We start from the raw sequence: 71839 nt of genomic DNA on the forward strand, positions 1-71839 counted from the left end.
TCACCCCGAGTGCAGATACTGCCCAGCGCTGCCAGGACTGCGACGCACCCCGCGCGTCCTCCTCACCGCTCACGGAAGCGCTACGCCCTCGTAACCGTGATGCTCACCTCCCAGCAGCACCGCGGCCCTTCCTCCTCACTGCCCTGAACCAAAGGGAGCCTACGGCGGGCACGCGGGGCGGGGGGCACGGCCCCTCCTCTCCCACCTCGCCGCTCCCCTCGCGGCGACGACTTGTTCACATTCGCTGCAGTTAATTCTCCGCTGGGGGTGGGGATGAAAAAAAATGAAAAGGAAGAAAGGAAAAAAGCAAAGGGGAAAAAAAATAAAGAAGGAAAAGGAACCAAAAGAGGCGAATGGGAGGAAGGGCCCGCAGAAGGGCACACGGAGCTGCCACGGAGCAACGGCACGGGCTGAGCGCGGCCCACTGCGCTTCGTCACTGCCACCAAACGTCCGCGTTCTGTACGGATCGTTCCGAGAGCAGAGAGCGACTGTTTCTTTTCTTCATTAAAGATGATATTTTACTCCAAGGTCCTGACTATAGCATCTGCTCCCTGTAATAGGTCTAACATTCAAAAAAGATTTAAGAAAGGGTGAAAACTGAGTTTCCCATCTCGCTCGGAAACGAACTCCTGCGGAACCACAGAAGGGCGGTGGTGCGGGGCGAGCAGCATCACCCCGTGGCTCCGCACTGCCGGCACCTGGAGGCGTTTTATTGCCCGATGTCTCCAGCTGCCCTCCCACGGGGGCAGCCCGCAGGGGGGCCGGCGGAGCGCCCGCACGAGGCCCGACTCGCGCTCTGACACAGTGACCGGAGAAACGCGAACTCGGCCCTAAGAGCAGCCACCGAACGCGGGAGTTCTGCTTTGCTTCCTAACAGAGCGCGTCTTTGGATGCTGAACGCCAGCGCCTTCAGCACTACCTCCAGACAAAGCACAGCTGGCACGGCTCGACCACTCAGCATATCCGTGACCCCTACAAAAAATATAATTACACGTATCATGATAAAGCAATCTGTCATCTAAAAATCATCCTTATTATACACTATACAAGCTATTTTACACTTATTAATAAATTGCTTTTAAAGCTGCAGTAGCCCTTCCCTTCTTTTCTCAGATCAGCAAATATACCGATTATACATATTCGAAACTACAACTAAATACAAAAATATATTAGGTTTTGTATCTTCCCGGATGATTTTTCTCGCCGCTGTCACACAAACCATTGGGCCGCCTCCGGTACAAATCCAATTCTAGAGTGGCTCGGTAAATACGTTTCGAGATACAGAAAATCGTTAAGGTGCAGGCAGAAAAGGCTACTGCAGCTTCTCGACGTCTTAAAATACAGCTATCCATGGCAACGAGGAGAAGTTCACGAGACCTGCGGCAGGTTTATGGCACGCTAGTCACTCGACAGGGAGGGGTGCAGCCGCACACAGACAACGCTGGACGCACAACTCGGAGAGCGCGAAGCCGGCAGCGGAGCTCTCCGCTCCCGGGACGGGGACGAAGCGCTCGGGCAGAGGGACTGAGTCAGAGCACACTGCTGCACCGCGAGAGCACCTCCAGAGCCACAGCGGCACAACCACAACGCCACCGCACCACTGGGCGCAGCGACGCGTCTGCCTCGGACGCGAGGACGCCTCCCCACGGACACCTGCACGACGATGGGTTTCGGTGTACGGAGAACGCGAGTTTCTCCACACAGAAGTAAACTTTTCTTAAGCTATGCATATTTTCCTGAAGGTTTCCTGATGGGCAGCCAGGACTGATCTTCTTGGCGTCAGCGCAGCCCGTGACTCTCGTAGTTATGGCTGTTGCATTATATGCAAAAATCAGGCTTTGTTTTTTTTTTTGTTTTTAATATATAAAATAACCTGCTCGTTTACATCCAGTTAGGACTGTGTTAATTTTCTATGAATCTGCATATCCAACGCTTCTGTACATATACCAAAAGTGTTTGTTTCATCCGCATCTACTGAAATGACGTTTGAGAGCGTTCTCCCACCCACCCCTGGCCCTTAGAAAAATGCCAAATTCTACGGTCGCCTCGATGGCTGAAAGCTATTAGGTGAGAAAACCCAGCCCATTTCCACACGAATATACTCAAGGATTAACGTCTAGAGGTCATTTAGGAAAGCTACGAGCTGCCCCGCCTTAAAAAACCAGCTGTACAATAGGCATCTTGAAGTATTACAAAAAAACTATGTAAGAAAAAATGAACAAGCCTCGTTCATGGTATATAAAGTGAAAGGAAACTGCTAAAACCAGACAGTAATAGCTATAAAAGGCACAACTTCCCTTTTCTGATATACACTTGTAAACTTTCTTCAGGTTACATGCAGAAACCAAAACGCTACCTTAACTTGGAAAAAAACAACAAAAAAAAAAGGAAAAGGAAAAGAAAATCCAAAACGCGTTATTAAAAAACAAAAAAACAAAGAGTCTCCAGCCCACTGCAGAAATTGATGAGCAGAATGTTCGTTACGGCCTCAGATCTCCTCACCGGTGGTTTTGATGCATCCGCTGATGTTGCGCAGGGGGAGAAATATGACTTCTGGTAAGCAACGTTTATTCTCCTTTCCCTTCTCCCCATCCACGTCTCAGATGTGAGAAATCCGCTGCTTCTACAGCCTAAATCTTGGCCCTCTGTAAACCACATGTAGTGCATAAGTACAAAAGAAACACCGCTGCAAGGACAAACTTAACGAGTCTGGTAGGTTCTGTCTTTACAAAAAGAAAAAAATGAAGGAAAAAAAAAAGAAAAAAAGCTATCATTTGACGTTTTCTTAAGGCAACCCTTTTGTATTAAGGCAGTCACTTCTGATGAAATAAGAGCTTCTTTATGTTTCCATTTGAGTATTTTGGTATCTGGTTGCTGATGATTTCTGCCAACATTTCTGGGAACTCAATACTCATGGATTTATCCAAAAACGTCTGGAAGCAAAAGCTCAGAAGATTTTCAACCACCTACAAGCGACAAAGCACACAGTCACTTCCACACTGCTGCACACAGAGCACTGCTCCCTGCCCCCCCGTGCCCCTCCAGCTGCTGCCACGCACTGCACACAGCAGTGATGCTCCCGCAGCTCAGCCTCACCCGTCAGCCCCATCTGTGCCACCCTCACATAAACGTGGCCACGCAACCACGCGGGGAACACGGAAGACACAGCCAGTCAAGAAGAGAAACACACATCGTCCGAATGAGGCCTTGAAATTCCCCTTGCCCTGTCCTGCTGGGCCGTGGACCGGCAGCTCCACGTGCTCGGGGAGAGCAGCCTGCAGGGCCCGGAGCTTCACACGCTGACGCTCTGCTCTGAATGGGCGCTGCTTTTTAACTGTGCATCTCCCCGACTATTCTGGAGTCACAATTTCACCGTTCCCCAGTTCTAAAGCAACACCATTTTTAAAAACCAGAGTCCAAGATACACATTAATAAATGAACTAATTGCCACGGAGCCCATTGGAAAGGTGCTCCGAGAGCAGCAGGCCCGCCCCGTTCACCTGCTCCTTCCTTACACACCGGTGCCATCCGTACCCCCCTCCCACAGCATCCCCCTGAAGCAGAGCTCGGGGCAGAGCTGTGCACCACGTCCCTGCTGCTCACTGGGAACGTGCCCCTCATAACTTACATCGTGCATAGAGTCCAACAGCTTTGTCAGTTGATAGAACCGCTGCCAGTTCTGGCTCGAGTTCCCTTCTCTTTTCACGATGGCCTTTCCCAGCTCTTTTATGTATGTCATGCGAATTTCTTCGAACAAAGACTGGCTCTTCAGGCCCTCCTTAGGAACTGGAACATTGACACACAGCTAGGTCATACATCTACCAACTGTGTTATCAGTTGAGCCATCTTATGTTAGTTACACAAAAATGACCAAAAGGACTCATTTTTTCTAACAAAATGAAATGAGAGCTGAGAGAGAAGGAAGAAGAGAGGAAGCTGAGACAGACAACTTGTTCAACAGACAGCACAGGGCTGCTGGCGAAGCAGCACAACCACAGGCAATGCAGGAACAAGGAGGGATGAGGATGGAGGGCCCAGGGCTGGCAGCAGCGCTGCTGGCAGGACAGCCCTGCCCGTGGCCAAGCGTGGGTGCACCGGGCACAAGGACACACACGGCCCTCCCCACGAGGTGCAGCCTTTGGTCCCCGCGCTGAAGTGGATGACAAGAGCTACAGAGGGAGGAAAGTACAGGCAGAGTGGACTGGAAGGAAATGAGGAGGACGGGGTGGGAGGAGGTCCCTGTAACACAGCCCCTCCGAGGAGGACCCCCAGTGCCGCAGCCTGCCCAGCCCACGCAGGAGATGGCAGTTGTGCCACACGTGTGCCAGGTCTGTGAGCAACAGCAGTGTGCAGTGCGTGTGCTGCAGCCCCAGGGCTGGTGCTTCACCCCTCTTATTCCTCTTCTCTTAGAAAAGACACACGGGAATGCAGGAACCAGAAATTACAGTGGCGAAGTCAGGGATTAAAAACCCATGCACATTTCAGCCCTTCATTTCTCAGAAGTGCCACAGCGTACCACCACTTCCACAGCACGCGGGCTCCTAAAGGGATGTGAGAGGATATTGTCTTCCAGCACAAGGACAACAAAGACTCCTGCTGCTGCTCCATGCCAGCGCCTGCCATAACTGCTTGTCAATGGGCTCAGTTCTACTGAAGCAGTCTCCTTCCCACTCCTGACATGGAAATTCCTGTCAGGAAATTCCCAATTCCTGTAGGAAAGTTGGCCTCCCTTACGTCCAAAGCACTTCAGGAATTTTGGGGAGAGGCTTCAGCTTTGCATCTCCAATTTGAGCAGAGTTTGCAGCCTTTACAAAACACAGCAGCGCAGAGCTGGGGCGGTGACGGTCCCCGTGCAAGAGCACCTCTGTCCTTACACTGCTTTCCTTCCGAGCCACGCTCCCACCCCTGTTGCCTCATTAAAGCAAAAGCAGTGGCACAGAAGCAGCAAAGGCTGCGAGGAAGCCCTGCACACACAGCACACTCTGCTCCGGCACTGACCCTGCCCACCGCTTGCACCTCCCCGCGTGCGCGGAGCCCCAGCTGCTCTCAGTGTGCACTGCACTGAGCCAGGGTTAGCACTGACGTTTGTCAGGGCGTTACAACACCACAGTGCGTGAAGAGGGAAAAAACTATTAGGTAGAAAGGAATAAGAATGCAGAGTAAAAGTCACACTGCAGAATTATTTGAGCAGTGTTTCCTATTAGCATCGTTCTGCACAGGCCAGAGAAGGACTATTTTGGTGCTATCCTTTGAGTGCCCGTGCAGTACAGACAACAGGACTTAAGTTCTGACTTGCTCCAACTACAGCTCATCTTACTGAAAGACATATAAAGCCACTGTGCAGTACATCATACACATCGACCTTACAACACCATCATAAATCCCCTATAGACTTTCAAGATGCAAATGCAGAAAGCCGTAGTTTTATTTAACAACGTTCAAATAACTTCTAGGAGAGCTCAGTCACTTTTCTGGGGAGGAAATAGCTTCAGTAGATCAGAACTCGCTCAGCAATGTTTAAAGAACATTTTTCTGGGCATGAAGTCAGAGCTTTGGCCGCTCCTATGGGCGCCAACCTCTCAGCCAGTTTGTGGCTTAGGCCTCTGCTGGAGCTGCAAAGTTGTGCACGCGGCCTGCACGACTTCAGGATGAGCGTCCTATCTGCTGAGAGCAGACCTCCTCGTAACCCTGCGTGCTCAGGTGGCAAGCAGAGCACTGTGACTGCTGCTTGCCATCACACCCCGAACACAGCACTACACTGCACGCGTCTCATAGCACTGCCAGGGCAAGCTCACATGGTTCACCCTCGTATTTAACTGTTCACTTACTTGTAGAGAGGAGAAGCAACGTTTTCATGCAGAGATACTCTTCATATGAGACTTGAAGCCGCGACAGCTCTCGGGCAACCATCAGCATGTGTTTGCATTGTTCATACATACAGGGTAGATTCATTCTCTGCCTGAGAAATAAATAAAACAATCAGTTAAACAGCACCGTAAAGAGCCAAGCCTAAGTTTCTCCATCCTTCCCTCAGGGTTTGTGGGGCACATGCCAGGCCAGAGCTTGGCTTACAGCAGAAGAACCTTCAGTTTTCACCTTCTGGATGAGTGCCTTGGTCACCACGTGTAAGCAGTGGCCCCGAACTGCAGCACCAGGAGAAAGTGACATATTCAAACACAGCGTTACCTTCTCCAAGACATCTTCTATTCAATATCACAATCAGAAGAAAGAAACAAAACTGCATCCCAGTGTAAGTTAAGCGTGGGACTTAGTTATGAAATGGCTCTGTTTCCTCCAGAGCTGCTAGCATTTTTCAGTTCTCCTTTTCCAGTCCAGCAGGAGCTGACGCATGCAACAGAAACGTCACATTACCTCACAGACATGCTGGGAAGCAGCACAGGGAACCCTCGGTCAATACAAAACACACGCACCTTCCTCGAGGTGCAAAAAAACCCCAAGAACAAAAGGAATTCAGTCGGTTTTGAAAGAGCGAGGAATAACACGCTACTTACACCTTCGAAAATCCAAGTAAAGCTCATCTTGAAAACCCAGCGTTTCCAAATGCAAATGCTGCCCCACTCCGAGGGCTGCTCGCTGCCGTGGGGCAGCTGCACAGCACCCAACAGCAGCACTGCACCGCAGGAACAGCACGTGCCCACCCGTGGAGCCCCGTGCCCACCCAGGACGCTGCACCACGCGGCGCTGCTGAGCACACCCGGCACAGCACTGCTGCTGTGCACTGCTGGGATGTCTGGAAGGACTTCTGCTGAGTCCCATGGGTTGTGTCAAAGGGCATTTCACATCCATCCAATTGGGTCACTCAAACACGGCCTGCAGGCAGCGCTCAGCAGTTTTCTTGGTGTAGAAGTATGACCATTTCTGGGCAGAAGGTTAAAATAAATGTTATGAAATGGGTCAGCCTGCCATTTGTTTCCATCTGCTGTAGATGCAGGCGTCACCTCGACTCTGGGAATCTGTCCTATCTCCGTGCAGAGTTTTGCTGAGACCAAAAGCTGTGCCAACGGCGGCCCCTGAAAACTGAGAGCGTGGCACAGCCCATCTGCCCCGGGCTGAGCCACAGATGCGTGTCTGTGCTGGGGCAGCGGGGAGGAGGGCTGGGCAGGGGACCCAGCTCTGCCCCTCACTGCCTGCAGGCACACAGTGAGCACAGGAGGGAGGAGCAGAACCCGACTGAGTGTGGGGCCTTGGTGTGAAGCCCCAGTGGGGACCGGCCCCGGGCAGGCAGGGGAGGAAGGTCTGAGCACTGCTGCACAGCAGTGATGGAGCAGGACGGGCAGCCCTCCAGGCAGAGTGCGACGCTTTAGCAACTGCTGCCCTGCACGGGAGCTGAGATTTACGCACTGACGGATGGCCGCTATCATCCCCGCAGAGATTCTGTGTTAGTGACTGTGAGTCTACCCTGACTCGAAGCACATTTCTGTTCTGCAGTATCTAATCTTCCTCTGCTTTGGTAAACAGAAAGGAGCGTGCAAGTCGGGCACAAGGCTCAAACGTAAGACAAACGACAGGCTGTGTAAGGTGCACTTAATGCACACGTGCACACGAGTGTGATGTGTGGATAAACGCACAACTTCCAGCTCTGCTGAGTCACCCGGCTCAGCCAGGGCCAGAGAGAACCAGTAAACAAGATGCTGCCTGAAAATCAGACAGCACGGGCTCCCCAGAACTGCTTACAGAAGGGCGTTCAAAAGAATTCTGGGAGTAAGAGAACTGATAAAACATTGCTTATAAAACTGCAGTGAACGGTTTCTCGCTTCGTGTCCCAGTCGTGCCAGCGCGGAGCGGCACTCAGCTCCGTACGGACAGAGATGACCTCAGATCTGAGAGCAGCGAACAGCTACGATGCTGTGCATGCAAACACAGCCCAAATCCCCAGACACAACTTCTGCCACGGGCGCAGTGACGAGCACAGCCGCGCTCCTCGCGGAACTCCGCGTGCGCTGTGACACCAACGGCGGCCGTGAGCGGACGCCTCCAGGCCTGTGATGTTCAGAGCTTCTCTGCAACCTGCACCGAAGTTCCCTCTATGTACGTATGCTGTACACGTACGTGCACACGAAGTAGGCTAAATATATGAAAATTTACTGTAACATAATAATAAACGCTACCTTAATTAAGACCCTGAGCTTGGGGAGCAGCGAAGCAGTGGTTGGGTGAAAACCCAACGCAGTGCATCCCAGGAACAAGTACCAAATAAATTCCAGTGCCTTTCTGGGAATACCACGTACCACAGCACTACCCTTTGCATCCGGGGTCATGCAGAGCGTGGCCAGGCCTGGTGTGTGCTTCATTCCCTTGGCACGCAGGACGTCCCTCCTGCCCTGCCCGCTGCTGCAGCATCCCAGCTGGCACAGCCCTTCTGCATGGCCACAGGCACCGTGCTCCTTTATGCATCATTCAGGAGCTGCCACGGCTAACTCAGAGGTGGCTGTGCTTTATTGCTGAATAGTACATAAAAAGTTATGACTGGAGAGTTTTATGGGGAACCTGAAGCACGCCGGAGGAGAAGCCAGCAGGAACTGCAGTTCTCTCAGTCAACAAATGTTATTGAAAACAAATGCCATCTTAATGAACAGTCCGTGCACAGGAGCTGCTCACCAGAGTACGTGGGAGAATTAACAGTGAGTAGGAGAGGATTACCTTTGCTTTTTAAAAGTACTGGCACATACTTCACTGTGAAGCTCTGCTGTTTTGGCCCATTGATAAATCCACAGGAGATCTCTGACTTGTAGCAAATGAGATGCTAGCACGTTTATTAGTGATGCTAGTTACTTCAATTAACTCCACCATGTGGAAGCTACTTTATTTCAGACATATTCTGATAACTTTAATCAGAAGTAGAATACAGATGGGCACACATCTGTTCCCCACTTTTCTTTCACAACCTCCTCGCTAGGAAAAAAAACAAAAAACAACCTACTATAAAGAAATTATTACAGCTTATAAAGGCCTGGATATGTATTTACATGGAAGAATATTCAAGCAAATAAATGGAAACAAAAAAACCATTACGAAACAAAAGGGGCTGATCCCATAAAGAGGCAACCACCACTGTTCCTTCTTTTTTTCTTTTAAACAGAGAAAAGGCTGGGGAGGAACAGGGAGTGCAGGGCAGTAGGAACGGAAATATGAGCACTGTCTCACAACGTGCCCGAGGGACAGCGCTGCCTGCAGATGGGAACCAGGACATGAATCTGAACTTGTCACTCACATCACTTCTTACACTGCATCCCAACAGGACAGGCCTACGGACGGCCTGGGCTCCCCAGAGAGGCACAGCCTGACCGACCAGCAGCCACACTGGTGGAGCAGCACTGGGACACACTGCACTGCAGCACACATCTGCACCAACCACTTCCAACCCTGCAGCTCGAGCCAAACTCGCTCCCACCTCCTCCTCAGCCAGAGTTCCCTCCTTCAGTTCCCCACAGCGGACAGCATACAACACCGCTTGGAAAAGCGCAAGGAAGATACTGCTCAGTGTAACAAGGGCATGCAGATACTGAAGCAAATCCATTTTTCTCTTGAAAACTGATAACAAAGTTCAACAACAAAAATACAACACGTAAGTTTTTCCAGTTGCAATCCTTTTAGCCAGATTTTAATCACGCTCAGATATAAACACTTAACCGATCGAGAATTGAGCGGAACTGATAAGGTTGCTTTTATACAACAAACACACGGCACGGTGCAGTTTGCTAAGCTTCTCCCTCTTCCCACAATCACTTCTAGGTTCAGCTTCCTCGGCCCTGGTGAGACGGATGTAATGAATGGTCACAGCATGGGACATTTCAGCACGAGCACCTCCCACAAAACCTTCTGTAAACAAACGCACTCAGCATCAAAAAGATTGCTCTTCCTCTCAACCTACGTGAAAACTGAGCGATCCACCAGGAGAAAAAAAGGGCTGTGAACAACAATGGGATCTGCAATCCCTGCACGTCTGCTGCCTGGTGACCATCCCTCCCGAGCAGAACGTGGGCAGCCCGAGGGGGCCTGGCACCTCCGGGGTAAAACTTGACAGTGATGCAGCCTTACTTACTCGTTAATGATCAGGTCTGGTGCAAAGCACAAGAGATTTCCGTTTGATTGTTTGTATGATCTCCATCCTAAAGCAAAAGCCATGAGGAACATCCAGGAGTACTGCAGAAGGGTCATTTGGTCATCCAGATGTAAGTTTCTGAAACCTTAACACAGAAATAAAAACGATGAGGCACAGCAAAAAAAAAAAAAACCTCCAAAAAAAGCAACCCCGAAACACAACTAACTGGAACAGATCTCACATCGTCAGCACAACCTCTGTACCAGCAGTGCAGATTACTGCTTTTTAAAGTGAATTTGGTACTCATTTCTGTAAATGTGATGACAGTACCCACAGCAACGACTGCTGTTAGCTGATCCAGTCAAGCGTTTCTGAAATTTAGATTGCATTCTTGGTAGAAGGAAACAAATCAGAACAAAAAAGAGGGTTTTCTTACGTGGAAGTCGGGGTGCAAACACCATTTTCCAACTACCAAGGTTACATTCAAATATTTGCACATGTGGAAATCAAGCTCTGCAACCGCAGGACTCAGATTACAGCTCCTGGGAGAGAGGACTGCGACTGAAGCGGGAGAGGTCTGAACAGAGCACTCAGCACAGCTCAGGGGGAGGCAGGCCACAGGGGTTAGCAGACAGTAACTCTTCAATCTTACATTGTAAATGAGATGGACCTATACACATACAGAATGAGTTCTCAGCACCCCACACCTACAGAAATGCACACCCACAGAAGGGCTGGCCTCCTGCAGCAGCTGTGAGCTACTTTCTGGATCGAGGCTTCCCTGGTGCTCATGAGAGGTTCAGGTGCTGCACTGAGGGACATGGTCTAGTGGGCAAACCCTGGTGGCAGGAGGACAGTGTGTCCGGGTGAGCCCAGAGGTCACTGCCAACCTCAGTGACTCCACGATCCACGGCAGCACCAGGCAGGTGTGCTCTGAGTGTACTACGGGTGCACAGGGGTAATGCTTCAAGAAAAACATACACCAGAACGCGTGCGTGTGACTACGTGCAAAGGATGGTCAAAGACAGACCACAAGACAAAAATATCTAACGTTCAATACCACTCATTTGGTAATCTTCTGCAATTAACAGCATTTTCCATCATGCTTGTGAGCAGTCCACGAGACAATAAAGGATTTCACTTCAAATTTTGTTCTTATTCAAGAACTGTACACCGAACGTACAAAACATGCATCACATTAGAAACTGTTAATGATGGTAGCTAATCTTGTAAGAATATGTAGACTGAATACAGCCAATTAAGATAATGAGGAAATGTGTAAAATCTGAAAATTGGTCCCTCAAACAGGCTTAGAACGTAGGCAGCTTTCATTTGCAATGTTAGTTTCTATCGGATCATGCCTACAATTAACAAGAAAACATTGTGTCACAGTGAATCATTATTAAAATCTGAATTCAAGTTGATTTTATTTAATTTCATTAGGCATTTGGCATCTAAAGAGCTCATTACAGCACTGCTTCCTGAAGATGCTTAAATAGATAGCATTCAGGAGATTATTAAATAGCAAAACTCGCTGGGTCCGAAGAGCTTCAAAGCAGGCTTTGGGCTTTGGAGTCTGCAGTAACCACTGTTTACTGCTTCAAAAATACAACCACATTATTTCGAACTTATTTCTAACTGGGTCAAATCTCAGAGGTTTTGTTCAAACACTCCTGAGGAAAAGGCTGCTTGGAAACCTCAGCTCAGGGACGCAGCAGCTGAGCAGTGCTGGGCGACCGTCTGCGGGATGGGGGACACTCAGAAGTATATACAAATTAAATACGCTCACAAAGAACCGTCTTAGTAATAAAAGTGTAAAAATATGATAACAGTAAGTCCCTACTAATAAAGTTATTAAAGAAAAGCTTGCTATGTTCATGAAGAAGGCATGTTTTAACCTGAAGGCTTCGTCTAGGGGAACTGTTCAGAAGAGACTGCAAGCACAGAACGGTCTCATACAAATGGTGCCTGGATTGTACCCAGGATGAGGGCAGCCTGCAGGCCGGACCCAGAACCATCGTGCACTGTGCTGCAGAGCACAGCCCAGCAGCTCCCCTTCCTCCCCACTCCTGAGCCTCAGCAGACAAACAAGTATCACCCCTCTGCTGGACACGACAGTTTGAGTTTGGTCTTTCTTTCCCACTCTCAATTTGGCCTCTGTTGCGAAGGAGGGGGAACATTATGTAAAACAGTCCGTGACCATAAACCTCACTCTGAGACACGGTTTGTTTTGGCAGAGCTGTGATGGGTTACTGCAGTCTGGGGCAACAAAAGCACTGTGGAAGCACTGCTGATAGTTTGTTTTTGGAAGCAGGTAATGGCATTGACTGGATGAGAGGGGGAGAAAAACATTTCATTCTCTCAAACAGAAATAGACCTTCATCTTTCTGGGGCCCCGACCTCACCCACAGACATACTATGGGATGCCACATTACGGCCAAAGCTGTCATTTTACACTGCTTCTCTTCCGTAAGGCAACTGCTAAGCGTCTTCAGGCAGGAGCCCAAACAGCAAGAACACCTCCAGATTTCCCAGGTGACAGTCGGTTATTGTGCAGCTACAATGCTCGAGAGGAAAAGAACACCTCGAGTTCCTCTCTGGAACGCTCAAATGCCTATTTCCAAACTACGGACATGCTGATGGGTGGGACAACAGCTCCAGACCCAGCTAAGTCAGCACGACAGCACTGGTCTATAAAAGCGAAGAGTCCTCTTCATCTACGAGGGCTCTGAAGGACATCAAATACCAAGACAGACATTCAAGCCCCCCAAAAGCCTGCACTTTGTAATTAAGGTCTGCGTGCGTTACCTGGTATTGCCTTTGCCCACTTGACCGCAGCGACCACTTGCCGTCCTCCTAACATGTTGAGGGTTGACAGGATGCGCCAGCTCGAGTCGGGCAGCGTGCTGTCGTAGCCCGAGTACAGAACCTCGGGCTCGATCACCTCCAGCAGTGACACCAGCGTGGGGGTGAGCTGCGGCAGCGACGCGGGCACGACGCTCTTGTTTCCAGCAGCTTCCGCAGAGTCCCTCGCGCCCGTGGCAGTGGTCGGCTGGATTCCTTTTATCTTCTTCTTCGTTTTGCGGGCTAGGGAAGATGGATGAACTGGGGTTAGGTAACGGACAGTAACCGCACCCCAGCACACCAGCACGGGGTGGGAGAGCAGAACCACCGCTTTCTTTTTCCCGTATTTGTAGATCCGGCAACTGGAACTTCTCAAGGATTTTCTTTTCACGCTTCCTTTCAATTAGTTCATTTCCCATTCTAATCGAGGTCACGTTTACGTTTATGGCCCCAGATTCCCTATAAGGTCTGTGAGGAGGACAAAGACAAGGCCTGATCCTAACCTCTCCATGCAGAAGTTCAGGGAGGATCAGCTCCTGTTTGGAAAAGATGTGTGGGAGTGGGCGCTGCCGTTTCCGTGGTAGATGGTACGGAAAGCACACGGAAGGAAGGAAAAAAATGTATTTAATGGGTAAGAAGTGACTCAGTGTCTCGGGCCAGGGAAAACATTTTTCTGAAATGCTGGGCGGGAGGGGATTTTTCTCCTGCCAGCTTCCTCGCATATAAATCACCGCTGTGTAATTAAACCATTACGTTCACGTGGCACATAAATAAAACGTCACAGAGAGATGTTAACCATAAACTACAAACAGCTACAGCTGTCAACAATGGGATCCCCTACCTGGCCTCTCCTGGAGGCTGAACCAAACGGACTATTCGGCTGAGACTGGAATCAAATCCAATTATTTTCCTTTCTATCAATTAATTGATGGATTTCTGTTCTGCAACTTCACAGATAAACACAGAAAAACACTGCAAAGAGTGGCTGCACATTTATCAGGCTTCTGCTCAGCTAGTCGGTGTCTCTAACAGCCAGAAGTCTGCTAACTCTGCAGGTGAACAGAATACAGGATACCAATCCCAACCCCACTTCTCCCTTTGGCTACAGGAGAATCTTCAGAATCCTAACTGTAAGGATAACCAATTCTCCACGGACTTCTTTGCAAAAGCTTTCACACTGTCCGCATCCGCTGGGATTTTCGTGGCAGGACAGCAATACTCATTTCTTTGGAGCGAAGAGCTTCTTCCTGTTGCTATTACCATTACTTTTATGTATTTAAACACACACACATTTGCCATCGCCCTTGTTCTCAAAAGCAAACGAACTGCTTTTTTAAACGAACATAAATTTACGTGCGTATGCCTACAGGTTAATGCAGACACCCAGGATGGAATACTTCCAGGCCAGAAAGTCTGGTAAAATTACAATCAAAGAAATATCTGATAAGATAAAGTATTGTGCAAGAATTTTATTAAGCTACACTACTAAACCTGACTTAGATATATTGTTGTAACTCACAAAAAAGGAAGGTTGATACTTTCAAACATAAAAACACCACAAATTAAAAACCAGCTCCTTAAGGCAAAATGCAAAAGATAAAACCCTACAGATAAACTTGGCGCGGAAATGAGCGAGAGCATCCAAGAACCTCAGCTGGAAGAGAACAGAGGGGCTGCAGCGTGGGACGGCGTGGCCATGCTGGTCCCTGCTGCCCACCAGCACTGCCCACCAGTCACACCAGCAGCTCCCACTGCAGCCACGCATTAAGGGATTCCCAAGCTGCCCTCGGCCAGGTTTAAAAGTCCCAATGCAGCTGGAAAGATGGAGGCTGCTGTGGGATGTTACAGAGGCGGTGAATGAGGCCTGTCCCACCTCACAGAAGGCCCTTTCCTCTGGGACAGCCAGCATGCAGGGTGCCAGCTCTGCAATGGGGACACGACTCCAGCTCACAGAGGGACCTCTGAACCAGGACAGGGCAACGCCACACCCTGTGCAGGAGCAGGGCTCTGCCATGGGAGGGTTGTGCAGTTGAGCTGGGTGATGCCAGCCTGCCTGCCACGTGTCAGACCCCACAGCACCTCAACAGCCCCCGAACAAACACTGAGGAGGAACCCACGGGCACAACCCCCACAAGAACCAGTGACACCACGGGGGCAGAAAAAATGCTCTGGAGGCAAAAGTTCAGCGGTACACAGAATGTGAATATCGAGACCTTTATGGAAACACCACCTCACAACACTACGTGGAATGTTCCCACCACTGCACAGAAGATGAAACACTGCCGTAAGAGGAGCAGAGTGTGCACACTGCTCCTGAGAGCAGGATCTAGAAAGGCAAAAGCCACTGCCGTGGCAGAGCAGGGCAATTAATATTATTAGAAACAGGAAGAGATCCTTCAAAAACCTTGAAAATGCTTCAATATGAAGAAGACAGAAAATAACATGAATTGCCAAGAGTTTAACTACAAAATGCAATATGAAAAGCCAGAAAGGATTTTGCGATGACTTATTGTGGGCATAAAACCTAAGGATAAATTGATTTTTGAATTGCGTCAGAAAGAAAAAGGGTGCCAAATAATGGCCAGGATCAATTAGTGACGGAAGTAGGAAGTGAGAATTCAATGAAATAAAGGCTGTAACACAGAGTAACATTACTCTCCTGAAGAAATCTCTGGTACCTGAATCTTGATAGCTGTGCATTTTCCCAATGCCCCCAACTCAAAAAAACACACAGCACGAAAAATGTTCCAGAAAAGGGGGATAAGAAGTGTCAGATGTATGACTGACGAGGCAAATGAGAGCAGAAAATGATTAAGCAGCTTGGCTTTGGTGTACAAGGAACCATGTCACCTCCGCACTGCTATGTGCTTCATGCTGCCCTCCAGGCTGCTTTTCTGCCCATCCTTTTGCACCACCAATTCATCCTCTGTTCAGATCCAGCTGAATACCCACTGCTGGGACCCCAGGGACCCCCCCGCTGCCCCTGCCCCCACTGCACGCCAACCAACAGCATCCTGAGCTGCAGTGCTGTGCCAGGACGCGCTGTGCTGACTGTGGCTGTCAGGATACGTGCACACATACGTACACAAACCACTGTGTCCCCTCCCAAGGATGGGATTTCCGTGTAAGCACAGCGTGGGGGAAAGCATTTCTGCTGCTGGGCTCTCTGCCTTTGCTCAGGAGGATGAGCAGCAGACACCAGCAGGGCAGAAACACAGGGCATTCATCGTGGGGAGGGGCAGAAGAGCAGCAGGAAAGGATGTGCTAACGTGGGCTCCAACATGAGCACTATCCATCTCCAACACAATTCACCACCTGCATTTTACTGAAGGACATTTTTACTGAAATAAAAAAAAGTTGACATTAATATCCATTTTTGACATTTTTATTTTATCTGTCAACTTTGACGACACAAGTGATCACCAGGATCTGGTAGTAAATACCACACTAAACTCTACGGCTCAAGGAAAAATATCAAACACGAAAGGCAGCTGACACCACTAAAAGGGTTTTACGCCTTTTTAGAGCCGTTGCTAAATCTCAAGCTGCTGTGGTCTTCCACTTCTTTTTAGCCCTCCACAACAGAGCAGGGGACAAATAACAACTGGCACATTTATGTTTCTTTAGCATATTATTTTTTCTAGACCCTAACAGACATTTAAGAACAAGAATCCGCAGCGTGGATAGAAATAATTCCCTTTTCTTCAGCTTGAAGATGCAAGGTCTGCTCCAATTTTAGACACACGCCTGGGCATTCCCTCCCGTTTGTGGTTTCCAGCATCAGGTCACTTTCCCAAGTAAGAATAGGCAGGCATGGCACTTCCCTACAAGACCTCTGCTAGAGTTCTGCTGTCTCAGATTCACCGAAAAAGCAACAAGATCTACGTGCTGACAGGAAGAAAAAATAACCCTGTTTCGCGTGCATGACTCACTTCTGCTGCACATACAGGAGATAAAGCAAGGAGCGGGGATAGGGAAGCACGGGAGAAATGTCAGCAGGGAAAGTCTTACTTTCATTAAAATGCTGCTACGCACCAGGAAACACAGTGCTTACACCACACTGAAATGCTGCTCTTTCAGCTTCCCGAACAGCAGAAACTTCACTGGACTCAAATAAAAGGGGATGGGAACACGGAGTTACCTTCGAGGTTCATGCCCGCCTGGAGGCATTTCCGGTAGCGGCACGCCGGGCAGTTCTTCCTCCGAATTTTGTCAATAATGCAATCGTTCCTTCCAGCGCAGAGATAGTTGTGCTGCCCTGCATTCACAAAAACACACACAGTGACCACCGGGCTTACGAGCACATGGAGTCACACCCTGCTCCTGCAGCACTAAGGAAGCAGGGGCTCCACGATGTCCCCGCACGCCATTTATGCCAGCACGGATCCAGGTGACTCCCAGCAGCTGCAGACCAACGCTCTCCCAGCGCTCACACACCGATCCAACGCGCTCAGAGAGAAATCCTATTTTCTGTTTGTTAATGTTCAGCAAGTTCTATTTTTACAACTCTTTCTCTTACATTTCTTCAAGCTAGGAGAAAGCTCGAAGCCTCCACGGCATGTTTACAATCCCCCTGAATGATTTCACATGAGATATAAATAGCATTCACAAACACATTTGGAAAGTACACATTTCAACGTCTCTCCCGACATATAGAAATAGATGTCACTGCTCCAGAAGCCGAGAACCCTCCTGCTTCATTCAGAAGTGGGCAGCCAAGCTCCCTAACATCCACACGGACCCTCAGTCAGGAAGTAATTGACCCCAGAAATGTGGTGACCTGGAGTACATCTATTAAAATTGGTTATTTCTTTGCTGTTTGCCCTTCTCTTTGCAGGAGAAGGGGATGTGAATTGAGTTATGTGAACAATCATGTAACGACAGCTTCCTATTGATAAAGATATTGTTAAGGTATGTCCTCCCCCAGACAGGGATCACGAACCAGAGGTGTTGGTGGGACAAAGCTACAGCCCGGGCTCTCACAGCATGTCAGCATCCCAACAGACAACAGTGAGAGGAACACATGCATCTCCCAAATACTCCGTTAATAACAACAAAGCCTCTGGGTCTTCTTGAAGACAGAAACGCGATTGAGGAACAGTTTGAAATCAACTGTGAGAATTACAGGTACGCAGAGCCCGTCCCCATGGCCTTCATCAACCTCCTGCGAAGCATTCCAGGTGTTTGGATCCCCCAAGGAATCCCCGAACGTCTTCTGAATGAAGCTCACTGCCCTTTGCACATAAGCAAGAGGAGGAAGGCTCACTGAGCCCAGTGCCGCGTTAGTGCTCTGCCTGGAGGCGGACACGAGCCGTGGCTGACGCGGCGTCACGGCCACGCACACGCGCGAACCACGGACTGCTGAGCATTTGCAATCAGCGAAGCAGAACTCGGGAACTTTGCAGTAGAACTGCAGCTTCAGATCTCAGAGATGTTCAGCAGAGGTCACGATTTCACACGGTAAATCCAGAACCTTCAGGTATAGATCTTCCTTCCTAAGCCTCCCTTAAATCTCCATGTCCGTGCAAGTATTTGGGTTTCTCGTATCTACTACTGAGCCGTTATCGCCTTTTTTCTTTCTTTTTTTTTCCAGATGGAAACTACATTATTTCTCCATTTAACAGTATAGAAAAGCTCTTCTGTCACATGAGCATTTGGTGAAGCTCTTTCCACCTCCTGCTTCCCACAGTCGGAGCGCTGCCCAGCAGACACGCCAGCCAGCCAAACGGACGCATTTCAGTTACCTCTGCTGCTTAAAACCAAAGATACTTCAACAACATGCTGCTGAAAGCTGGTAGTGAGCAAACCGAGATGCTGCCAAGAGAATTCAGCGCAGGTGTAAGCATCTTGCAGGGCATCCAGACAAGGCTGCTGCTCAGCACCCCACCACCCCCAGCACAAGCATAGCCTGGGCCCTGCTGGGTTGCAGTCATCAGAGGAATGAAGGATTCCATGGAACAGATTGGGAGTGGAAAGGGCTGGGGAACAAGCACAATCTGCAGCACTACAGGAGGCAGGGGTGTTGGAAGGGATCTAACACAGGGGGAAGGCGTGAGGAAGTGAAGCAAGATGGAAGTGGAGGTGGGAGGAGGGAGGAAGGCGTGGGCTGGCAGGAGAGGTGGTAACAGGAGGGAGGTGCGGGGGCTGGGGCTGCAGAAAGCCAACCAGAAAGGCTCTGAGGCACCGTGAAAACGAGAACTAGAACAGGATAGCTTTTGCAATCCTGGATTCCCAAAGAAAAGACCTTCGTGTGAGAGCGGGTATAAATACAGAACAGTTGACCCACCTTCATCCTTCCTCTTTTCCTCTGGCTCTACTGTCTGCTGAATGAAATACATTTCCATATTGGTGTCCTAGACACTGATACTTCCAGTTCCTGTAACCAGTTCCATCGCAGTGTATGTGACTGTGGACAAAGGTGCAAAAGAAGTGCTTCCAGGCTCACAGCTCAGGGACAAACGTGCAGTTTGCTGGATCTCAATGCTAACAGATGCTTGGCAGATATTAATGAAAGCAATTCTTTCTACAGACTCTTTCTACATACATCCCTAATAAGAAAAGCTCCTGAAAGAGTTAAAACCAAATTTTTTGTCCCTTCAGGTGAATATTAAAACTCACGGATCCTTTAAGAGCTCCTGAAAACATCTGTAGTAACTAATTTTTAAGGATTATGGTTGGGATGATCTGTGGAACAACACAGAAATGAAAGCGCAGGTAAACATGAGGAGCGTGCTGCAGCTTCACAGCTCCAGTCCTGCTCTGCACATCCAACACCAACGCGGTGGTACAAGATGTGGCAAAGTCGTGTCACCGATGGGCAGAAATCGCCGGACCGATTTCTTTGTGTATCAACACCTTCCTCACCTGTTAATGCTTTGGAACGGGCAGAACTGTGGCTATGACACACTCAGCTGTCACATAACGCTGCTTCTGGGGCACGTCCAGCACCCTTATTGTGTGTAGGATGACTATACCATACCACACTCCAAGATGATTGTTGATCCCGACAAGGAGCCTGGCTGCAGATGGGAGCACAGCTCAGGCAGGACAAGCCGGGAGCCAAGGACAGCTCAGCGCGCTGTACTGGAGCTAGTTCTCATGGTACTTGAGAAACTGCTTCAGCGTGCCACGGACACAGCAACATCCTTCCCCACGGAGCCCAGCAGCACTGCCTGTGAACATCCCCGGGTCCCTCTGAGCGAGGCTCTCCGCTTCACGCCGTTTCCCATTGCGTCATTACATTTCCTATTGCTTTGGGTGAGTCGGCAGCACAGGGAAAGCCCTTCTTCTAAGGACAGAACAGCGACGTACCATTGTCAAACACAGCCTTCCCTCTTCTCAAGTGAAATCCAGCTTGCAGAAACATTAGCAAAAAGTGACAGCGTGACTCACTCCACCGTGCCCAGTAAGGACTGCCCGCAAGAGGCACAAGACGGGAAGCGCTGCGCGAGGGACTTCCTGCGCTGTGTAACAGCAGCACAGGAACCACTGCTGCCCTTTGTGTGGCACACGATGCACTCTGAGCTCCTCCTGCCCCCGGTGCTGATGCTGCAGCGATGTGGGCACACAGGCACAGCCCCACGGGCAGAGCGGCGCTCCGCTGCACCGCTATGGACTCCATCCCATACTCCATCACCGCCGCTTTCTCCCCGTGCTTCCAACCCACACACCCATCTCTGAATTACCACACACGACACACATACGTAACGTAAGCAACGCTGCTGACAGGAAACACGGTAAAACCCTCCCAGTCTTGCAGAATAGCTACTGACCAACACACACACCATCGTACACAAACCAACCAGAGCAAAACCTACAACCAACAACCCCACACACACTGACACGTCTGTATGTAAACAGGACAAACAAACAAAAACGACAGTGAAAGAAAATGGAGGAAACAAAAAGCTGAGATAACAAGGCACCCTTTCACCCTGAGTGAATGGGAGCATTTTATACACGCAAATGGAATCTATGCTTCAGATAATCACACCATTATCAATGTTATTTACCACAAAAAGAACAGCGATACCAGGGCTGGGGTTTCCCGGGAGGATTCGAGCTCCAGCGGGACCAGACGGCCGTTCTGAGCTGGAATTGGATCTTACACTTTTAAGCCACACACTCATCAGAGCACGTCTTACCTTCCACAGCTCTTTTGAAGAACACTTTGCAGCTGCCACAAGTAAGAACACCGTAATGACACCCAGAGGCCTCGTCAGAGCACACGAGGCACAGCTTGGGAGGTGGTCCCGCTGTCGCTGAGGTTGTGGATGGAGAAGAGCTCACATCTGATCTCATTCCAGGGCTGGGAAAAAAGGTGTGAAAATACAAATTAAGATCTGTGGCATAGTGGTAAATATAACGTAGCCATGAGAAGGGCTGCCTTCATCCTCAAAGACTCGCAGCTCCATGCAGACCGTTCACCACACTCAGAAATGTTAACCAGCCATTTCTGTAACACGTAAGTGAAGCTGTAAGGATTGCTTTACTGCCCACTGGACTACGTCAAGATTATTTCCCTTACCCATCTCTGAAGCCAAGTTTCCTGTGCAGAGATCCTAGCCTATAAAATCAACTCGTACAGCACACTCTCGTCTCATTCCACACCGCCTTTATGATGGCCTCATTCCTTGCAGTCTACATTAAGTCCTGCAAGAGCTTCCCCCCACTGCCAGCATTGGGTTTAGTACTGGGACACTTCTGTGCAAGAAACTGCAAATTAAGTCACACATTCATAGCAATAAACGATCCTTTCACCCCAGCAGTTCAGGAAAATAACAGCACTTAATTTGAGGATGCAGTACTCCTATGCAAACACCGAGTCCACTGACAAAGGGCTGGTTCTTAACCAAAGAACTACTGCTAGGACACCACACAGCCCCGCAACTACTGTCACACCAGCAGCTAATCTGTCAACTGAAGAGGCACTCATCAAAACATTACAACCCTGTTTATGATCCATAGGATGGCTTTTCTGTTTTCTAATTAATTTGTCTTCTCTCAAGGAGCGGAAAAATATCATAAAATATTTAGGTTGCACAATCAAGCACACAACACCCAAGTAATGGCAGGATGGAATTCACCCCGGTTATGTTCATCCGATGTCCTTACAAACACACGTCTTTAATTACACACTCACACTCATTTCTACGAAGTGTTCCTGCCCTTCTCAGCATCGAAGCGCTCCAGGAATGTGTCACGTAACGACGGAGGCTGCCGCTTGCTAGGGCCCATCTCCCTGCAGGAGATGGTTTGCAGGAGTGGTGACAGTTTAGCAAGAGAAGCAACCTCACGGGTAAGGAAGCAGAGGGCTCGAATCTATTTCTGCTCCTTATCACTAAGCTGCATGAGATGGCTCTCGATGAGGACAGCCCCAAGCTGCTCACAAGCAGCTGCTGGTCGCTCCCTGCCCTCGTAACGCACAGCCGGAGCACGGCGTGCTCCATCACGAGAGGTCAGTGCCTGGCAGCCGACCCAGCCCCGCACAGACAAGCACAGCCTGGGGCTGCCATCCATCACAGCAAACAACTAGCAGCGATCAGTGCCACAGTGCTCGCTCCGCATTAGCTGGGTACAGTTCACACCTTGCAGTCTACAATGAAATGGTCTGCGGTTATGTAATTAAAGGCTCAGGCCCAGTGGCACCTTCTCTTACGCTACAAATCCCAGTTTGAGCACGGAAGCGTGAGCAGAGAGCTCACAGCGTCCATAAGGCACCACCTGAGAGCTGCAGATCATTACGACATTTAAAAACGAGAGACGAGGGAAGCATCTCTACGTACGGCTCTGAATACAGCTAACACAGGTACAAAAAATGGAGCTCTCATGAGCTTATGACACAGACACTTTCAAGGAATCTTTCGTGAATGGTCACTGAAATGATGGCAGTGCCAAACGCACTCTGCTGAATGCTGTCAGTCACCTTTAATGTTTAATTGGGCTCATCTTCCATACAAGTATCACAGAAATTAATTCACGATAGAGACAGCAGATAGAGAGGTACCACACAGAACCAAACAGAACTGAAAACAAGCAGTCATATCCATTAACAGAGCAGCAGCCAACAAGCTAACCAAAACGCTTGTGGCCTATCTTTTCAAGCTTGGCTCTATCAGATAAGGGCAATTATTTACTAACAGAGGGGAGAAGTGCCAAACACAGACAGTCCCTCCTTGCCCCGGGTGCGGCAACAGGAGTGATCCCCAGGAACAACCTCACCCAGGAGCCCCACAGATCTGATCCACAGCCAAAGGGAGCACCGACTGCGTGGGACAGCCCCGTGCCCGCAGCCCCCTTGTCTGGCGACCAGCAGAAACCTTTCACACAGAGTCCCAGGACGGAGCAGCAGAGGACAAAAAACCGCTTCCCCAGAGGTTGGGCCTTCCTCCTCAAGAAATGAGGATTCACACTGCAAATAATATAATGGTTGTTGTTTTCCTTTGGTTATTTGCAGAAGTGTCTCAGGACTCAACAAAATCCTCATAAACTTGGTTCTTACCTAAAAGGAAGAAAACGCAACATGTCCGGACGGGAGAGAAAGCCCTTTGAAACGCACTGGTTCCAAGTTCATAAAGCTAGCTCTCTTCTATTTTTGGAGGCAATGCGTTAACAAAGAGAGGGGACTGAGGTCCACTCCCATACACTTCCAGAAGTTATTCATACCTAAACAAGTTTTATTTGCACAGATACATTTGTTTATAATTTCTCATCGAGGAAACACATGGAGGGAAATGGGAAGACTTGAAGAAGACGCGGCTCCAGTCACCAGGTCTGCACAAACCACGCTGTTTATCTAAGTCCGTTCCTTTGTTAATCATTTACCAGAGACTTTCAAACCCGGCTCAAGGTTCAAACTTCAGTGAAGATGGGTGTGGTGAAGTTTATGGCGGTGTGATGTTTGTATTCCACGGGGACCTCCCCCTGCACACCCCTATCCCAGCCCGGAGCAGCAGAGCCCGCGGTGCCAGGTGGGAGAGCAGAGCTGCGAGTCAGGAAGGCCGACGAGAGCCGTCTCCTGGGCCGGGCTGTCAGTGCTGGGCTGTCAGATACGGGTGAGCACGAAGCTGCAGGGCTGCAGTCAGAGATAAGTCGGGGCAGAAAGCGGCGGCGGAGCTGGTGCTCTCCTGGCAGCCGTGACAGCACTTGCTTTCTCCCCACCTCTGCCTTCTGATGCATGGCAGAACACGCATGCTCCGGCACGTGGTAAACACGCTAACGTGACACTGGTGTTTTAAAAACACACCGCCTTCCTGCACTGCATCAACAGCCACAGTGCCCCAAAGGGAGCGGGGTCAGCGGGAGCGCCTGGAGGGCTGCGGGGCAGCTCTCAGCTCCGCAATTTCCACCTTTTCAAACAGCCCGCACAGAAGTTCGGAGGCAACGCCTCGTAGCGGGCTCCCTCAGATGCACACACAAGTGAGCTGCTCCGCGCTGCCATCACAAACTGCAAAACCAGAACACCTGCAGCCAGCCCCTGAAAGTGCCGAGAACGTTTTACTCTCATCCAAGCACCAGCTCTGAGGAGAGACATGGATGAAACATCAGCAGTGGGAGAAAACAGCTGAGGGATCGACTGAAGGTACCTAACCCCGAAGCAGAGTAAATGAGACCACTCGTTTGGTTCTTGCTCCTGCCCCAATACCTCACGCGTTGAGTTGTGTTCCCTACAGAGTAAATCAGATCACAAAATCATACTCAGTGCAGCTCTGAGCCCTCCAGAAAAAGTCAACTTAGCGTTCAAATAACGCATCTTAACAGCGAAGTCCTTCTCCCTGAAAGCAGCACGGCCGAAGCAGCAGGAAAGGAACCACTTCCCATGTCACCACCATCTGGGCCTCCTCCTTATCTCCCAGCAATGAGAACAATGTAAACACACGGCTGCGTACAGCAAATGATCCCATCCTCTGAACTGCTGATTTCGTTATTAAGCAGAGAACTGTAATTAATGTTGATGGCAGGAAAGCCATCTTCCAGAGCAGGCAAAAGAAATGTCCAGTGATGCAGCTGACACCGCCGGCCAATCACAATATTAAGAACATATTTGCTGACATAAAATAATTTCAAAAATGCATTTTACTGAGGGCTGGGTTTTCCCCCTTTAACACGTTCCTTACAAAAACACCACTGCTACAGATTTCCATTTCCTCATTGCTACAGCTCAGTATCAGATCATACGGCGCTTGCACGATGGACCCCGCACACGCAGAGCTGCAGAAACCCCACAGAACTGTTGGGCTGCGGCGATTCCCCTGCCCAGGGAAAGGCCGTGTGGAAAGCAAGGACCGAGCCCACACCGCAGCCCCCCCGAGCACCGCAGTGCACAACGGGCCCTTCTGTCTCCTGTAACGCCCTTGCTTAAGTTTAGAGACTGAAAATTGGTACGAATTGGTAGAAACCAAAGATTTCCTTGCAGGCTGCCTGCAGGCTCTGCACAGACACGCATTCTTTGCTCCATCTGCTAACCGCGGGGTATGCAGAGAGCTCAAATACCATCCACGGATATTAAGTACACTGCAATTTACCTCTAAGTCAAAGGCAGCTTGGGATGTTGATTCAAACATTCCTATGGACTACCTGAGTGTGTACACATGAAAAGCCACCCTCCCAAAAACGCTTACACAGAACCTGCCTATCCTTAAGCTTTCTTTCCTGTCTTGTATCTAAAGAAGGCAACGGATCTGCTTTGGGAGAAGTACTGCACGTTGCCAACGATGCCATAATAAACAGAAAAAGTCTGCTACAGATTACAGTATTTACCTAAAGTCTGTGAATAAAAGCATCCACTATATTGCTGTTTTATAGTCCCCTTGAAAGCCAAGATGATTAACACCATTTCCTTTATCACTCACTTGGATAAATGCCTTATCACCTGCCGATAAGCAGGAAGCCAGGCTCTGCTCGGTGTGCTGCCTGCGCGGCTCAGCCACGTCCTAATGTGCTTCAGGGTGGGATGTGGGAGCTCCCTGCAGAGCATCGAGTTCTTCCAGAACTGAAGTGCTGGGAACCATCACACCACCGGGTCTACATTAGGATGCAACCCATAGCTAACTTGCAGCACAGTACTGGGAGTACAACCTCCCAAATAAACTGGGACACAGGCAGATCTAAGGCAGCAAAAGCTCACAGTCACCTCCACACACACAACGACATACACCTACAGGACACACACAGAACACGTTTACATAGGTACTCTTTAATAACTAAAACGGGCTGCGTGATTCATTGCTTTGTGTAAAATTGCCTCAAATACTTCCCATGTTTTTGCATGTTTCTAACAACTCTCATACATCACAATGAGGGCATTAAATGAGGTATCCAGATCGAGTTAAGGACAAAAAAACCAGCTTCAGCTCACACCGACCTGACACACAACCACCAGGAAAGACTTTGTTTTCAAAGCAGTGTGTTTTTACCAAACCTCACTGAGCAGGTCTGCAGCCCCACACTCCGACCCTGCGGCCACCGCAGAGAGCACAGTGCAAACCTGGAGTCTGTCTGCAGCAAGTACACGAAGAAATGATTTATCAGAAAGGAAAACATAGCAAGGGCCCCTTCTGCCAGCTCTACGGGCACGTGCACACGCTCACCTAGGACTGACACACCAGGGCTGCCCTCCCAGCACAGCCACAGCTCCTGAGAAGCGACACACACCCCAGCACCGCTCGGGCAGGAAATCCATCACTCTGGGGAACCAGATGTATGAATTATCTGTATCTAGTAGTGCCTCAATGACAAACGTACATCGTCAAGAGAAAGCTTCTCAGGAGCTCGTGTGCCACAGCGTCCCGCCAAGGCAGCAGTTCCAAGCACCGCTGCTCCAATTCTCATAGATTATCCCCAGTCAATAAAAATCAACCCAGAGAGCACAGGCAGGTACCGCCAGCACACCACCAGCACCATCCTCTGCTCACATTCCCAACACAGCCCAAGGAAACACAGCAGTGACACACACAGCAGTGACACACACAGCAGTGACACACACAGCAGTGACACACACAGCAGTGACACACACACACAGCAGTGACACACACAGCAGTGACACACACAGCAGTGACACACACACACAGCAGTGACACACACACACAGCAGTGACACACACAGCACGGCCCATCCCCGCGTCGTCGCCCGGCGCGCTCGCTCTGATCCATGGTGGAGCACCGCACTGTGCCCCTCCACCACCGCCTCTCCTCGCCCCAAAATGGCGTCTGCTCCCATTTTAGAGCTCACACAGGAGTGAGAACGAAACGCTAATGCAAGTGAGTGACGACACTTTTTTTTTTTTTTCCTTTTTTTTTTCTGGATGCTCTCCAGAATGTAAAGGTTTCAAGGGCACAGGCAAAGCTTTCTTGGAATGGATAAATGGTAATTGATGTTGCAGCTGCAACCTCAGCTCGAGCTCACGGGATTTCAAATGTACTGCAGACTTCAAGTATTTATGGCCAGAACTCGATAATTGAATTATATGCTCTAAACTTCTACATTTACTAGAGTGCTCCAGCAGAGCTGCCGGAAGGCCTTTCCTTCAAGGGAGGATCCATCCATTCATACACATTTTACAAAGGTTTTCATAGTTCTTCTTTTATTATTATCGCTTTCATTGCTTCTTCATTACTTCCTTCAATAAAGAGGCAGTGAAGAATTAAGGCAGACGCCAGTACTGTGTTACACCTGGATAAGAGCTTTACCTGAAGTCACGGGATCAGTTCATAAAAGGCCATCCTAATTCTTCACACTCTGACGGATAACAAAATATCCTCTTGATCTGCTCCTACTTTTGCAGACGACTGTGGATCCATCTACAAACTCTGCTCTCAAGAACGACATAGAAAAGCCCATCTCTGTGGGCGTACAAACACACTGCACTCAGAAACTACCCTTACTAATGCCACACCTGAGGAACTGAACTGAAATCATGCACAGGACTGGCTCCATTAACAACCTCAGTGTCAGCTCTATTATATGTCGCTCCAGCATTCCTAATGCGAGCGCTTCGGTCAATCACAGGGCCATGGTCAGAAGCTGCCAAAACGATGTTGCTAGGAAAAAAGGCAAGACATCTGGAAAGCTGACTGTAACGTACATGGAAAAGTATTAATGTGCTGCAAGAAAGGCAGTAAGAGCCTCGACTAAACGCAGGAGTCACAGAGCAGATATTTTAAAAGCTGAAGGTTAATACTTGCATAGCATCAAATTGATTCATAAAGCTATAAATAAATTCAGACTGACCGTTAGAAAGTTCATTTATGCTATTTAGAAAAAAAAGATATCCAAGGCTCTTGTGGTGCCAGCAGAGCCTCCACGGGTGACCGGCACCAGTTCCCATCAGTGCCCACATGCAGCCCTACTCCGCTCACACTTCCAACTGCACCGTGAAACTGCTCCGCTGAAAGAAAACACAGCGAGCACAAATGCATTAGAGAAAGCCCTGAACTTTCCAGAAGGAAACAGGGCAAACGACGCAGAAAGGAATTTTTCTTCATTACTTCTTTCTAAAGAACTTAAAGAAGCTATTTAGAAGTGGAATTAATACTGAAAGAACGTCAAGATGGTCAATCCTTCAGGGCACTAAATACATTTCCCTGTCAGTCTGCATGAAGCGCTGCACAACACGCCTTCACTCCTGGCACGGGCTTTCAGGCTTTTTTATCAACAAAAATAATGCATTTACATGCGGACTGCTTCATTATGGAGCTTTAACCGATGTGTTACACTCTGGGCTCTGCTTCAGTGAAAATATATGAAGAAGAGGGACGGGGACGTGTGCCAGTTTTAGGTTTTGGCCTCTGTCCATTTGATGCGGAGCCAGGATGACTTGGTCGACTGTTGAGTCATAGGTTGTCCAATTGACATTATTTTACATTTGACTAGTTATTGTTCTTTAAACTTTGAACAGGAGTCCAGAAGCTCACAAACCACCAGTGAAACCAAGGGGAAAAAAGGAAAAGAAAAAAAAAAAAAAAGGAAAAAAAAAAAGGTCTAAAAAGGGAGCCAAGGCACAGCTCAAACACGATTCTTAAGGAAGAAACACGGTGTCCTTAAGTGACTTCTGCGTTTAGCAGAGGCAGCCTAAAAACCCCCATTCATCCAACAATTACAGAAACCTTTAGGTATATAAAAGCCATCTGTACTGCACAACACTGGCTTCAGAATTACCCAGCATATTCTGAGGTACGGCCCTGGCTGTGTTAATATAAAGATGGGAAGGAGAGGCAGACATTTTCCTTTGAGAAAAGGAACATCGACTAAAAGTAAAAACCAGTGAGTGGAATGAGCACGACATTTCTAACAGATACAACAACCATTACAGCTCACACTGGAAAAGCATCAGTGGGTTTCACACGGTTGTGATCAGAAACAAATGTGCCATACAGATGCAGTGCACCCAATACTGTAAATTGTACTGCAATTATTTTTGGTCTTTCCTCTTGACTGTTTCCTCCACTCCAGCCTCAGATGGCAGCCACGTGCTCCGTGTGTTCTGACCCTTCTCTACATGAATGCACACTATATTGGGCTGCTTTCAGAATGGGCCTCAGCTTCAGCAGCAGGAAGGACTTCAGCCCATCCCTGCCAGGGGATGCGGGGCCGCACACCGCCCGCCGGCCAAACAGAGCTGGCCTTGCTGCAGGGCATCAGCTCTCATAACTTCCAAGAGTGTGAAAAACAAACTAGAACCCATAACAGCATCTCTCACTTCGCTGGAATGCTTCTGAAGGTTTGGAGACCTTATGGACAGATGAGGACAGTGGTGAGATGACAGAAGAGTGGAGCAGTGCCAACGCAGTGCCGAGAGCTGCGCAGGGTGAGCCCAGCGTGTGCTGACTTCAGTTTAAAGGGGGAAGATTCCCTTACACTGTGATAGAGAACAGTAACTCTTGTAGGAAAGAGAAGGAATGAACTGAAAAATGGTTGTGACTTAGGAAGCTGCTGCAGGGCAGAGAGCTGCTGTGAGCGTTGCTGGAAGGTTCACTTGCACATCTCAGGCTCAGCCTTTGGCCCAATTTACCCTTCATCTCCAGACCTGTGAGCACACACGCGAGCTTCAAAGCAAGCAAACATGTCTGAAAGGGATCTTCCCAAGTCCCTTTGGTGCACAGAACATATCCAAAAGCACTCTTCCTAGCGTAGGAATAGGAAGAAAAGCTTGCACTACATTTGCTTATTGAGACAAAGTCAGCACTTAAACTTTCCTGAGTCTTCATAAGGAAAAGCAACGAGCACTACTGCAGACCTGTGGGACGTGCACAGCTACTGCATGCCATTTCCATCACACTTCTAAGTCAACTTCATTGGACTATCTGGCAGCGCTATAGCCACTTTTGTCAACACAGTTAAGCAATTACAGATAAAATTTCTGCTATAGGATGCATACCCACTAGGTCATTATCTGCTGCTATTTCCACTTGGCACCCATCTCTCACTCGTGCTATCGAGATGTCTCACCACATTTCACCACGTCCCTCCCGTTGCATGCTCCTGGACTTCATAAGCATTCTTCTTCTTCTTCTTTTTTTTTTGGAGGGGGACGACGATCCTTTTATGCCTCTCCTTCCACCTCCCCCTTGGATTGCCCACATTATTTTACCCGTGCTCTGATGCGCTCTTCCTCCCCCTCCCCTTCAGCTGAAGGAAGCCGTATTCCTTCCCTGGTGGACCTCACGCAGTTTCCTGGCCGCATTGTTCATCTCAGCCTCTTTGTATATTCTCTCTTCCTGAGCAGCACTGGCAGCTCCTCCCAGTCCAAACCCCACCTGTGAATGCCATCAAGGGGCTGTTTACCCCGCTCGCTCATGGAGGTGCTGCACAGCCCCAGTGACACAGCTCCAGCACAGCTCCCACAGCCACCATGGATTCCCTCAGGTTTGAAAGGCTGCAGATGCCAACGATCTTTTGGGAAATCATTCCAAATTTTCCCAGTGGGAAAGCAAAATACCAATCACAGAACTGTTGGGGTTGGAAAGGGCCTGCAGAGATCATCAAGTCCAACCCCCCTGCCAAAGCAGCTCCCCAGCCCAGGCTGCACAGCTCCGGAGCTCTGTCACTCAAAGTCCCATGGTACAGATCCCACAAAAACGCAGGTCGCTATACACAGAGGAACGAGCTTTCTATTCCCAACAACTTACTGCTATGGCTTTAGACAGTTGAGCACACCTAAGCAGAAGTCCACGGCCACACAAACGTTTCCTGCTCTCAGAAGGCCGTGCCCTTCAAACTGCACGCGTTGGTGCCCTTCTCCAGGCTTAATGAAAGGAGATGGATGGAGACCCTTGTGCTGCGATCAAGAGCATACTCCCTACAGCCAACATCAAACTCCTTTCCTTATTCACAGCTAAAGTTTAAAAGGGAGAAGAAACCAAAAGAGAACACCCGAATTGCAAAACACTGTGTCTGTGTCTGAAAATCACAACTGAGACCTCCAACCATCGCAGCTGCTGCACCTCTTACTGCCACTCAGCATCAGCTGTCCGTGTTCAGCTCTGGCTTAAGCCAAGTCTGGAACTGAAACACAAACACTCCGACTCTGGGTTTAACGAAGAAGAGATGACAGCATTCAGGAAGTCTTATTTTCTTCAAATAATAATTTCACAGCAGTGATTTTCTTTCATCTGCAATACTAAATTCAATATTAAATTCTCACTTCATATAAGCATATGGTACCAAAACAGCCCCGCTTGGTACTGCATCTTTGGGAGGCCATGATCAAACAGTCCAGCAAACTTCAGCAACACATAAGCTTCTTTCTCACACAAAAACTTGCCAACCCTTTCCAAGCTTTTCTGAGCTTTGTGGACAAATTGAGCCCAAACATGTTTAGGATTTGGGAAAGCCGCTGACCTCTGCCCGCCTGGGGATGGGTGCGCATCCGAAGTCCCAGCGCCGGAGCGTCCCTCCCAGAGCTCCGGAGCACTGCTCTCCCTTCACTCAGATTCTCAGCAACCTCTGATGACATCTGATGACTGCAGAACTATTCTTAAAGAGGAATAAATAACCGTACCATCAAAGGCTTGCATTATTTCTAGCACGTGCTCCAATCTGTTGGACTACATCGTCTTTGAAGTGACGACCAAGTCCAGCATTTGTTACGCCTCTTACTTGCATGTTTCATCCGAGGAACAGTAAACAAAGGTCAGACTGATAAAACAAGAAAGTTTGCCAATCGAAGCAGCCTGAACATTGATTCCACACTTAACTCTTTTCTCCTGTGCATAATTCTCAGCGTTTTAAACGAAGAGAACGCAGCACGTGATGGCATGATGAGCTGGGGGCCGTGCGCTGGTGGCAGTGAGGTCCTCCTGCACACGGCTTCTGTAACTCGTTGTTAACACTGGCATATTCCCACGTGGGTGTGCATTTGCACATCCTCCCTCACACATCAACTGCCACACTTCAATTTATCCTTGACATTACAAACGAACCAAGGGGACCACAGTACAATGAGCTACTCAGAACGTGGCGCAGGGAAGTTCTTATGTGCTTGAAAGCTACTCTGCTTTATTCAGAGAGCAGACCTAGCTCCAGAGACATCTGAGGAATTGAAATCTCACATTAGAAAGACAAAAATAGAGAGGATAAGCATGCAGGAGCCCCCAGGCCGTGCCCTGCTCACATCCCTTGCCCCGAAGCACACCTGGCCACACCAGCCACTGTACCCAGCTCCCTTCCCACCTCCATACTGAGTTACATCCACAACAACAGCAGTCAATTACTGTAACCCCTGCAAAGGGCAGGGCTCGATACCTAGCATTTACAGAGCAATGCCACTTTCGGCTCTCAGCGATGAATATTTTGATGGCTGCTTTGCTGTGCCTCTCCCAGCAGCAAACCCGGCTCCCTCCGGCTCCGTGGGTCCACTCCTCGCACTGTAGCTGGTCAGACAACAAGTAAACAAGGCACTGTACGTGGGCTGGACGCCAGCTGGCCCCCAGCCGGCCTGCAACTTGTGATCGCATTCAGGCTCGGAAGAATGCCTTTTTACATGCTCATTTCCTTTCCTTTCAAATATAAAAAAAACTTCTCTTAAAAAAAAAAATCCAACGACCTTTTCTTTCCTCCAATTAAACAGCTTTCTTGGCCTAAATATTAAAATTAGGAAAAGACAGTGGAGCTAATCAGAAATTAGGACTAGCACATTTTGGAAGGAAGATTTCCACCCTTTCTCAGAAGCCTCTAAGCAACAGCACAGCAGAGGGGGCCAAGCAGGGGCTCAGCTGGGAGCCCACGTGCTCCGGAGCTTCACACACAGCTCCTCTCCATCCCCGCAGCAGTCGGTGCTGCCCAGCTCCCAGCACTGCTCCGGGCACACGGTGTGCACCGCGCTGGGGCTGCTGCCCTTCGGCTTCCTGAAGCTGGCAGCACATCCCACATCAAGAACTGCCCTCCACAACGGCGATACTGGTGTGTTCAAAGCCATGTCGGAGGGGAACGGCACTCGAAGGGGTACACAGAGCAGTGTGGGTGCTGGGACACGGCCGGTCGGAGCAGCCGGGCGCTCTGCACTTGCGTGGCGAGCTGTCTTCCAATATTTAAGTGATCTTATTTATGTAATCATCAGTTAAACACATCTACACTGTAAGTGGGAGAATAATTAAACAGTGAATGCCTGTAACCGATCTTTTTCCCTGTGTAATTACGCTAGAAATCTGCCAGGAAGCTTGCTGCTTTTCTCCCACGTCTCCTTCCCCCCACGCTCCAAGCACGCTCACATATTCCTAAGCAAAACACTTTCAAGGGGGAAACTCCAGCTCGCAGACTGAGGCTGTGGCTCTTCGAGCAAGGAAGAACTTCCTCAAAGGCACTACACAGTGCGTGCACCATCCGTGAGCCCTCCAGCCTGGCACCAACGCACACACGAGTTATTTGATGGCACCTCTTCGCCTCCTTTTGTACACACACTACAGAATGCTGATTGTTTGGATGTTGAAGCAAATCTGCTTTTACAAGGAATTTTACAGTAATTGTTTTTTAAACATCGGTCTTAGATGTAATCTCTATTCTTGGCCTTTAATTTGAGGTCAAAGGGAGAACACGGAGTCTTGGCAATACAGTGGAAACAGCAACATGGATATTACTGTGGTTGATTTACTTTTTTTTTTTCCTGTGGAGCTCCGTTTCCAACTTAATTTTATCTCTTTTGTGATCTGCATAACGTGCATCTGTTTAAAAAAGACTACCTCCATCCAAGTAATGCTGTCTTGTAATCACAGCTGCACTCGGGGCAGCTCCTGGGCTTGGCTTTCCTTCCTGGGGGGACGGGGCTGAGCACTGGGCAGTGCCTGCTCCAGGCCCCAGAGGGGTAGAGGGGAAGAGATTCAGTAATTCTGCATTTTTGGGAAGTGAAAACAGTGGGTTTTTGAAGCAGGAGGATTGCTTACAGGAGCCTTCCTCGTTTCCCTCAAATAAATGAGAAGGAAAACGCACATTTTACTCCAAGGTGTGGAATAACCTCTCTCTTAAACATGCGTGTGAAACCCTTCCTTCCACACTGTTATTCCAGACTGAAATGTAGAAGCTGATTTCAAAAGGGAACGCTTTGAGGAAATGATTTCCGAATATTCTGGTGCTTTCCCTCATGAACGGCCCACACTGACACTGCAGCACAAACCCAGCCCACGTCTCATCTCCATGAACAAGTTCAGATTCCCTGGCGCTTTCTTTGGTCTTTTCTAGGCCTTGTTTGTGTAGATGAAATTCCCTACAATATTTCTACAATTACATTTTACAGCTGTCAGCTTTATTAGAAAAAAAAAAAAAAGAAAACACAACAGTCCAAAAGGTCTTTCTGAAAGGAACGAATGCCGTTATTTCTGACTTACAGCATTCTCCGGAGACTGCTATCCTGGTAATAAATCAAGCAGTGCTGAAGAATGCAAACTGTAAAGGTGAGGTGCTTTCACATCGGTAGAGGCTGCGGGGCCTTCGGCACAGAGCTCAGCATGAGCACACACAGCAGCGGGGGCAGGCAGAGCTGTGTGCCGCCCCCCCAGGCCCTGCAGTGCCACCCCAGGGCTGCTCCCCTCTGCCCACACACACAGCAGGTTATGGTTAGGGTTAGGGCCCAGTGCCCAATGCAACCCACGTGCAGCCGGGGCCGCCCGCTGCAGCCCCAGGAGTGCGGAGAGCCGCGGGCAGCACCACACCTCTGGCTTTCTCCTGCACTGAAGTATTTAAAGCACTCCAAGTTGCACTTCTAAACCCTGAAAGGTACCGATGCCTCAGCCCGTGGCTCAACACATTAATGAGACACTGGAAAATGCTCACATGGGCTTTCTCTGCTTCCGTACCTCCGCGATGCATTCGCTTCCCAGCTCAGTGAGGGCTCTCCTCAGAAAAGAGATTCTCACAACCGCAAGCCTGTCAGCAGAGCCGAAGGAAAAATGCCAGATGGTGCACGACTTGTGATTAAAATGGCAAGAATAAACAATACAGGGAAACACTTATCATTCTCTCCTTGAAAAGGCCGCCCTGCTTATCTCCGGCTCTTGGCCTCGCTCAAGCCATCACAGCCCAGATTAAACACCACGGACCTTTGGCCCTGTCCTGTATTTCTGCATGCACTGCTGCTGCAGAAAAATGCTTCGAGCTGCAACTGCTCCACAATGCTCAGAACAGCACCGCGTGCAAAACACACAGAGGAGCTGAAATAACAGCAGCTGACTCCATCGTATCTACTTGTGTACAGCTTCTATTCAGAGTTCAGTTAACCTCACTGAAATGTAGGTGTGCTGAGGTCTCAGATTTAGGAATATAATTACCTGAAATTCAGTTTCTCAGCCCAGGCAGCAGGCAGAGAAGGGGGCCTGTGCTACTTGGAGTTAACACAGTACTGACTGCTGAGTGCTCAGCGAGGCCACACTTGTAAAATTAGCACCTTGTTTGGCTCTTGAGATGAGGTGAAATTAATCTGGACTGAAAATATGACTACTGATTATTATTATTAAATCTTATTCTTAGACTGTGCTTGTTCTTATAGTTTAAGTTTCTTTTAGAGTTATTATTCTCATCAGCAATGGTTAATTTGTTCACACGTCTCAGTAATGGATCAGCCACGTGAGACACGGAACCACCCCCCATATCCAACTTGCGGGATTCAGATACTATTTTAACTCCTAAAATCTGGTTTCTCTCTCTCTCAGTGGGATCTCATCATTGCATCATCCCCAATGGTTTAGACTGAAGCAAGCTCCTGAGATGACGCAGGAGCTAAGGACCCTCAGTGTGCCCCGAGGTGACTTCAGACAGATGCACAGCTCCTCGGACCACAGGGAAGGCGAGTGCAACTTGTACCTGTGTCACTGCACCAGCATGACACGGACAATCACTGTTTCTCAAAGCGAGCCCCTCCTGAGCACACACCTGAGCAGATTTCAGTTTTCCCTCCATTCTGTCTGCTTAGCTGTTGACTTTCAGGGGCTCTTAAGGCAAACATCTGACAAACAGAAGAGCTCTGGCAGCAAATCCCAACTTGCCCCCACGTGAGGATGGGTTGGCAGAGCAGCGGTGCACCGAGGCCGTACCGAGCAGTACGAGGAATTCTCGTTATCCTTTCTGATAACACAACGGTATTTACTTTTCTGGCTGCTGTTGCACACTGAGCTGATGACTGCTCGACGCCAGCGGTGACACTGCAGAGCCCACTCCCTGACGACAGCTGCCAGCTCCAAATTATGACCTTTATTCTCAACACGCAATGACGGGTGATTTCCCCATGCTGCCCCTTCTTGCTCGAACCCCCACCCACTTTTCTGGGCTCACTGTGCCATAGGAGAGCTTCCAGGTGCAGCACAGCTGCACTCCCTCTGGAGGTCCCAACCCTTGCTGACCCTCAGGGAAGAGGACAGTCAATTTCCCACCCTGGGAAGCCACTGCAAAGGCCTTTTGCTTCCTACTCTTCAACCAGTTCTGAAACCTATAAAAGGACCAGTCTTTCAGTTCCATGACAACATTTCTCTTTTTCTTTTCAAATAGCCCTTGGCAAGAACACATGTTAAAGACTTCAAAGGGAGAAAAAAACCCACAAACCCATTAGAGCGATCCTGGATTTCCCCTGACCCCACACTCAATGACAGCCTGAGCCTGCAGCGCTGCAGGAGGCAGCACTTCCCTTGCAGGATCAGCATCACCTCCCCCACGGTGCCGGGTGCAGGCTGGCCTCACTGCCCCATTCCTCTCCCTGCAGCCAGGCCATGGCTCACCACCGCTCTGAGCACCGCTCTTCAAGATCTTTTTTTTCCTCCCCCCCCTCCTTAATTCCTCTCATTTTCCTTCTGTACATTTCACCTTCTGTGTTCTCCGGGATTTTTGCTCACCATGTCTGGGCAAGCTTCTGCCTGTCCTGAAACACAGACTTCTTTCTGGTTTTGATCTGCTCAGTGACATGGAGCTACTCCCCCCGTCACCTCGCCGAGCATCGCACTGTGCAGTGCTGCCGGTGGCTCTCCGAGCTGTTTGAGGCATGCTGCCATTACTACTTTGGATTTGGGGAGAACTGTTCTTTAACACAACTGTCTCGTTTACACACGGTTCCCTCTCTACCCCTGCCCCAGCAGGCTCTCCATCAGCCATGCCCAGCATCACGCCTCCACAACCACACATCTGCCCCGGCTCCAATGCAGCGCTTCCCCTCCGGCATCGCACACCGCCACACGAGCTGCTCTGAACACACTCTGTGCCACCGAGGGCAGCACGTCACAGCCAGAAACACACCTGGAAACACAAACCAGTCCCTGTGCCTGCGGACCCTCCCGTGCTGTGGGACAGCCTGTCAGCTCTGCAACTCCATACACGAATTAGTGACAGTTTCTCACAATATGATGGCAAATCATTGTTGCTAAAACACTGCTGCGATTTTAAACCCTGCCTAGAAAACACTACCCACTGCCACCAGCCAGCTGCTGCTAACCTACGCTGCTGAGGAGGGACGTGCCAAAGTCACAAGCACCCACGTGGGCCTGGTCACCTTTGGATCTCTCACGGTTTTTAGTGCTCTGCAGATCTCTAAATACAGAAGAAAACTGAACACGCGAAACTTATCCCACCATGACAGCAGCACTGCGCAAGCAGCAGCTCTGCTTCGGGTGCCTTCTTCAAAGCCACTCTGTCTTCTAGCACAGATAAGGAGTTACGTGACTTTCCTAAAAGCAGAACCATTACACCCCGCTTTGAGGACAAAAAACACAAGCGAACAAAAAGCTTTGAACTTATTTCCCTTCCTTCATAGAGAACCTAGAAAGCGACGCCCTGATCCAAAAAAGCAACTCAAGTTTGTTCTCACAGAACAGACCTAAAAGCGTATGCGTCTCCCTCGGGTCTCTAGCAGGGACAGCCTGCAAAACCAACACCTCTGACGGCCGAAATAGGACGCTGCAGACAAACGTCCTGATGGCAGGTGGCAGAGCAGCCTGCCACGCATTCCCGCCGAGCTTTAGGGCTTCCCTTGTTAGGTGCGGGCTTCTTTCACCCCGTTCTTAGGACGGCGGTTTCAGGACGGCCGGGGCTCGAAGCACACGGGAAGTCACAGTCAGTAACGCTCCAGAATCCTTGGAAAGATTCGAAGAGCTGAAGGCTGCGTTTCCTTTACAGCCCTTCCTCAGTTTACAGAGGGGGTCAGCCCGAAATAGAAGCGTCGCTCACTTCCTCCCTCCCTCCCTCCCCAGCAGCGTGCTGTGCAACTTAACCGTATCGGTTTGCTCCGAGGGCTGGAACAAAATAACTCACACAAACAAGTGTGCTGCTGGCAATATTCCAGCCCTGTGGTTGCTCTTCAGTAAGATATCAGATGTTCCAACCTTTAACACGTTAAAAGAATCTTTAAAGTGATAAAATAGGCCCGAGCTCACCTGACAAACCAGTTGCTCTCGTTACAGTTGTTAGATATCTCATGACTGAGAAGGTAATCTCCCAAGCATCCTAACATTAACTGCTCACTTAAAAAAACAAAACAAAAAAAAAACCTACCACATTCTTAGCTACTGGAGGTCAGGAACCACGAGCATGAAGGATTGTATGTTCGTATCTTAGAAGTTCTAGCACTGAACTTCATCTTTATTAAACCACGTACTTAAGGTACAAATAAGCTGGTGTTTCATTTGAAGGCTTGTCTGCTCCAAGTATGGAAAGCTAATTCATTACAGAACTTGTTAGATTGGTTTTACTAAATTGAAGTGTCAGAATAACTTCCTTGTCAGTCCAGAAAATGGCAGATGTGCAGGACACAGTAGAAATATGTGCTCAGGAAGGGCAAGATTCATTAAAGTATATAGAAATCAACATCAAAGGACTTAACAATAGAGCAGAACTCACACTGGAAAAAAATAACGAGTTCCCACTGAAATCCATGGGGCCAAACGAGCTCTACAAAAGCCTGGTGTGAAACCAAACTGTCCAAAGATGCTCAGGTCTGTGACAGCACCCAGCGAGCGCCCGCTGATCGGGGCAGTCCTTGTCTCCCAAAAAGGGTTTATGCCATTTACAAGGTGAATCGCTTTAAAAACAAAAAGACACGCGGCCATTTTTTTAGAAATTTGCATTTTAAACTGTGTTTATCTGGAAATCTGAGCAAGGAGGCAAGCGAGCTCGCTTCATTAATCTTCACATCAGTACAGCGTGCGGCCTTCCACTTCTGCAAAGCTTCCCTCCATTTGGATCTGCTCTTCATCCCCTCTCTCCAGCGTCAGCTACCACACTCACAAGGCCTAATCCGAGCTGAACAAGAACAGGGCAGCTGCTCGCTCTGCCATCAAAATAACTAACTAAGAAATGGTGCGACCCTTCAATGCCATCATCGCTCATGTACGAAACCAACCAGAGCTGCTCAATGAAACAAAACTGACACAGGGCCCAGAAACAGCTCCCAGCAAACCTGACAAAAACAGCATGAAGTCCGCTCAGTTACAGAGGTGAAGGACCCTCTCCTTCCAGGAGGTTACAGAGGGTTTCTGCACCAACTGCAGTACAGATGCAGACAGAATGGCTGAGGGCTGGAGAGCCATGGAGATGCCATCAGTTCAGAGCAACTTCTGCTGCTGCCGACCACAGCTTCAGCTCTGAGAGCTTCACTGGGAGCGTGAGTGTTAAAAACAGAAACCCGATTGTTTTGCTGTGCTTAAAGATGGGAGGCAGCAAGAAAGGAGGCACTAGGGCAGCACCACCAGGGACACGAGGAGGGGGCAACTCTTCTGCAAGGAGCTTGGGAGAGCGTGCGGGTTTAAAGTTTGTGCAAGTGGTGTTCCACAATCACAAGTGCAATTATTCAGTTACAACCACGATAACTGCTCCTGCAGAGTGCTGTGCAATGGCCAAATATTTTCATTTTTGTTTTTGCAGGACGTTTGAAACACAGTGAACGTCACAACTGCAGAAGGATCTGAGATAGACAGAAAGTATCTATCAGCTGAAGGGGGGAAATCAATGCCACGGACACACGCAATTGTCTGCTCTTCCACTACGGGAAGCAACACCACGAAGCTGGGAACCCTCCAGCAGGAGAGAGCCGGGGTCCTGAACCTTCCTGACGCATCCTTATGCTCTGTGCTTACCAGTAAGTCAGGGTAACACAGCGGGTGGGTCAGATGGTCCCCACGTCCTTCTCACGCATCATTAACACGCATCCTCCCCTGAAGGTTTTGATTCTTTCCCTTCAGATTTACCCCTCCACACGTCCCTGGCATAAGCACACCCAAAAGCTGCTGATTTCTTTATGGCTCCAGACAGAGAAAGACCAAACCACAAAACCCCATCAACAGCATTCATAAATACAAGGAAGTAAGCAATGCAATTCCGGTAACTTGAAAAGGCCACGCAGACCTCCCCTTGCACAGCATGACCCATGGCAGGGGTCCTTGCTGCACCACCCCCCATCCACCTTTCAGAACTGGGAGAGCTCACCCAGCTCCCTGCTCTGCTGACTTCATCGTAAAGCTTTTCCCACTTGCATTTAAAAAATAATAATAAATAAGACCACCAATCTGTAAGGAATTCCATCAATCAGGAAGAATCTGAATTAGTTATTTCATATACAGTTTGCTATTATTTCACTAAATACTTATTACCTCCCTGAAGTTCCACGTTCCTTCACTTATCTCCAGCATCTAAAAATGTGGATACCAATCTCAGGGTCTTTACTTTTCAAAAGCATTTTTCAATGCCTCAGTTAAGACTGCTTTCTTCAAACAGTTTGTCTTTTATTCTCATCTGCTTCATGTCTTAAAGAGATCCAAAAACGCAGAGATGTTTTCAGTCTGGGATGACACAATTCATTTTGGAGAAATTCATACCTGACAGAAGACTGGGAGAAACTCAGCAGGCAAAGCAAACCAAAGCACCTGGCAGCTGCAAGAGGAGCAGGCAGCGTGCAGCCGGGGCACCCAACTACGCGCTGTGCAATTACAGATACAGCTTTAAATTCATGGCAAATGCACAGCTCCACGAGCACTCGCGTGTTTCCAGCTCCGATTTGTTAAGCAGATGGAGCCTGTGGCTTTAGCAGTTCATTTCCTCAGAAAGCTAGCAAATCTATGATGAAAAACAAAGAAAAGGGAAAAAAAAACTACACGGGTACACCGATATTCACCGCACCCACGGAGCAGACGTTGCTGCAAAACGCGCTGTCAACAATTCACGCACCCAGAGGTCCCAGAAAGTGGAGCTCCCACCCGTGCCAGCGGTGCCCCACACCCCACCCATGGGAGTGGGTGCCCAGCAGGGCAGCACGGGAGCCGAGGGCCACGGCAGCACAGCACACCAACGGGAACGTGGCACAGCAAACAGCGAGCGTGACTTACCGCGACGGAGATGCGCTCCGTGAAGGAGTTGGTGCCTGCACCGCTCTGGCAGCAGTTCCTCCGCTGCAGCGATTTGTGCCACACCAGCCCGTGTTATCACGGCACTGTGCGTGAGCGCGCACAAACCCGGCTGTGTCAGGACAGGTCTTTGAGGAACAACAGGAGTAAACGGCATCCGCTGCTCTTTTCCATCACAGACACCAAACCCATGAATGAGAGGAGCGGCGCAGAAGAGCCACTGCAGGGACTGGTGGGACTAGGCAGAAGAGCCACAGCAGGACAAGCCTGTGCTCCCAAGTGATGGCACACCGAGGCACGGCCCCAAGCAGCTAAGGGAGCTGAAGGGCATGCCAGCACTGCAGGGCTGCAGCTCGAGCACCAAGGAGGGGCAGCAGCAGGCAGGCCCCGTGCCGGGTTGGTCTGCAACGCAGCAGGTGCTGGGAATGGCCGCACACCCTGAGCCAGCATGCTGCAAGATGGAGGTGGTCGGACTGCAGTGCCTCCAGCAAGACTCCCTGCAAGCAGGAGCACGCCAGCAGGTACCCAGAGGGATGCACGGGCACAAAAACAACTCTTGCTCCCTCACATCCCCACCGGTTTCCTACGAGACAACAGCAAAGCCCCCAGCAGGCAGGAGGCCACCACCAGAGCACCTCCATGCACGACTGCAGGAATTTCCAAGCTCTCTTACGATAAGCGAAGCAGCAGATCTCAGATCCTCCAGAGAAAAAGAAGCAGGAACAAACAAACAAAGCAGGCCAGGAAGCCGGCCGGTCACCGCCTCTGTTTACTTGCTGGAATAAGCTACAGGTGGCAGTGACACGGGTTAGCTCCCACCTGGCAGCACGGGGCTGCCCAGCTTTCACAGGCACTATTTTATCGGGTGGACTCCTGTGACCCCACTTACTTTCTTTAACAGAAAACCAGAGCCCTGAGAAGCACTCACTTCGAGCTCGTTATGAAAATGAAAGCAACCAGAAACGTGAGATCTGAATACAGCAGAGCAGGGCCAATCGCGCCCTGCTGCGAAGCTCCACGTTAAACCCTGCGTGACCACGAGGCAGAGGCGATCCCCACGCCCAGCTGGCTCCTGACACACTGTGGTGGTGCACATCATCACCAATGGCACAAAGAACGCACCGCTGTAAATATCCACAGCAGAACTTAGTTCCCTCACAAGATTACAGCACAACTGAGCTCAGTTGGGGGGGATACTGTTACTGCAGAGCTGCTTTCCCAGACACAGCTCTGCCTTTACGAATCCAGGAGAGCTGAGAGCTCAGAGCACAAAGCAGAGCTCACACATTACGCTGCATCTGCACAAAAAACGGCGGCAGCTCGCTGGACATTAATCTTCAAAGTGCCTCAGGATTATTACTTTCCAGGAAGAACTTAACATGGAGCGAGGATCCATAGGTACAGGCGGAACTGAGACTTTTAATTATAACAAATTGATACAGCCTATATTAAGAACACAGTTGGCTGGAATATAAACGTACTCTGCGAGATGTCACGATGGATTTGCAGAACAGCACTTCCTCCAGAAACACACACACAGTCGGAGCCATTATTGATTTCGGGAACCATTAACACTGCACCCTACACGGTGTCCTGGAGAAGTATCACCGTGTCCTGGAATCCAAACTCAATTCTCTCATGTAAGAGCAGTGAAGAAACACATCCAGCCTGGCTGCAGCAGTGCCCCGTGCCCAGCCAGCCCCCACGGCTCCGTCAGGCAGCACAGTGCAGAGCTGAGCAGCATGAGACCTCGGGCAGAGAGCTCCTCAGCAGAGTCAGCATCGCCTGCATCAGCTAAGGGCACGGGAAGCACATCCAGAACTCGACAGCTTCCTTCTCCATGGCAAAGATGAGGTAAGAAGGAAACCCTCCAGGAGAGAGTAACTGCACTAACTCATGCTCCCAACCTGACATGCTGCCTTAGCATGAAGAATTACTCCCCTCCCTAACTGCAGGAGCTCGGCTCTGTCCACACCCCGTGCCCTCACCCCACTGATGCTGCCCCATGGGATGGGGCTCCCAGCTGACACTGCCCCCCCGTTAGTTCCAGGGCCCAGCTCTCAGAACAAGATTTACTCCCGGCCCGTGAGCGTCTCGGTTACTTAAGCAATTGCTGTATCCTAAATGGATTTCACACTACAGCGAACCAGTCAGAAAACCTGTCACGAGAACAACACGTAGCCTGTGAAAGTCATGATGCAATGCATTAATACTTCAGCAAATCGTAGGATTAAATTGGCATATAGTGATGGTGTCTGGGAGACGAAGACTATGAAACCAGAGAGCTTATCCAACAAACCCTCAGGATCTGCTCCACAAATACCACACAGTCAAGCACTCCTCCTAGCAACTACCTTGCTCAACGTGTAACTGTTCTCAGAATCACAGAAACAGATGCACGCTGATTATTTTCATACATTCTGGAGTTCACTTCTGTATGCCAGAGACTACACACAAACGGATATTTTGGTAACACTGAGGTCACTGCAGCTATAGCTCTACAAAGCTTTCGGGTTGAAGATGGGATTTCATGGATATGTTATGTTCCTCAGCAGCAATGACACAGCAAGCCTTGGCACAACCCATACGTAACAAAAGCTCCGTGAGCACGGGTTTGTGAGGAGGGAAGTTGCCACCAGGAAACATAAGCTCATTTGCTTGGCCTGGTCTGCTCACACTGACACGGGGAGGAATAACAAGGAACCCCAAGGAAACCACTGCCAACCATATTTTGGGTGGACCAGGCAGTGCTGCATCTTTCATGACCTGCAAGAAGCATTCTGAATAGACCCCGAAGCCACAGACTACAAAAGAAAAATGTAACAGCTTTTTTTTTTATGACTAGCATACAATAGGCTAATGGAATTAAGAGATGATCTCTTCATTGAGCTCTGCACAGCAACGAGGAAAAACCCACCCAGAAGCATGGCTGGAAGGTTTACACCCAACATCTCCGGGCATCCAGAGCAGAGGGATACGGCCACCAGCGCCCCACTGAGCCGCAGCAGCCCAGCAGCACGGCCACAGAAAGGCAGCTTCTCTGTTACTGTCAGCGGGGCACGCAGTGGGATTTCGCTCCTGTTACAGTGGATAAAAAAAAATACATATGCAATAACAGCACAAATCCACTTTTCTCTCTGTAAGCTACAACTAGGCTCAGAAGCAGGGCCGTTACAGTTTGGGTTGGCAAAAACCTGCTCAGCTTCCAACCAGCAGGATGGATCACTTCAGTGGGGAAAAGGAGACTTCATCCGAACTGGTCTGCTATCTACCTTGCTGCCTCAACTTCCACAGCACCCTTTGGTGCCTGCTGCAGGACGTTCCTCTTCTGCCCCTCCTGCCGAAAATAAACATACAGATCAGCTCTTCTGTTGCGGGTCTCCAGAACTCGAATGCCAAGCTCAGGGCGACCTGAAGCAGACAAGTCACGACAAGAGACTATCGAACTGCCCCACGCAACAGCTCTGCTCTGTATGTCAGAAGTGAGTGGCCAGAGACGCTCACAGAGTGCCACGCGTGACACAGCTGAGCCAGGCACTGCAGCCCCGTGCCGTGCCAAGCCTGACAAGCCCCCCCTGGCTGGGGGCCACGCTGGGACAGTGCAGTGCAGCCGGCAGACCCCTGCCCTGCACACCTCCAGCAGCCACCCACCGCTTTCCCCTTCCTCCTGGGACAACCTCTGGGCCCAGCACGGCTGTCCCTGGAGCAGCACCTCGGGCTGCAGCCGGCGGCAGAACTTCCCGTTCAGGTTCTGCTCCGCCGCTGCTCGCAGCTCTTGCCCTTCCTCAAACCTTCCTGATCCCTATCCCCACAAGCTGGAGCGCTAGGAATGATTTCAGATGTAACACTAGAAGCCGTGCTGCTGCCAAGGGGGCCCACTTGCTGTACATTCTGGCTGTAGGCTGAGAAAAAAAATACAGAGAACTCTGCGCTGCTGCAGCGCTTCTCGCCGTCCTCCGCTACCCCGACGAGCCACATCTCCAGGAAGTCAGGGCAGCGAGACAGCGAGTGGAAAACGCATCAAACCCACTGCTCCACAGAGCAGCGAGCGCACGGCGCTGGAGCCCTTCCCCTGGAACTCGACCCACTTCACTTCGTGCAGCGCATCACCGTCGGTATCAGGTTGGACACACGCACCACCAAGAGCCCCAGTTCCTCAGCACTGCGCCTGGCAAAGCCTCGCAGTGCGCCCTGCCCCACTCCCAGACCCCGAGCACTCCTCCGGGAGCCCCCCCAGTGCCGGGGCTGCCCCACGCTGCCAGCTGCGTGCAGTGCCCTGTGTCTGCATCCTGCTCGAGCTGCATTCACTTCGGAACGCTTTCCACCGTTCAGAGGGTAACTGATTAGCTTTCTCAGCCCTGATTATCATGCATCTCATTTGAGACGGCGTGCTTTGCTACCATTAGGAAATTGAAAATGGCATGAGAAGTTTAAGGCTGCTTGTCTACAAACACTGCATGCTCCCCATTCAAACAGTGCAAGCGGCACTGCGTGCACACCTGAGCGCAGCCCCGGCTGCTCCTCCCATGCACTCAGCACATCAGTCACATTTTGAATACTGAAGGACGACCAGCAGCAGTTGGAAACATTTCCTATTGGAAAGTGAAGCCCAGCGATCCCAGCCTTCATCTCTCAGAATCAGTACCTCAAAGAAAGCAACAAACCGAACCCCAACCGCCCACAGGAGCCTCCCGAGGTGCATCCTCCTTTGTTTCTGGATCAAACAGTAAAAGTGCCATTGCTCTGAAATCTTCTGGGTGCTAACAAACACACCTACAAAACATCCACTGAAAGGGACCCGGTCACCCTGATCGAATGGGACAAAGCTGAGGAAGAATGAATTCCCATCCCAGCCCCCGGGATTCATCAGCACCCCACGGCTGTGGTAAAACGAAGAAGTTGCCTCTATTGTAAGGAAAGAAAGTGCAGAAGCAAAGTGAGCAATGCTGGGCCTGGAGCTGGACCTGTAGCTTTAATATAGTTAAAAATAAATAAATAACAGCTTCCGCAAACACAGGAAATCCAACAAACATTTTAAGCAAAACCAGCAGCAACCCCCTTTTTCTTTTTAAATATGTATATTAAGATAAGCCTCATTATCTCAATGAAGGCAGAAGAAAACAATAAGACCCACACTGGCCCCAGAGCCCATCAGCTGCCCTGGACTGCTCCAAAAGCACCAGGACAGCACCAGGCACTGCGGGATCAGATCTGTGCTGCACACATTAGGAGCTCGGGAGGGCTTTTCATCACAGCAATATCAGGAATGAAGCACACAAAAATGCTGTTTGTGCCACTGCCCGAAGCGCTACCAACGTATGTGTGCAGCACTCAGCCACAGGCACGCTTGGGTCCAACCAAACAGTTCTGCACAAGAAAAACAGCACGCCAACTTCACAGAAAGTCTCAAAAGTGATGCTGCCATTATTCATGTGGGATACGCTCTGAAATGCATCTCCCAAACCCAGGAACAGCTCTTGCTAGGATGCAGATTTTATAACAACCGTCATATACATATATACACACACACACACATATATATAATGTGAGAAAAAAAAAATCAACCCCATGCAAAAACCTATAAAACAAAAGAAGAGCAACGTGGAAGTTGGACTGGTTATGCAAAAGGTCACTACGAAGGATTTCTGCTCTGTCAAATAAACGATAAGGCACATCCAATATTCATCCATCAAAATGGACCTTCTCCCCCAAGCCCGATTCCCCTTCCTGGCTTCCTCACGCTGCAGCTGGCTTTAGATGTGTCACTAGAGGAACACACACCTCCACTGCAAGAACCGAAAGCTACCACTGAAGCTGAGGCCGAAGCAGATTACAGCAGCCTGCCCAAGGAACCAGGAGCTCTCCTCCATCCCACTGACCCGTGGGAAAGCAGAGCTCACGCAGACACGCACCGAACCTGCAGCCACCGCCTCTCTGCATTCAGACCCGAAGAGCCGTGGCCTAACCCTCCTCCCCAGGTGAGTGCAACACGCCGAGCACAGCACAGCCAAGGAAAACACAGCGGGCACAGCAGCCAGAGCAGTCCTCTGAGCAGACACAGCACCCGCTGAGAGCTGCACCGCCGTGCTGCTGGCACAAAGCACAGCACAGAGCCCCGGTGCACCTCCTCCCAGCACCGCCTGCAAGCCGCCCCGCTGCAGCTCCGGCTAAACCAGGTACGGGTAAATCTCTGCAAACACTCTTATCTCTCCAAACGCGGCTAATAAACGAACTGCTGAGCGCTTCCTACTCAGGGTCCTCTTGTCCATGTAAGGCAAACGCAACACCAAGCGAAGCTAGAGCTCCGGTTCAGCTTCAATGCAATTCTAGAAATTTACCCAGCAACCAAGTTATTTTTGTGCCCAATTTCAGTAACACCAGGGGGGAAAAACAACCAAAAAACTCACGCTGCAGCAACGGATCCTCTGACCCCTGAACGAAGCGGCTTCTGGACACACAGCGGCTTCCCCCTGCGCGTGGGTCCTTCCGCAGAGGACTCCATTTCACTCCGGGATGCATTTTAAACTTCTTTCCCAGCCCGTCTGCCTCCCTGCTCCTTCCTTCCCTTCCGCACCGCAGCTGTGCCCAGCAGCACAACCAGCAGAGCCACGACCGACCCGGAGCAGAAAGCAAAGCGGCGTGCGCTACCGTAAGGAAGAGAAGTAAAAGGATTACCTTGAATAGCCATTAGAGAAAGCAGGTCTGCCAGAAAGGTTGAGCGTTCCCAAGGGAGCCAAAGCCTCGTCCCCTGATCCCTGGCACCTATTCCAATTTTCTGAACCGGCAGGAAGAGATGGAATGATATTAAAAATTGGTTTCTGATCCTGCTGCTGAGAGAGCGATGCAGTATTTAAATCATAGTGATACATCTGTCCCCCAGAGGTACTGACACCGTGGATGGAGATGGCGGACACTTTCGAACCCAGCAGATTAGACCCAGAGAAGTTTGCCTGACAGTAAATTGGGCCCATGTTTTCTTGCTTTATGCCAGGAGTACAGAGTTCAATGAAGTCTTCCTTTTCTGTTTTCACTTGAGGCATTGGCATTTTGGAACTGGGTAAAAGGTCACCACGCTCATTAATTTTAGGTTTAGTGTCAGACAGAATGGGGGGCTTGCAGTCCTCCCCCAGGTTTCCTTCCAGGAGGAAGGTGTCGTCAGCGGAGATGGGGGACAGCAAGCCTCCGTCATCGAGCAACGGGTCGAGCCGCCACGGACTCCCGTTCGGCTCTTTGCCAGGCGATACCGACGGCAGCTCTAAATCCTGGAGGATATCCAGGGTGCTTTGGTCTTCAGAGAACAGCTTCAGGCTGCCGCCGTTGGAGCCGCCCTGGCTTTGGACCGAAGCCCCCTGCTCCAGGGGCCCGCGGCCAGCCATGCCCGCAAAGTCCGGCTCCAGCGGCACCTCGGACGACACTGCTCCCTTCGTGTCCTCTGCCAGGCTCGAGGACTTGTTCAAGCTTGCAATGCTTTCCTCCAGCAGCCTGAAGTCCGTTTCTCCAGAAGAGATGCCAGTTTGGCCCTGCTGTGAAAATCCAAGGTCGTTTCCCATCACTTTCGCATCTGTTTCGCCCATATACAGTCCCATGGAGAGCGACACTGCCTTGGACAGGTCCGGCGGAGGCACATTGTTTACCAATCCTTTTGAGAAGTCAGCCAGAGCGGGTTGCTGAGCAGAGTCTGACTGAGAAGACACGGGGAGAGGAGCTGCAGATACAGGGGCTTGAGCGGAGGCTCCACCCCTGAAGGGCGGATGGAAGTCCATCACGATCCCTCCTTTGGTACTGATGAGCGCATTTTTCCTGGTTTCGTCTTGATCTGACGACTTAAGCAATTCTTTGGAATCCATTATTTTAACATTGGCTATAAAAAGATCACAAGACATCAAAGTTAGCACATCAAGGGTACTTAACGACAGGACGAGAGCAGGAGAAATCATCAGCCTGGTCTGGCGACCCGGGAACAGAAGCGCAGCGAACCGAGCGACGAACTGCCACGCCACGTTTACCCCAAACCCACTGACACACGTACGTATTAACAGACGAGTGATAAGAATTATTATTATTATTCTCAAGCTTTGCTGAAGCCGTACGGAGCGCAGAGCACCACGTCAGGCGCTCTGTGAGCACTCCCCAGCTCCGCCAGCCACGCCAGCAAGCAGAGGAGCTGCGAACCGTGAAAGTGCCTCATTCACCGCCTCCGACAGAGACCTCCCAGCTCCGCTCAGTGCCAGCCGGCCCTAAAGCACAGCCGCTGCCCGGGAGCCGCACCACGGCTAAGCTCAGCCTGAAACACAACGCGAGAGTCCTAGAATTAAGTCACCGTGATTCCGTAAATAAGCCCCACGTTTCCAAACAAAGCCCAACTCGAAGCGAAGTAGCGTTTTTATGAGCTTCAAACGCTTTAAAAGCTCGCGGCTGTCCTCCAAAGCCACCCAGCGCCGACCGTAAATCTCAGCTTCATCTGTTCGCATTTACCCTATTTACTTCCAGCGCAGAGCGTAAATATTTAGAGAAAAACTGCAAATTCTTATGCGAACTTCCCCCGCCGCCTTTCCCCCGCAGCCCCGGGGCACACGGCGCAGCTCCCGGCCCCGCACGGGGCGGGCAGAGGGCCGCAGCCGGCAGCCTACGGGCGGCCCGGCCGAGCGCCGAGCCCGGGGCAGGCAACGCTTCGGGATCGTCTCGCGAACGGAGAATCCCTCAGCCCCGTTTCCCCGACTAAAATCCCCCAACCCCCCCCCCCCCGCCCCGACGCCCGAACGCACCCCGCGGGGCAGCCCCCGAAATTCGGGGATCGTGAAAACGCCGCGCGACGGCTCCGAGGAGAAAACACGGCAAGAACCGAAACAGCGAAGCGCGGACCCGCGCACATCCCATCCGCTTCGGCTCCGCCGCGCTCACGCGAGGGGAAGGAGCCCGAACCGCTCCGTCCGACCACGTCCCCGGCAGCAGCGGACACGCGGCCGGAGCGACCCGCGCGGACCCACGGACGGAGCGAAGAGCGGCGAATCGCCGTCCGCGCGGCGCGGCTTCCCGAGCAATGTGTCGGGACCTGTTGAGCCGTCTCCTGGCACACCCACTTCTGCAAAATAACAGCGGCCCACGGCTGCGGGGCGCCGCGCTCCCCCTGCGCTCGGCTCCCCGCGACCACCCGTGCTGCGGGCGGCAGCCAAACCCCGGGGCCGCCCCCAACCCCGTCCCGTCGGGCGGCCCGACCGGTCCGCACCCCCACCCCACCCCCTCCTCCCCCCCGGCGCTCGGGGCATTCCTACGGGGCGCCCCCCCGCCACTTCCCAAGGAAGTTCCCGGCCCCACGACGTCCCCCCCCGTCCCCGTTCTCGGACCCCCCCCCCCACCCCGAGGCCCTTACCTCGTCCAGGGGGGGGCGCTGGGTCCTTCAGCCGCCCACCGCCATGGCGGCCGGGGGCAGCGGCGGGGGGCAGCGGGCTGAGCGGGGCTGAGCGGGGCTGAGCGGAGCGGGGCGGGCGGAGGAAGTCAGCAGCCGCCCCTCCTGGAGCGGAGCGCGTCCGTCGCCGCCACCCCCCCTCCCCCCCCTTCCTCCTCCCACCGGCCCGAGCCCCGGCCCAAATCCCCGCCCCTCCCTCCGCTGCCCGCGGCGCCCCCTCGCTAATTAGCGCTAATTGCCTCCGCAGACTTTGCCCCGCTCCGCTCCGCGCCGCCCGCCCCCTCCCGCCGCCCTCCCCTCGGCCGCGCCGCGCTCGGCGGTGCTGTGCCCCAGCCACAAAATGGAGGACGGCGGCGGCCGCCTCCCCGCCCCCTCCCTGCCGCCCGCCTCCCCGACGTGGAGAGGGAGTGGAGCCGGCGGCACTTATAGGGGCGGCTGCAGCGCCCGCTCCGCTCCGGCCCCGCGCGGCTCCGCTCGGCTCCGCGGGGCAGCGCCCGCCGGGCTCAAGCGAGGGGGAACGGTGCGACCTGTTGGCTGCGCCGGGCAACTGCAGCCTCCGCCCGGGCTCCGAGGGGCCCTCCGCCGCCGCCCGGGCTCGGCCCGATGCCGCCCCGCCCCGCTCCCGTCCCCGCTCCTCGGGTCGCGGCTCCGGGCGCTGCCCCTCCGCTCACGTCCGCCCCATCCGGGCGGTGGGTGGGAGCCCGCGGGGGGCGTGCGAGGGGGCGGGCGAGAAGTCGCCGGGAAGGAGCTCGCGGCTTTACGTGCCGATCCGCGGGGTCGCTGGAGGCGTGGGGGGGGTGAAGGGCCGGAGCCGAAGTGCGCGGAAACTGGAAAGCCCACGGGGGAGTTGAGGGAAAGAGGGGACCGGGAACGGGGCGAGAGCTCGTCCGGCTGCGGCGCAAACGCTGTCATTGGGACGTGCGGCTCAGCCTCGCGGTGCCGCTTCGCTGGGTGGGTCGGAATAAAAGGAATAACGGGGGGGAGCCGAGCGGGGCTGAGGCTCAGGTAACGCGGCACTGCGGGAGCTGTGGCCCTGCGGTGCGCTCTGCTCGCCGCCGTCACCGCTAACGGCGGGGGCAAGGAGAGGGCAGAGCGATCGCCGGGGGGACAGTCCGGGGGTCAAAACCATAACCTACTGGAACGGCAAAACAAAGCTGTGCCTCGGAGAGGTGGAGGGAGCAGAGTGCCGCTCCCGGGCCCTGGGAGTTCCCTGGAGCTGACAAATATTGGTGATGGGGGAAGAGGAGCAGTGAGTGTCAAAGGCCAAAGGTACCAGTTGTTCCAGTCTGGGGCAATTAATGAAGCTGGAGATGATGAGCGGGTAGTGCCTGTGCTGCCGCTGTTGATGAGCAGGCAGCATCTGGAAGCAGTTGTGGTACCTGATAGGTCGCTTCACACGGTACTGATCGCATCACTGAAATTGGTTTTCTTTCTTTGCAGTTGTTTATATCCAGATTTGGGTATTCTTCTATCGGGAAGGGGAAGAAAAGGACAAGAAAAGCACCATTTTGAAAGCATCAGAAATCTGCCCTTATTAGTTGTATTAAAGTAATAATAATAATGAACAACACTGACTTCTGGAATGTACTGCTTTACGTTCACATACACAAAATAAATGCGTCCCGTGTCAGCCCTTGTGCTCACCTACACTGTATGTACAGCAAGTGGTTCTAGAAATCTAGATATTCCTCTGCAACTCCCCTTAATCTCATGGAGATTTGAAAGGGACATTTAAAATGGCACTTAAAACTGTCATCTCATGCAATGAATTACAGCTAGCAGGAAACACTGCCTCCCATATGAGAGAAGCAGAGCGAGCTGCTTCGCAAGGCTGCAGTCACAAAGGCCACGAGATCTTTGCTATCAGCTGCAGGAATGTTGCAGGGGAGCTTGGTATGAAAAACAAAACAGAACATCTCCCAGAGCAGAAAATCCTGGCATACTTCTGGGGCTATACCTAGAAAATTTACTCCAGTGCTGCTCTGTGAATGTTCTACCGTAGAAACTCTTCCATTTGGTGTCTTCCTCCCTGGGGCACCTGCTCAGCTCAGCCCTGGGGCTGCACCAGGACGTCACCCAGTGCAGGACAGCTGGAGCTCTGCAGTGTGCCAGCGCCAGCCTGAACTTCATGCCATCTCAGGAACACGTGTACCATTGCTGGTTATTTCTAAGATATTTAGATGAGTCCTCTGTTTATAAACACGCTCGGATGCTTGGTTAAAGCTGGTTTTGCAAACTAAAGAGTGGGACATTCCTTCTCTAATTTATATCCCGATATCATCTCTTCTCCAAGGGGACATGATTCTGTATTGCCCCACTGCGTTTATCTTCCAGCATCACACAGTGATGTCACACAGCAGTGGCCAACAGCGAGCGAAGAGCACGCAGGGCTGTGCGTGGGGAGGTGCGTGGGGAGGCCGCAGGGTTGTGTTTGCAGGAACGAGCCGTGGTCAGGCTGGATTGATCTGCATTCTGAGTCTCACAGAGGACGTTTTTGGCTTGTTGCTAAGCACAGCAGCGCTTGTGACAAGGTCGTTGTTGGTAAGGCTCACGGCACGGCTGCAGTCATGCCCAACGCAGAGCTGGGTTTGCTCATCATCTCCAAGCTGCTGCTCCTCACTAGAGGCCTGACTTTTAAATCTGCTCCCTTTTAAATACCACTCACTGAACTGAGCAGATGAAATCCTCGGATGTTTTCTGCCTCCAGTCCGTAAAGTCAGGAAGAGAGCAGTACCGACTCGCACTCCCGTTAGCTCTGAGTGCTGCTGGACGGGAAGCAGAGCAGCGCCCGCGGAGCCGCGCGGCAGTGACACCAGCAGCAGTGCTGCAGCCTGCTATGCCCACAGCTCGCTGTCCTGTGAGAGCTGGGCCTACCTCCTGCTGCCTTCCTCCCTGCAGCACTCCTACACTGTAAAAAGAAATGCAGTGTGGAAATGTTTTCCGGTAGAAAAATGATAACTTGTAAATAACAACTGGAAAACGCATTCCGTGATGGTGGAGCTCGATGAGATCCATCCTCCTTAGCTCCACTACTCCTCTTCTTCTAAATATATGAATTCTGCCACACAGCAGTCATTGTACAAATACTGTTGCTGTTTTACAAATGAGCAGATACTTAACCAACGAGCTCAAACACAGGAGATTCATTTTGTCTGCCTCGGAGCATCTACTAGGTTTGTAAGTAATAACACTGTATGTAAAGAAAAAAGATACTTGGAGAACAGAGCGAAGAAATTCGAGTGTGGGGAAGTACACTGCTGACAATAAAAATGTTGGCTGTTAATCCGTGTGTGCTGGTGGAAGAGTCTTGGAGCAAGCAGAGCTCCACTGGGAGCACCCAGCTCAGCGGAGCACCGTGGGACAGCAGCGGTACCACTGTCAGATCAGAGAGTTAAGAAGGAAACGACTCATTCCTACACCACAGCATAGCAGTATCACAAAGATAATGACTCTCAACCTTAGCAAACATTAAACGTAGACATTAAAATATACATCCAGCTGGAGAGCACTATTAAATCGCTAAAAGCGCAGTTAGGATTCTTGCGGAGGAGATGGAGCAATGTGCTGGAACTGGGAAGGAGCTTCAGATCCGCGCAGCATTCCAAGCCAGGTGCCAGGGACAAACCGGCGGAGTGCTGACCGTGTCGGCTGCATGCAGCACCCGAGTGTCCAGGGCTGGGCTGGGCAGGGACCCCCAGGGCAAGCGGATGATGCTGCATGTGACCGAAGCGAGCTTGTGTAATGCGAACCACACCACGCATGTAGGTGAAAATGTGGTCTGGAGTCACGGGGTAAAGGCTGACCCACTCTAAACCCAAGGGAACGACTTAACAACGCATGAGCAAGTTTAACACACGGAGAAATGTCTTCAGTTACAAACTGCTGACAAGCCCAATAAGAACAGAGCTAACACGTGGGTCCCGGCTGGCAAATGTATATAGGCCACTGAGGACCTGCACTACATCATTTTTAGTGCCAGAAGCAGGCTAGAAAATAAATGATTGAAGTGTTTCCAGACGGAACGATGTGCTCGTGATATACAATAGCAGCAACTTTCTGTGCAGCCTTCAAGAAAATAGTGTCTGAAATGATGCTGGCAATTCATGGAGATCAGGTTCAATCGGTTGGACCTGCTTTGCACTGGCAGCACAGAGCAGTCTGCAGGTTAAGTGACCAATCCACCAGATCTTCAGTTAAAGCACTGAAATGGACACAAATGATGTCTTTGATCTCTGAAGCAATCAATAAAAAGATAAGGTAAGGGTTTTTTTAAAAGCCAGCTGCTGGAGAGCAGGAGCTGTGTACCTCAGCACTGCAGAGTGGAAAGGATTTGGTCATACCTGGGGCACGGCAGCACCTGAAGGCACACTAACAAAATCAAACCTTACTCAATACAGATCTGCAGAGGAGCTAGGAACTGGAGGATGGTCATGCAAAATAAAGAACTCGTGCTTTTGTAATACTTACTCTGAAAAGTCCACAAACAGTGAATCATAACTGCTCAAGCTTGCTTGGAAGGGCCAAATGGACAGTTGGCATCATCTCCTCCTGTGAAATTCTCCTCTGTGTCTGTGGGTCACGGGCAGCTCACGTAAACCACGGTTCTGGAGGAAGTCCTTTCCCTCCCTTTGCAATCTGTTGTCTCTACAAAAGGACGGTGATGTGCCCGGGACTCAATGCTCTGCACAAACGCAAATCCCTGGAGATCTTGGTTGTCTCACTTGGAGGTCGGTTTTGTGTCCTCTCACCTTGTAAGTCATTTTAAACTCTTGAAGGTACATCAAAGTCACTGAGCCAGTGGCAGCAGCGTGCCGGCAGTGCCCTGCTGGGGCAGTGGAGGTACCACGTCCCTGAGCTGCAGCTTCCCCGGCACAGGAGCACGATCCCATGCGAGGAGGCAGTGAGCAGAACCCGTGTGACTGCAAATTTCTCTGTCTGAATGGACTCCTGGGCCCAAACTCAATCAAAGTATGCATTTGCTATTAATGTTAGTAGGTCGCAGGCTGAGGCACAGAGGGTCTGTGCCATGCCAGCCTTCATCCTTTGCACGTTGATAACTCATTGTATTTTTTCTCCTTTCAATGTGCTTTTTCCCATCTTTATTCCCCACGCTAGTTCTACATTCCAGTCTGCTGCACTGCAATGTTTTATACTTTGATTTCCCATTGGGTCTTTCACTTCTGTATGAACCTCTGTTTTAGCCCTTCTGCTGTTTCGTTTGCGATCCTTCCTTTCCACGTGTGCAGCTCTGCCTCGCCAGGACCCCGATGCTCTCCCTGCCTCCTCCCCAGGGCAGCAGAGAGCAGGTTGGCCTCTGAGCCCTGCCGTGCTCTGCCCCTGGGCACCCACAGCTCCCAGCTGGGCTGTGCTTCTCAGGGCATGCAGACATGAGCTGCAGAGAGGGTCAGGCTGGGAGCATGTAACCTGCTATTAAAGAGGAGTGAACTGTTAAAGGCTGTGTGTGAGCTGCTGAGTGCAAGTGGTGCTATGAGCGGTTTGTCTGGGAACCTCAGCCAGGGAAGGTGAAGTCTGTTGGTTTTTCTCAGGCTCTGCCTGAGCACAACAAAATCCAAAGTCATCATTGGAAAGAGACAAGAGCACAGAGTAAACTGTCATGTGCAGCTGCAACTAAGTGGAATTAGTAGGAAAAGCCCTAATGAAGCACACCTCCGAGCTCTCAGCACTGCGCAATGCAGAGAGCCAAAGGCTGCATCCAGCTGATAAAGCCCCGTGCAGGGATAAATCCGCTCCTGGCACGGTCTGCTATCGGCTCGTGCTGGTTCCCCCAGCAGCACTCAGGCCCTGGGGGTTATGGGAGCTGTAAGGACAACCCATGTTCTGAATCCCCCCATCCATGGATATCCTGCAGCTGTTTTGTGTAAAAACGAAATCTTGACAGTGAGTGGGAATTAATCTACGAAGGTTCTGGCCCCCCTGTGCCTTTCTGAGCGCTGGGACGCGGACCCACTGTAACGCTGCAGCCAACGGACAGAGGAAACGCACCACAGAAACTGGGGGAGAAGTAATTGGGTTAATTGAGGAGGAGGAGCGCTTTGTGACGGGCAGAAGGGGTGAAGTCACGTGTAAGCACACACAAATAACTGTGTTGTTTTTAAGTTGTGCCGAGACATCTGGCAACAACATGCGAGGAAGAGGAAACTTTTGTTTTATGCATCAGGACCTCTCAATGAGGAAAAGAGAACTTCAGCTAATTACAGGATGCCTGCAAGAAAAGAAGTACATCTAATTTCCACCAATATTTTTTTCCTGCAGCACAATGCCCAGTAAAAATCAGCAGGGAGTGACTGAGATTCACGGCCTGTGAGCACGGGTGCTTTGTGCAGTGGGCACAGCTGGGGGTCTGCGTGGCACAGAGCAGTCTGGGTACCCCACATCACATCTCCCTGCGTGCTCACAGTCCCACACAGCACATTCATTGCCACGGGGGCAGGGAGTGCAGGGACAGGACCAGTGCCTTGTGCTGCCCGGGAGCACGCTCTGCAGGGCTGCATGCATGCAGCACCTGGGGCAGTGCTGAAAGCAGCGTGGGAGCTCGGGGGGGCTGCTGGGGGGTCTGCGTGGCTTAGTGGCAGCTTGTGCAGGTAGGAATGCCCCAGAGAGGCAGACGTGGCTGCGGGAGGAAGGCCTGACCTTGCTCAGCAGTGCTGTGAGAGGTCCATGAATCGCTGTGTGAGAAGAGTTAGCCTCGGGCAAACGGTAAAATAATAGGATTTGAGTTTTCTTTTATTTGCTCCTATTGGAGACTGGAACGCCTTAGTAGTGCCGGCACAACAAAGGGGCACATTAACTTACAATCCCACAGCAGCCATGGCAGCAACACGCCGAGTGAGTATCCGAGCACGTTACTGCCTAGTTCTGGCGCAGCGGATGCATTCAGGAGTGCAGAACGCAGTGGGCTATACTCGTTTTGTTTTAAAGCAAGTCACGCCTTCCCATGTTAGTAACTACAAATCGTGCTATAAATTTAGGGCTTGTCAGCAGTAGAGCAGAATTATAGACAAGTGGGTTTATTAATGTAAAGGAGTTCAGGATTCGAGGCTGTACAAGTCTTAAGCTCAGACTCATGAGTAAAATATGTAAGGAAAGACACAAGCAAAGGAGAAGTGCTACCGCTGCTCCGTGAAAGATCAGATTCCTTTTAAAACATCTGAAAACGTCGCAAGAGGTACAACCCCTCCTTCAGCTGGAAACGCAAATCCGACTCCTGGCACCGTGCCGGAGGAGCGGGGCGGGCAGGTCCTGCTGCCACTGCTCCCATCCACTGCCCTGCGTGGGGGGACCACGGCGGACCCACCAAGAGGTGCACGTGAAGGTACGATGTTATTCCTCGAAACAAAAAGTTGCTGTGGACGACTGTGATGCGCAGCCTTGATATTAACATTAAAAGGCGATTGTCCTCACACTCATCGTTCCCTGTTTTATTGTTATGGCATTTGCACAAGTAGAACTTTCAGTGGACCTCGGTTTTAAACAGTTTTCTTCTGTGATGCTAATGAAGAGATCTGTAAAACAACCAAAGCTATTTTCTGGGTGAGACCGCACTTGTCATTGCTCTGGCATCGCAGCGGTCGGTGCCAAAACTGCAGCGCCAGAAACAAAAACAAAATCAAACCGTCCCATGCTCAGAAGTACAATAGCTGAAGGGTCACCCCGAACGCTGCGGTAGTGCGAAGCCCACAGAGCAGTGCACACAACGGGTGTGAGTTTGGCTGCAGGAGGGTTTCAGCGCTGCCAGCAGCACCGTGCCCCCGCAGCCCTGCAGGAGACCGAGCAGGCAACTCAGAGCTCAAAGAGTTTCATACGCAGTCTTTGAAATGAGATTGCCTCAGCCTCTCTCCACTCGGCAGCAGCCCCCATCCCAGCAGGTGATGCTGGCAGGGCCGTGCACACTTTGGCTCGCAGTGTCACAGCTCTGCTCGCTGCAGATCGGGTCCGGGTTGTGCTCCATGCTCCACCAAAGTGGATCATCAAAGTGCCCAATAGAGCCACAGCAGCGCCCAGCAGCACCCAGCAGAGCCCAGCAGCACCCAGCAGCGCCCAGCAGCGCCCAGCAGCGCCCAGCAGAGCCCAGCAGCACCCAGCAGCACCCAGCAGAGCCCAGCAGCGCCCAGCAGCACCCAGCAGAGCCCAGCAGAGCCCAGCAGTGCCCAGCAGCGCCCAGCAGCGCCCAGCAGAGCCCAGCAGCACCCAGCAGAGCCCAGCAGTGCCCAGCAGCGCCCAGCAGCGCCCAGCAGAGCCCAGCAGCACCCAGCAGAGCCCAGCAGCGCCCAGCAGCGCCCAGCAGAGCCCAGCAGCGCCCAGCAGCACCCAGCAGAGCCCAGCAGCGCCCAGCAGCACCCAGCAGAGCCCAGCAGCGCCCAGCAGAGCCCAGCAGCGCCCAGCAGAGCATTAGCAGCCCCTCCGAGGCACTGCCCCTTCTTCAAGGTCTCTCTTTTAAACTGCAGATACTTTGGTATGCAGCGTGCATCGCAGCTCTAAGTTCCACAGCTTAATGACACGCCGGTGAGACAAACACTTCCCTTTGTTTCTTCCAAGCACAGTTTAGGGCTAATGACTTTCTACCAATAGAAAGAGCAGATAATTGCTGTCTGTCCTGGTGACAGATCTTAGTTCTCTGTCTCCTCCCACTGCCGCCGCTTTACTCACAGAGGATCCCTTCTTTCCAGACTCCCAGCAGCTGTTCTCTTGCTTTAATTACAATTCTTGACCTTTTCTATACCTTCCTCAGCTTTAACATGCCCCGGTTGAGCTGGGCAGCCACTAGCACGCACAACACTGGAGATGCGGGAGCTCAGGGATGCTCTCAGGTTTGCTCCCTCCCCATCCCCTCCCATTTCCCAACATGCCAGTTTCCAGCAGCAGGGAGATTGCCTCCACACAGTTACGTGTCTCCCGTTACTCCTCTTTCCCTGGGCAGCAGTGCCCCATTTACAGCTTCTCATTGCACCCATACAAACCTTTCCTCCCGCATTTGGCATTTCCTTTTGTTTATTCCTTATGACTGACTGCCTGGTATTCTTACCTCCCAGTCACTCATCGCAGTGAGACACTCCTGCAGCTCTTCTCAGTTAGAGATTGTTTTCGCAGCTTTGAATAATCTATCATGTCACCTCCTGCCCTCTCCTCCCGTTTTCCAGTTTGTGGATATCTTGAATGGCACAGCTCCTGCACAGATCTCTGTGGACTCCAGTAATCACCTCCTCTGGCTTTGAGATGCACTATTTCTGCCTACCTTTGCTTCTATATTTTAACTGCTTTTTGACCCTTCAGAGGATCTTCCCATTTTCCCTTGATAGCTTATTTCCTCTGACGTGAACGCTGTTCTGAAGTAGCGAGAAGAAGAAAGAGGAGCAAAGCTGACCTTTTATTAAAAGAAGCAAATTCAAATGATAGGCCCAGTGCTGCTGGGTGGAATTCCTGGGGGCAGCCTGAGTAACTCCAGGAAATCACCAGGCCACTCCAAATGCTGTTCTGGGAGAGGGAAGGCCCACAGCCCTACAGCTCTGCCCAGGGCTGGGATGGGACGCCTTCTCGCAATGCAGAGTGAAAACAAGCCAGAGAGCAAGTACCAGCAGAGAGGAGGATAAAACCAAACCAAAATCAGAATGGATGCAACCGAACACGCTTCCACATGAGCGCCTCCAGAAGACTGCAGGACAGGAGGATCAAAGTATGGCGTAACCTTCAAACTGTTTCCTTCAACCTAAACAGAGCTGGCCCTCGCAGCACGCTATTATTAGCTGCAGATGGTGCATGTGTGTGTGTGTAGGAGGAGCCGCGGCTCTTCCTGCAGCTGTGCAGCCCTGCAGGCTGCGGGATGGCCTGCACCAAACAGCCCTGCCAACCCCTGCAGGAGGGCAGCACCGAGCGACTGCATGGGGAAAGAGGGAGAAATGTACCCCCCCTCCCTTCCTATGCACACAGCTCAGGAAGGGCCCCAGTGGGATCACGGCTTCGATGCAGAGTGGAGCGCTGGAGGAACGTGCTGGGTGGACCCAGCTGCAGTGGGGAGGATGTGCACTCAGCTCTGCAGTGCCTCGCAGGGCTGCTCTCACACTGCAGTCATGGCTGTGAAGAGCTTTGTGATCCACAGAAGGTAGGAACGAGAGAAATATCTTAATAAAAACTAATTTAAGGACAACTTTCAATCACCTTCGAAGAGGAGGGGTAGACAGCCCTGCCCTGCAGCTCCCTGCTGCTGCCCTGCTTCCCTTCACACAGCACTGCTGGATTTGGGTGCACGCATTCCTGCTGCCACCCAGAACGAAAGTGAAACCCAGCGCTATTTCTGTCCTCACCGCGCCTGGCTGCGTGGCACGGGACCCGCTGTGCTCCAGATGGGAGGAGCAGGCTGCTCGCGGGGTGCTGGGCTGCTGAAGGCATCTCCCCGAAGGGCTGGGGGCTACTTCTGCTGAGACCTTTCTAAATAACTGAAAAAGAAAACAGGAAACCTCAGCGCTGTGGACTGGAGCCCAGCGTGCTCTCACACATCTGCTGTTACCGCCCTGGCCACCGCTGGGCGATGGAAAGTCGCGGGGATGCTGCTGAGATGATGGGATAACGTCACCGTATCACTGATGTGTACTGCCACTGGTCATGGGGGGCGGCCCCTCAAAATTCATGGCACTCGTAGCGCACGGCCTGGAAGAGCTGATCTCAGATAACATTCCCAATTAGTCATATAGAAGCAACGTGGTGGCAGTGAGTGGTGAGGAGGAGACGGAGTGTCCCCGGGTCAAACTGCCCGGGCACGGACAGCAGTTATGGGTCAGGGTAACCAGAGAAGCAATCTGTGTTCGGTGCCTTCGCAGCGCGTTGCATACCCTTGGCATTTTATAAACAGTTAATAATAACCGGTCAGGAGGAGGGTAACACACATCAATGTACAAATTCAATTAGGGAGAGAAAATAAAAATACGATGTGAATCACTGAGCTAACCTGATGCATTTTAACCTTGAGTTCAGCGTCGGTTTGGATGAGGAGTTCCAATCAGATGTAAAGGGGGCTTCGAAAATTAGTAACAGATGTGAATGAAACAGATAATGAATTTCATTCTTGATTGTGTGACCAAGGTTAGAGACAGAGGGAAGGGCGCTCAATGAAAATAATTTGGCTAGCATGCTTGTGGGTTTTCTGGTTAAGATTAATACCTTCCAGCCTTCCCTCATTTACCAAGGTGAAGAGTGATCGATTCCCAGTTGTTCTAAACACAGATATAAAAATTGACAGCCTCCATTTCCCACTACTTTCCTCAAAATTTAATCAGTAGTCGAACGATGCTTCTTGCTTCTGTGGAAGGATGAAGGCCCTTCTCCAGAGGGAAGCAACGCCACAGCCATCTTTCAGTGTCAGATGAGAGGATGCTGAATCTTCTAACTGGCGCGCGAGGACCTGTGCCTTGTGTAGCTTACAGGACAAGCAAGCCCACTGCCACGAGAGAGGCAAAGGAAAGGGAAGAAAATACATGCCAGGGACACAGGCATGGTTAATGGCTGTGTTTTGCACACCATGTGGCTCCGGGTCCCACTCACAGCCCCAGCTTTCCTGCTGCAACTCTGTTGTAACTTCAGTAAAGAGAAAAAAAAATTAAGAAACCAAATGCAAACAACAAAAACACACAGAGCAGAGAGCACAGAGCCCTGGGGGAATGTGGGAACTGACAGCTGGCGCCTGGTTTCAAAATGGGGGCCCAGAGATAATTGAATTTCTGAAACCATTTCAATCTGCATGTAGAAGAAGAGGAATTTGTTGATTGTTGCATTTTCCTATAGGCACAACTGGCAGGGAGACAAGCCGGGCGCACCGCTGAGTCACCATCACATATCTGCTGGCACTCCTCCCTCATCCAAAACAAGAAAAAAAGCGACTGGGAGACATCTTTATGGGCCCACCAAGTAGTGAAGGAACCAGAATGGGCTCTGCTGAAGTTCAGGGAACGGCAGCGTGATCACAGAACGCCTACAAAGTCCACGGTGAGCACCAGGAACCTACTGAGGCTTAAATACTGGGGCAGGACCGCTGCCCGTCCTCTTCTGCAGGAGCCTCTCGTGATGCCTGCAGGTACCTGTGGCACAGCGGGATCCTGCAAGCCCCGCATGGCCCTGGTGACCTCATGTCCCAGGAGGCAGACTTGCATGAGATCGACCCCTGCCTTTTCAAACTACTTTGCATTATTTTACCAACGGCGTAGTTTCCCATACTCTGTGATTTTCTGAATGCTCCAGACTGCAGAACTTCTGCATTTTGCTAAATAATTCAGATTATGTAACACAGCCAAGCTAATGAGTTGAGATAGAAATGACTTAACCCTCTCTTTCCCTGCAGTTCTGGATGTGCTCAGTTGCATTTAGGATCTGTAAGCACTGGAGTGAAGAGAGAATACAGAGACAAATATGTTGTTTGTTTTCCCAGTGCCAGATGGATGGATTCAATTTTCAGATTCCTTAAACTGCCAACATTGAAAAGTCGGGAAAAAAAAGGATGGGAAGAATGCATTTGTTGTAAAGATCTGTCATGGTTTCTATAAACTGCACAGAATTCTTTGGCGTTTATGACAAAATCGATGTCACATGTACATTCTATCACTTGCATCTGATGGTGCTATCTTAGTGAGCAGTTCAAATACAGTTAAATAAACGAATGCAGTTTTTTTTTTATTGACCACCTCTGCTATAAGCACAGGGGTCCCCTCTCCAACATGTTGGGGTTTTGCTGCCATCACCCATCCATGGATCCAGCCCAGCCAGGAGCAGGACGGGAGAGCAGACCCTGAGCTGCCACCCCACCCAGGGCTGGCTCACGCAGGGGGTTGGCTGTCCACGGGAGTGAGTGTTTATAAAACCACCAAAAATAGCCCTCGGGACAGCACACGTGCTCAAGGGATAATGTGCAATGTATACAACGAGCACTGAGCACTGCAAAACCCAGCAGCTCCGGATCCGGCCCTGACCGCCAGCAGGGCGCTCCACCTGGGGAGGCAGCGCGGCCGCGTACGTAACAACAGCCTGCCTTGTTTCTGCTGTTTGTCAGGAAGCACGGGCAGCCAGGTGTGACTTAGACATTACCTACACATCGAGAAGCCTGACTGCGAAGAAAAGAGCATCACTAGTAAGCAATGGGGTGAAAAACATGAGCAGTTCTCAAAGAAGAACCCGCTGACTTCAGTGCTAATTCACTGGAGGTGAAAATGTTTCCCGTTCTTCCTCTTGCTGCTATGTCACCAGATTAATTTTCCACTCTAGTTTTAATCTCAACTCACAGAGACTGAGAAAAAAAAGTTGATGCATGCACTGGGTCACTTTTTGCAAAGCTGTGCTTCAGGACCTCTAAGTAGAGCAAGCTCTGCCTCGGCTTCCCCGGCACGCATCTGCCTCTTTGCAGTTTCATTTCCTTAAAGGAAATAGACTCATTCTGCTATGAGACCATTTATTCCTCCTGGGCGTACATGCCACAGAAAGGTAATTAATATGTAATCATAGACTAATTAAATATGCTCTTTTATGTTTTGCATTCATAAATCATGCCTACCAGCCTGAACTCTCGGGTCAATGGACATCTTCGTCCCCTGGTGCTGTCAGATTTCTGTATTCCTGTTACAGTTCTGCTTTAGAAACCTCACGTAGGGCACTTCTGGGGTCCGTGTGCTTCAGGTGGGTGAGCAGTAGCGCTTGTAGGGCTGAGCAGCTCTCCAAAGGGAAGAGGGTCCCGTGGCAGGGAGCATCCCTTGGTGGTCCCAACCCTTAAGCTCTTCCTAAAGGGCCCACAGGACCGGCACAACTCCTGATCTCACACACCTGGGAAGCTTTCACTGCTGGGGTCCGGGAGGGCCGGGCACGGTGCTGGGACGTGTGGGGCTTCCAGCTCACCCACGCATCACAAATCAATGGGGGTTCAGCAGAAAAAGGAACAGGAGTTTCACTGCCTGACGTACACCCTCGGAGCACAAGGGATGTCAGACAGAGCCCATCTCTGTGCGGGGCCGGAGCACTCCTGGAGCACAGTGTCCCTGAGGCTGCAGGACGCTCCTTCCCAGCTGCAGCACCAACCCACAGCGTGCTCCGTAACCCAGAATGTGCTGAAAAGAGAGGTTCTCACTACCTGTCTGCTGAAGCCTTGCGTGAATCACTGAACTATCACAACAATCTGGAATAATTGGCAGTTTTCCACTTGAAAAACCTATTTTACTTCGCTTGTCTGCTGGGTCTGAAAAGAACTGTTTTTGTACAACATCCAGAATTCCAGGAAAACCCGCAGCTCCCATTACACAGCAAGTTCTCAGTTTCCAGAAACAATCTCCACTAACCTGATAAGAGTGCTTTTAATAATCCTGCTGCCTGCGTCGCCTTCGCCTTCGAACGGTGAATCCATGCAGCAGCTGCACCGCACGCCCTTCCCTTCCTAATGAACTCCTTAATGAGGCTAACCACCTCCCGCTGACCTCGGGGCTGCTTCCCTTTGCCCTTTGACCCCCATCCCACCCCCACATCCCCTGCAGAAGGCACCCAGCACCCAGGGAGTGGCACCCACACAGGGGCCAGGCAGCAAGCAGCAGCAGCAAGGTGTGGGCACACAGCATCGCAGCGCTCCGGGAACGTGCACTGAGCAGCAAGGGGAGGTAGCCCAGTAAAGCATGCTGATGTCACAGGGAAGGAACGCTTGGACTACAGTCAATTCATTTAGGAGAGTTTAAATAGTTGCTGAATGACACCCGGAACTACTAAGCTAATTGCCTCGATGACCTTTGGGAAAATGTGTGAACTACTCAGGGGGAGAGCAGCAGCAGTGCATGCCTGGCAGCACGCAGGGGGCTGTGGGGAGGGGAGCAGGGGTCCCCACCCCAGGGGGAGTGCTGCAGCTCCAGCAAGGGCAGCAAACCTCGGGAAAGAGAGATAGCAGAGCACTGGGGTTAGAAAGGGCAACAGCCATTGGTATGGAGCTACAGAACCTGGGGTTACACAGCAGCGCTGAAGGTCAGGGCACTGCACGTCCCCCTCTCTGGGGCTGGTCCCCTCAGAGTCCACACCAAAAGAATATTCCCTTGCCCAGTTTTACTTTTTAAGGCTTTCCTTGCTTTAACAGTCATCTGTTAAGAAATGAAGATAGTCCACAGCTTCAAGCACAGAGAGTTAACCCAGCTTTAAAAGTAGGTCTGCAAGGTCTCAGGAGAGTGCAGACTGCTGGTAAACAATTCAGCACTGTTCCAGAAGAATTGTATAAGCAGATTTATGTGTATATAATCAGATAATAGTGCCAAACATAAGGTGCTCTCAGGCTGTTTCCATATACAATGTGGATTTCCCCACACCTCCCATGAATAGAAGCACTGTAACAGGAAGGGTCTGCCGGTGCTAATGCTTACGTGCACATGGGGAGGTTACAAGGAAAGCTTTTGGTGGCAGTGGTTGGGTTTTTCTGCACGGTAGTGAAACATTCCTCCATCTGTGAAATCAAGGGAGCAAAGCAGCACTCAAAGGCCCCTGAAACTCCATAGTCTAGGACATTAAAGAAAGGGAATGAAAGGCTTTCGTCATGCATTGGTGAAGAGCGGCCGCTGCTGCCCTGAGCTGCAGTCATTCACGGATCAGAGACGCACGTGGTTTATTTGCTTGTTTTCTGATTCCATCAAAAACGCACACTTGCCATGGCAACCTCTTCGTTACATGTCAGGATACAATTCAGGCAGAAAGGGCTCTCTTCAAGAGCCCTCTAAGGTCACCGTTGCACTAAAACCTTTCAGGGACAGAACGTGTACAGCTCGCAGAGAGAGGAGCTTTGTGATGTTTGAAAAGCCAACCCAGCCTGCTGCTTTTGCAGAAACAGAAGAACATTTTTCCTTTGGAGGGAGTCCTGTCCTCTCCCAAACACAGGGCAGTTCCAGGATATTTGTAAGGGCTTTTGCCTGGCTAAAAGATTTAAAAAAAATAAAGAAAAAACAGAGGGAAACCAGATGCATGTATGCATACGTACCTATGCTGATACATCTAATACTTATCAGTATGTGTTCCAAGGGTTTAGAGATACAGACTTGAAAAAGCAGAGAACAGATCACTTACATTAGCACCTTAACAAACTCCATGGAGGGGATACCTGATAACTTCCTGACATTTGATGTAGAGCTCAGGCTTTGCTTCTCCTTTGAGGAGCTACGATGACAGAAATGCTGCCCTGACAAACCAGGAGCTGCCAGCAGTCCCTGTGCAGGGGTGACTGGTGTGGGGCACAGCTCCTGCCCTGCAAAGGCCTTCCCCAAGAAATGAAAATGGCAACGGCCCCATGAGATGGGTGCAGCTGAAGCATCTTTCCATGGCGCATACTGAACTGTGATACAATTAAATAGTTTCAGAGCACAGAGAGCTGGAGGGTCAACAACAGAATGAACTTCCACCGAACAAAGCTCATTATGACAGCAGCCTGCACTCAGCTTTGCTGCTCACCTCAGTGACGTTACAAATCTGTTTGAGAAGCACTGTGAGCTGCTGAGCAGAGCTTACTGCCCTGCTGTGAACTGCTGCGCACAGCTTTGCCACGGGGCACTGCTTGCAGGCACAGCTGGGATGCTGCCTGCCCAGCTCAGGGCTCCTCATGTGCTGCTCTGCCCCAACAACCCGCTTCCCTCAGCAGACAGTCAGCCTGCACAGGAGCCCAAGCCAAAACAGAGCCTGCAAACCATCGAGTTTTGTGTTTGCTTCAAGCAGAAAATGACAGTCCACCTTCCCAAAGCCAAAACCCAAGGGAAGACTGCATTCATGAAACTCTACAGAAGTTAAAGCAATTTGTAGAACAAGCACGTTCAGATGTGAGATGAAAGGTGAAGCCAGGTAAAGGAATGATGCCTCTGCTCAGCAAAATTCTGCATTTCATAAGAAACTTCTGAAGAAAGTGCTCTTTTCATCTCTTCAGAAGGAACACACACACCAGCGCGGAGAGGCGGCTCGTTGCAGGATGGGCAGGAGCCCTGCAGCACTCCAGGGCTGTGCTGCGGGACACTGCCAGCCTGGGAGCAACTCCGCTGTGAGATGGAGACAGTAAACACAGCTTCTCAGGCACTGGGAGCTGTTGTGGCTGTTTCAGAGGTGGAAGCATCGACACCTGAGAGCATCACCAAAGCAGCACTGTCGCTGGGGATATTCTGCAGCTCGAGCTGTGTGGCTTCTCCAGACCAAACTCTGTCCAAAATACTTCAAAGACCTCACCTGCCTGCTAAGCCAGGCATGAAAACTGTATGTGGGATTCTGCAGGACAGGTTACCCAAAACAAAAGGAGTGTAGGAAGATGAGGGCTGAATCAGGAGCGACTTCCCAGCCAGCAGTGGGGTCACAGCAGCAGCACTGCCATGTACCGAGGGCTGCAGCACCGCATCGCAGACTGCTGCTCAGCACGGTCATACACCAGGGAGAGAAATCAAGCACATCCCCAGGGTTAGGCTGGGGACACCACTCCTGGCTGCCCTTAGATCATCATTCACAATTTTCATCATTGAAAAAGTATACATACTTAAATGAAACTTAATTCACAAGCCTTCCTATTGCAAAGGAGATTGTTGGATGCCAGGTCCCCACAGCAGAGCAGCAGCAGGAGGTGGAGGTGTCCCAGCACACCAGAGCAGAGCTGTGCAGGTGAGGGCAGCCTGGCTGTGCTGCTGAGCACCAGAACCACAGTTCTGCCTTTCCTCTGGGTAATTCATCTCTGGCACTTTATGAAGTCATCACGTGGAAGTGAGCAGAGAGAAACGATTGCCTCGCATCAAAATGAATACAGATGTATGATTAACAAGTCATGGTATTTTTATACTATTCTTGTATCATATAAATAGAGTTGCAGCGTAGAGGCAGAGCCCGTGAATCATTCATTTGCTTTGTGAGATTGAATAAGCTTCAGCTCTATCAACATGATTATCACCAAAGAAACAAGAGCAACACTGAGAGAAACTGTTCACCGTGGATCCATTTAACACCATTATTGTTTCAATTAGACAGAAACCAAAACACGTTCTTCCAAATTAATCCAGAAATATCTAGTTTTAGGCTAGGTGCAAGATGCAACACCATCCTAACGCCAACATGCTGAGCAGCACCCCATGCTGCTCACAAGGAAGCCAGCAGGACAGGAGGAGCACTTCACACCGTGCTCCGAGATGTCCCACCACAGCTTCCCGTGGGAGCCCACCTCCAGAGCAGCTCCAGCTCCGCTGGCTGCCTGCAGCCGTGCCACGGGTGGCTCTCAAAGCAAACTGAGCAGCGCACACCATTCTAGAGATGCATTTGCTTTTTGACTTTGTAAATAACCACCCCAGGATTTGAGCTCAAACATCCCTCTCTCCCACAGAGCTGTCTCTGTGAAGGCTGAGATGAGAGCCCTCAAGATGTAAGGGGTCCAAAACAGATTACTCACTCATTCAGTACAGAGCGAGCAGCAGGGAAGGCCCTCTGGGGACACCTCCCACCCCCAGGAAGCAATCAGAACCATAAAAAAAAATAATCACCACTCCCATTTACTTACACCCCTCTTCACAGCACCCACAGGCTGCCTGTCATGCTGAGCCATGCATGCTAACAGCTTGCTGCAGTAGCTCCTCTTGCAGCATCCTCTGCTTGCAGACCCAAATGCGGGGCCTGGCTGCTGGCCTGCAGAACCATTGCAATGCTGCAAGATGATCAAGGGCACTAAAATATTTGAACAGGAAGCTCTCATCACAACAGGAAACAACTGCAAACTGACCCATGGATTTCCCTAATTCAGCCTGGCTCCAATCATTTGCCATTTCCATTTTGGTCATTTTCCCATTTCAGAGACAAAGTTTGCCAAAGAGGCACAGCATCAGTGCCAGCAGAGCAGCACTGCACACAGCCCAGCGCTGGGAAGCAGCACGTGCACCTCCTGCCTTCACCCAACCACGCAGCACCGCCCCACATTCCCCCTCCGCTTTCACAGAGAGCCCCCATCACCCCACTGCCCCCCCTGCCAGCACCACCCACTCCTGGCTCCGGGCAGGGAGAGCCCCACAGCTCCTTCAATCTCAGGATGGTCTTAAATGATTTTCTTAATTAGGCCTTTGAATTTTGCAAAGTTATTTCTGGCTGCCAGGGATTGTTACTCATTAAAAAACCAACCAAAGAAACCCTTTAGATCTCCAGTGACTTACAGTACAGTTTTATTGACTTCGTCCTTCTGCATGCACCGCCTGACTCCAGGGAGGCTGCGGAGGGAATTACAAGTCAGGCCAGCACATATTTCCAGTTACGACAACCATACAGACTTTTAAAAATACATAATTCAATACTAAATGCATCATTTAGAAAAGCCCGCACTAATTAGCTGAGAGGGACAAGGCTGCAGAACAATAGCGGGTACAGAATTCCATACCCACTATTGTTGGAAGGGCCTAAAGAAATCTTTGTGTTCTTCTAGAAGCCCGGAGATTAACTTAAAGAACATCCCGAAATATTCCAATGGGTGTTTCCCTCGGACAGGGGAACGGGGGGGGGACCCCGTGTGGCCCCGGGCTCAGCAGCCCCTGAGTGCCCCACAACTGTGGGGGCTCTGAGCTGCTCTTATCACATGGATTTCACTTGCTCTGAAATTAAACTGCTGCCTTACAGTGAGAAAACACCCATAATGCTGAGGGCAGAACGAGGGCAGAGCGCTTCATGATGCAGAGCTTGGGAGGCAGAGGGCACCAACCCCAGCGCAGGGGGCACCGCAGTGTCTGCGCATGGAATCTCAGCTCAGAGATCCACACACAGGAGAAGAAGTAAGAAATAACCAAGGGATTCCTGCAGAGCCAGGAAAAAGCTCCGCCCAACTGGTGAACATCATCGCTGCTGTCTGAACAAGGCTCAAAATGCACTTTTTCACAAATAGATTTGGAAGATCCTACTCACAAAACATATTTTCTCAATATGGAAAATGAGTACAGCATATATATTTTTTCACGTTAGAAACTTGAGGCCAGCCAATAACCTTCTATCATTTCTAACAGTTAGAACCAGCCATCGGGGAATAAACACACTTTATTGTCCAAAATTCTTCTCATACAGCATGTCATTTCCTATTGCTCTCAGTTGAGGCTTGAATAAAGCAGCAGAAATGAACCCTTCAACAGCTCAGGCACACTAGCAGCAAGTGAATGAGTTAATCCAGCGGGTCATGAACTTGTGCAATTGTTTCTTGCAATGCAGTGAAGCAAAAAGCATTGAGCAACAGCAGCAGAGCCAGGCAGCAGCACCGAGCCACTGCAATGGGGTGGCAGCCCCAGGGCAGGGTGCTGGGGTTGGGCACAGACCCGGCCCAGGCCCCCCAAGAGCCCCAGAGGCCACTCGGGGTGATGGCCTGTAACAGCTGCCCCGTTACCAAAGCTGCTGCCCCAGTTCCACTGGCTGCTTCATCTGCTCACCAGAATAGGAAAACGATGTTATCTGAGCAGCAGGAATGCACTTCGCACAGCTGAGCTGACTCCTCCCTTCCATAAGGATTTTACTTCCAACCCCCAGCCGTAAAATAGCTCAGCTGCTTCCTCTTTTAGGATTTCTCAAAAACATATATATACATACATATGTCTATTTTAAAAGCTTGCCCTACATTGTTGCATCTGTGACTGAAGTTAGCAGGTTTTAAAAGAGAGAGCACCCATGTGATGCACAGAGGATGCAGCAGCCACCACTCCAGGGCTGTGCCCCCGCACACCCAGCAGGGCACTGAGCTCCTT

At 50.8% G+C, this 71839-nt stretch overlaps 1 protein-coding gene across 1 annotated transcript; it reads right to left on the reverse strand.

The window, feature by feature from the left end:
* Positions 1 to 1598: 1598 nt before the first annotated feature.
* Positions 1599 to 51149, reverse strand: NR3C1 (nuclear receptor subfamily 3 group C member 1). The gene is made up of 9 exons (XM_065734925.1): positions 51078 to 51149; positions 48383 to 49568; positions 21053 to 21216; positions 17050 to 17166; positions 12873 to 13151; positions 10065 to 10209; positions 5830 to 5960; positions 3630 to 3787; positions 1599 to 2967 (listed from the first exon to the last, which is right to left on the reverse strand). Exons 2-9 carry the CDS (start codon positions 49552 to 49554, stop codon positions 2815 to 2817), a joined length of 2319 nt encoding a protein of 772 aa, XP_065590997.1. The 5' UTR covers positions 49555 to 49568; positions 51078 to 51149; the 3' UTR covers positions 1599 to 2814.
* Positions 51150 to 71839: the final 20690 nt, after the last annotated feature.

Source organism: Cyrtonyx montezumae, unplaced genomic scaffold (assembly GCF_038088225.1).
Source record: "Cyrtonyx montezumae isolate F1298 unplaced genomic scaffold, pur_monq_1.0 scaffold_18, whole genome shotgun sequence".
NCBI classification, from domain to species: domain Eukaryota; kingdom Metazoa; phylum Chordata; class Aves; order Galliformes; family Odontophoridae; genus Cyrtonyx; species Cyrtonyx montezumae.

Coding starts and splice junctions, on each gene's coding strand:
- NR3C1 (XM_065734925.1), bottom strand. CDS start 49,554: ATGGATTCCAAAGAATTGCTTAAGTCGTCAGATCAAGACGAAACCAGG. Junction 17,167..21,052: donor CTTCAAAAGAGCTGTGGAAG/GTAAGACGTGCT, acceptor TTGTGAATGCAG/GGCAGCACAACTATCTCTGC. Junction 2,968..3,629: donor TGTTGGACTCTATGCACGAT/GTAAGTTATGAG, acceptor TGTCGCTTGTAG/GTGGTTGAAAATCTTCTGAG.